The sequence below is a fragment of the Salmo salar genome, chromosome 20 (genome assembly GCF_965601325.2).
Source record: "Salmo salar chromosome 20, fSalSal1, whole genome shotgun sequence".
Taxonomy (NCBI): domain Eukaryota; kingdom Metazoa; phylum Chordata; class Actinopteri; order Salmoniformes; family Salmonidae; genus Salmo; species Salmo salar.
Window position 1 is genome coordinate 55,927,299 of NC_138310.1, and position 72,089 is coordinate 55,999,387.

The following is a 72,089-nucleotide window of genomic DNA, read 5'->3' on the forward strand; positions in this document are numbered from 1 at the left end:
TTGAATGTTCATGAGTGGCCTATTTCCAGTTTTGACTCAAATCAGCTTGAAAATCTATGGCAAGACTTGAAAATGGTTGACTAACAATGATCAACATCCAACTTGACAAAGCTTGAAGAATTAAAATAATAGTAATGTGCAAATATTGTACAATCCAGGTGTGCAAAGCTCTTAGAGACTTACCCAAAAAGACAGCAACTCTAATCACTGGCAGGAGATTCTAACATGTATTGACTCAGGGGTGTGAATTCTTATGGAAATGAGCTATTTCTGTATTTCATTTTCAATATATTTTCCCAAAAAATGTAAAACATGTTTTCACTTTGTCATTATGGGGTATTGTGTGTAACACAACAACATGTGGAATAAGTTAAGGGGTATGCATACATTCTGAGGGCACTGTAGTTTAATTAATGAAGACACATTGTGTTTGTAGCCGGCATGTGCGTGCAGCTCCCATGCGATTATGCTAACTGTTTTGCTCTACCTGTTTTAACAGGGAAAAAAACATAACAGCAGTTCATGAATAGGTCAATAAACACTATAATTTTTGTGACTATCTTATAATTTTAATTTTAAATCTAGAATAGAAATGGAGAAATATCACTTTATCTTGGCATTAATGTATGAATTAATAGATATTAATAGATTACTTAATAGATAGTAGATTAATAGAATAAAGTTAGAAATGTGAACTACTATTTTGAAAGGACATTTGACCAATGACAAGCATTCCACATTTAACTCTACCCACTTGTGAAAATTTAAATATCAAGTATTTATTTTTTTGTTTATGTGCAAAAAAACAAGATAACAAAAACAAGCAGTTTTTCAGTTCTTCGAAAAACGCTGCTGATTGCTCCGTTGTAACGCATCAAATGCATTATTCGCATGTACACAGACCCATAAGGTTTTGGAATGGAAATACGGTAGTAATTTATCATGAGATGTCTGGGACATAGTGTAGGCCAGCACCTGCATACAACTCCGCGGCTCCTCAAATGGCGCGATAGCGACGCAGAGAAGGAAGAAGTAGCATAGCCTAACCTATGCCACTCTAGTGGCAACGTTAACCCTTCCAGTTACAGGCTACAACTCAACAAGGTAGGCCTAGGCTAGGTCCAACATCTATCATGAACGGGGAGTAGCCCAGGCATCCTAGTCATATAATCCAGCTAATACTCGATCAGCATGTGCAAAACAGATGGTCTGAAATAGGCCCGAAATAGCCATAAATCATGATGTATTTATTACGTGTTACCCTGTCGTGTGGAACATGAGTAGACAAATTAGGCTACAAGCCCGTTTTTAGCCATCCTTTAAACATGCTTTTTATGTTATTATCAAATGCACCATCAGCAGCAGAACCTTTTAGAACAATTTGGAGGGCACATTGGGGGGATGGGGGACAATGCAGCTAAAGTAATTCAGAACAAAATAGGCCTATTCCTCATGTTGTTGTCTGCTAAATTGAAAACACAGACCAAAGCAATGACTAAAGTACAATGACTAAAGTGAATTATACATTTATAAATAATTGCAGACACTGGGAACATATCACAAAACCACAGCAAAGCCATAGAAGCAAAGCAGAGGTTTTTCGCATATTATCATGGCAACTCATCATGGTATGGTGGCCAGCTGCGTAGGCAGAAATTGATATGTGGCTGGGTGTATGTAAAAGTGGATGGCAAACATTTTTCCAGCAAAAATACTCCAAAATATTTAAATGAAAATGAGTGCAATTACATTGCATAATTTAACACACAACACAGAATAAATGTGACCAATAAACACTACAAATCTCCCTTATCAAACAAACCCGTTGTCATTGCCAAATAGGCAGTGCAACTGTGCAACTACACAACAGGTTACAACAACCCCACTGACTAAACAGGCCTACTGTGTCCGAGTCTGACAGTAAACAAACGTTATGAAATACACAACATGTCTATCACCTGCATATTCAGAGAGAGAGAGAAAGAGCAGACATGTGCAGTAATAAAATGGGAAAAATTATACTCACAAAATACAGATAATGGATGAAGTATTCAGTTCGACAGTCCAAACGTCATGAAATAATCAACATATTATCTGATCAGATAACCACTCCCAACTCAAATGAGCGTTCTACAGTACAGGCACAACAGGTGGATTTAGGACCATGATCAGCGCATCGTCCAGACATCAGTGTGGCATTGGATTGGAATATGCGCAAGCAGCTTATTGCAGAAAGAAGCAAGGAAGAATGGAAAGTACACACTTTTTGCCATATGAAAACAGACACACAGAATACAATACAAACACAGTAGGCCTATATCTTGAACTGTATGGCGGGTATGAAATGAATAGCTCACTTTGAATAAGCAAACACTACTGTATAGACATTCAAGCATGAAACATGAAATCATTATACATAGCCTAATAACATGGTAGGTGTGAATACAGTAGCTGACTTGAAACAGCAAACATAAACGTGGCCTGTCCTACCAAGGCAGACATGAAAACATTAGGCTAAATCATAAATAAAGGGTATTCAGACTTACCTTTCTTGTGTGTTTCATGTTTTATATCACAAGACGTAGACGCCAAGGCTTGGTGTTGAAGATGGAGATTGTTTCATCATAGTCCAAAGAGTCACCCTTTCAAATGACAACAGGGCTAATGACAACAGGGCTAGATTGTTGAGATATGCAGTCAGCATGCAAGATCTGATGAATGTTTTCATATGGCCTGTAGTGCAGAAGAGTTTCTCAACACTACATCAAGTCATAGGAAGGGTGATGTCACGTCCTGACCATAGTAAGATGTTATTTTCTATGGTAGAGTAGGTCAGGGTGTGACAGGGGGTGTTTTTTCTATGTTTTGTATTTCTATGTTCATGTTCTAGTTTTGTATTTCTATGTTGGTTTTGTTTGGGATGATCTCCAATTAGAGGCAGCTGGTCCTCGTTGTCTCTAATTGGAGATCATACTTAAGTAGGGTTTTTTTCCACCTGGGTTTGTGGAAGATTAATTTTGAGTCAGTGTATGTTTCACTGCTGCGTCACAGTTTGTTGTTTTGTCATTTCAGTTTATTTGTGTATTGTATCCTCAGTTTTCTCCTGTCACAGCCAATGTAACTGTTTGAAAGTCACCATTGGCCTCATGGTGAAATCCATGAGCGGTTTCCTTCCTCTCCGGCAACTGAGTTAGAAAGGTCTGGGTGTCCATCCAAAGTGTAATTATTAACTTCACCATGCTCAAAGGGATATTCAATGTCTGATTTTTTTATACCCATCTACCAATAGGTGGCCTTCTTTGCGAGGCATTGGAAAACCTTCCTGGTCTTTGTGGTTGAATCTGTGTTTGAAATTCACTGCTCGACTGCGGGACCTTACAGATAATTAATTATATGTGTGTGGTACAGAGAGGAGGTAGTCATTAAAAAATCATGTTAAACACTATTATTGCACAAAGAGTGAGTTTTTACTCCTGAACTTATTTAGGCTTGTCATAACAAAGGGGTTGAATACTTATTGACTCAAGACATTTCAGCTTTTAATTTTTAATTAATTTGTAAACATTTCTAAAAACATTATTCCACTTTGACATTATGGGATATTGTGTGTAGGCCAGTGACACACAATCTCAATTAATACATTTTAAAATCAGGCTGTAACACAACAAAATGTGGAAAAAGTCAAGGGGTGTGAAAACTTTCTGAAGGTTTTATGGATTGCTTATTTCTGAGTGTTTGGCTTTAGCTGAGATTATTCTTTACAGAGTCTAGTATATTTGTCCAGGCCTCAATTGTTCCTTGACTAGTACTATTCATTCCCACTATCAATAATTCAATGTTATAACTTCTAATATTAACTGTATCAGCTGTTGCATTAGGAGAGAGTCTCTTAGGGAGTGAGGGGATTGCCATCTAAGAGCTAACATCTATTTTGCATCAGTAATCGTCTCTGATTCAGAGATTCAAGGAGCTATCATTGCTAAGTACAGTTGAAGTTGGAAGTTTACATACACCTTAGCCAAATACATTTAAACTCACAATTCCTGACATTTAATCCTAGTAAAAATTCCCTGTCTTAGGTCAGTTAGGATCACCACTTTATTTTAAGAATGTGAAATGTCAGAATAATAGTAGAGAAAATTATTTATTTCAGCTTTTATTTCTTTCATCACATTCCCAGTGGGTCAGAAGTTTACATACACTCAATTAGTATTTGGTAGCATTGCCTTTAAATTGTTTAACTTGGGTCAAACGTTTCGGGTAGCCTTCCACAAGCTTCCCACAATAAGTTGGGTGAATTTTGGCCCATTCCTCCTGACAGAGCTGGTATAACTGAGTCAGGTTTCTTGGTCTTTAAAAAAAACAAACATGTAACCTTTATTTAACCAGGTAAGCTAGTTGAGAACAAGTTCTCATTTACAACTGCGACCTGGCCAAGATAAAGCAAAGCAGTGCGACACAAACAACAACACAGAGTTACACATGGAATAAACAAGTGTACACTCAATAACACAATAGGAAAAAAATAAAGTCTATATACAGTGTGTGCAAATGGTGTGAGGAGGTAAGGCATTAAATAGGCCATTGTAGCGAAGTAATTACAATTTAGCAGATTAAAACTGGAGTGATAGATGAGCAGATGATGATGAGCAGATGATGATGTGTAAGTAGTGATATTGGTGTGCAAAAGAGCAGAAAAGTCAATAAAAACAATATGGGGATGAGGTAGTTAGATTGTGTGGGCTATTTACAGATGGACTATGTACAGCTGCAGCGATCGGTTAGTCTCCTTGCTTTGCTCGCACACGCCTTTTCAGTTCTGCTCACAAATTTTCTACAGGATGAGGTCAGGGCTTTGTGGTCAGGGCTTTGTGATGGCCACTCCAATACCTTGACTTTGTTGTCTTTAAGCCATTTTGACACAACTTTGGAACTATGCTTGGGGTCATTGTCCATTTGGAAGACCCATTTGCGACCGAGCTTTAACTTCCTGACTGATGTCTTGAGATGTTACTTCAATATATCCACATCATTTTCAATTCCTCATGATGCCATCTATTTTGTGAAGTGCACCAGTCCCTCCTGCACCAAAGCACCCCCACAACATGATGCTGCCACCCCCGTGCTTCACGGTTGGGATGGTGTTCTTCGGCTTGCAGGTCTCCCCCTTTTTCCTCTAAACATAACGATGGTCATTATGGCCAAAACAGTTCTATTTTTGTTTCATCAGGCCAGAGGACTTTTCTCCAAAAAGTATGATCTTTGTCCCCATGTGCATTTGCAAACCATAGTCTGGCTTTTTTTATGGCGTTTTTGGAGCAGTGACTTCTTCCTTGCTGAGCGGCCTTTCAGGTTATGTCGATATAGGACTCGTTTTACTGTGGATATAGATACTTTTGTACCTGTTTCCTCCAGCATCTTCACAAGGTCCTTTGCTGTTGTTCTGGGATTGATTTGCACTTTTCGCACCAAAGTACGTTCATCTCTAGGAGACAGAACGCGTCTCCTTCCTGAGCGGTATGACGGCTTTCGTGGTCCCATGGTGTTTATACTTGTGTACTATTGTTTGTACAGATGAACGTGGTACCTTCAGGCATTTGGAAATTGCTCCCAAGTATGGATCAGACTTGTGGAGGTCTACAATAATTTTTTCTGAGTTCTTGGCTGATTTCTTTAGATTTTCCCATGATGTCAAGCAAAGAGGTACTGAGTTTGAAGGTAGGCCTTGAAATACATCCACAGGCACACCTCCAATTGACTCAAATTATGTCAATTAGCCTATCAGAAACTTCTAAAATCATGACATCATTTTCTGGAATTTTCCAAGCTGTTAAAAGGCACAGTCAATTTAGTGTATGTAAACTTCTGACCCACTGGAGTTGTGATACAGTGAATTATAAGTGAAATAATCTGTCTGTAAACAATTGTTGGAAAAATTACTTGTGTCATGCACAAAGTAGATGTCCTAACCGACTTGTCAAAACTATAGTTTGTTAACAAGAAATTTGTGGAGTAGTTGAAAATGTCATATTTATTCATATTCTGTTCCAATTAAAGTGTTGGTCAGATTTAATTAGATCTGTGGACCATACTTTTTTAATGGCTAGCTCAAATATGAGCTTTCCAAAAGTTGTTTGTATATTCTAGAGATAAAGTCCTTTCGGGAGACCAGATCATTTATTTATAAATGTGATCAATGGATGGTTCGCTAGTTAGGTTTCACAAGGGACTCCAATAAGAGACAGCATATTTCTCTATATACTCTGCCAGGGGGCAGAAAATGTTTGTGTTTGTAAATATAATTTAAAGTTTATATGGATAGTCCTCCTATGTCTATAGAAATTCAGCCGTGGAAATATATTCATTCTGACAATACTTTTGAGCTTATATTCTGAGAGGAACAGGAACTCAAGCAGTAGAACATTTGAGGTGCCAGTACACTGCTCCTGAATATGGGTAAATTACATAAAATCATTGAAAGTTATCAGATGACATCTAGTGGACTTTTTGGGTACTTTAGATTATCAAGTGTCCATAATTATCTTCTCCCCCTGTTTGGCCTTATCACATGTACAATATATATATAGCCTATAAAAAAAATGTAATACAAAAAATATATAATAGAATGACAAAACTGTAAAACATTATGCTAAATATAACTTGTCTACTTAGTGAATACCATTGGTGTTTAATAGGAAGGTTTCAGCATTAAATGTCCTTTATATTTTTAACCACTTATTTATTTGACTAGGTATACTAATGTCTTTGTTGTAAATATTTTGGTGACAAACTGGTGGCAGTTGTGAAATATGTCTATAGTTGGAAGAGTTGGAGTGAATAGAAAATAATGCCATTGTTGATTAGATGCTTTGTTCATTAATTAGGCTATTTTCTCTTGAACTTTATGTTCTATCCACTAGAAATTCACGGACAATATGGATTCACAAAATTAATACTTTATATGAAAACATTAGTTATTCAAGTATAAATGACCAAAGTTACCATAGATTGCCACAGATTACCTGTTAATTACCAAAGTGTCTGAAAATGCTGGTAACTTTGGTAAATTACTGGTAGTTTTGCAACCCTAATCACCCATTAAGTGAAAATGACATGCTGTAGATATACTGAGAATTGTAACATTGTGCACATCTAGGTATTGCATAACATATTACATACATTACATATAAGGCCCAGAATTCTTCCTGACCATGACCCAGCATGGCCAGGAACAACTCTGAGACTGAGACCTACTAGGTAGGCTGTACCAATTGGGCCTAGAGTTTTTCCCATTAAAAATTACAATACATGGAGTAAAAATGTATGCATGTTGACATGAACTGCAGCAGCTGAAAATATTGAATAATGATGTTTAGCTGAAAATATTTAATAATGATGTTTAATGGTCCAAATTATTGCGTTGTATTACTCTGAAAATGATGAGTGTTTCTCCCAAACAAGGGAAATCAGCAGTACTCATGTCTAAATCTAGTTTCTGTCCATGCCATCTCATCCATCTAGATTTATGACAACTTTCACCTTTCCCGTGTGCTTAAATTGTACATTATCATATCATCTCTTAAGACAGTGATTTTTCAGAAAGATTAATACACAGTAATGTAACACACGAGTACATATACATTATATACAATAATAATGATCTAGGCTTTAAGCAGAACCACAGAGGAAAGTGGGAGAGGGAGTGGGTCACATACATAATTAAAAAAACAAAAAACAAAGAAACATCCACGATTAATAGATACATGATGTTGAATCTAAAACACATGTAGGTTCATCTTCATTTTAGTTTAAACAGCAAGGTATAGTAATGCAGGATTGTAAAAATAGCCACGGCAATTTCTCATTAGATTAGCGTTTGTTTTTTTAACCGGCCAACTGAATAAACCATAAAAGCATTCACAGTAAGATTCAATGACATAAGAAGAAAACGCCCATTATTAGCCTGGTCCTTTTGTAACAAGTGAGCAGCGCAACATTGCAGCTGTAGGTTACTAGGAGCGGGATCTTACACGTGCATATTTGGGAACACGTTGGCCAACCGTGCACGTAGTGCGCTTATAAAACATTTGAAGAGCTCCATGCGCAACAGACCGTGCGGAGGTATTCTGATATCAGCACAGTAGACGTAGCGCATTGGCTCACTCAGGGATATTGTGGATATTATACTACTCCGTGGAGCATCCGTTTGGGGAGCATGACAACCGGAGCCATTCGGGACGCACCGGATCGGGAGAAGCCCGCTCTCAGTCAAGCAGGTAGGCTATAGAGTTAAATTGTGACTGCCATTCAATGCGTATTTTTCCGGTTGCTTAGCCTATACTGCAAATTAGTGTAAGCTACTGCATTTGAATTAGGCCTACCTATATATATATATATAAATAAAGTAGGCCTAATTCAAATGCAGTAGCTTACACTAATTTGCAGTATAGGCTAAGCAACCGGAAAAATACGGATTTATTTTTTTACCATATTATGCTTTGTAAATTATGACAGAAACAATTAAATAGCTTAGTTGAAAGGATTTCGTTTTGGTGAAGGAAAATGCAAGTGATTTTTGTCTGTGTACATGAAAACTATGTAAGTTATATGCTTATTTAAAAACGTTATGTGTGCAGCATTTTGACATAGCCTATAATCCCCAAAGCAGCTCTGCCTAATCATTAATCAGGGAAAGAAAAATATGACATCTGTTTGCAGGTTTTACCTTTCATTTTTAAGATTTACTTTGTTGTAATTTGAGACCTGCCACGAGAAAGAAGACTTACTGACGTGTAACTCAAGTTTTGATCTCGTTAGGAGATTTTTACATGCACTGATCGCAAATTAGAATTCAGCCCATTGTGGTTATTATACTGGCTAATTACCCATGTGCAGACTTGGTAGAGCTGTTTTGCAGATGTGGAGTTATTCTCTGTCTGAGAGTTTTTAATATGTATTATCTACACAGCCCTTTCAGAATGACAGTCCGTACAATAAATTAGGCCTAATATATTTTAAATGTTATTATTACCATCATATTAATAATCCATATTATTTTGAAAATAGTAAATCATGGACTGGAGCATATCTGCTCCCTCTGTGCTAGATTCTTAGTAAAACATGTCACATTTTATTTTGTTTTGATCATAAATGGTCCCATCCAACATTTCCATTTGGGGCCCAAATGGGTTAATGAACGGCTTTTCCTCAGGCCCCATGAGGAAAACCCAACAGGGACCCAAAACCTTTTTTCCTCAGTATCCAGGTTGGCCCCACACGTGGGTATGAAGCCCAACATGAGCCCACATAAAGCCCAACATGGCAACCACAAGTGGGGCAAACGTGGACACTGAGGATAAATCTTACTGGGCCCCTTCTGGTTATCCTCCTAGGACCCCAAGTGTTAACCCTTCTTTAACCCACCTGGGCTAGGTATACATTGTACAGTGAAATTGTATTGTGACTGATTATGCATCTGTGGGTACAGAACTGATGAAGAGGAGGAACAGGATGGCGATATGGCTGGTACTGGGCATGCTCTGTCTGTCCCTGGTCCTGGTCATTCTGGGGATCTACACCACCACTCGCACAGAGAGCCTCAGCATCACCGGATACACCTCTGGAGTCATTGTAAGTACATCTTCATCATTATCATCATCATCATCAGAATTATGTTCATCTGCCATTTTGTTGAAAATTACTCACTATACATATAAATGAACTTTTAATAACAACAAACACATTTTCTCAAATGTTCTCTCTTTTTGTCATAAAAAAAACAACACAGACCTTAAGAAAATAAAGAAGTTGCAATGCCAAGAAGGCAGGTCTCCAGAAATTATTGACGGATGGGGAAACTATGGTTTGTGAGTCGTTGTCCGCAAAACAAGATGTCTTCCAAATTATGGCAATTAAAGTCTCATAAATGTCGTGACAGTTGTCATCATTCATGTTGTTGAACAAACCCTCATTTTATAGCACATGACAGACAAACAACATATATTTCAGCTGTTATTTATCACAGCCAGTAAGTATTTCCAGTGCCATTTTATATACATTTAAAGACAGATAATTTCTAAGTGTATAATCTCGTTTAACCCAGAACTAAAGTCTTGTGTAATTGGTCAGCTGCTCGATTAAGTTGTGGGTCCATATGTGTTAAGAGATTGGATCAAGAGATGCTAGAACGAGGTGCTCCACCTTCTCTCTTTGCAAGTTATGGGCCGAATGACAACTTCCCTTCGGAAATTCAAAATATGCTAACAACTACGAAATTGCCATTTGTCCAAATAACCAGTGACGAAAAACCCAAACACCAGAACTACTGCTACTCGTTATCCCACACATCCCATTCCTTTCCGAGAGATCTACGGTACCACAGCCATGTTGTTAACAGGTGCATTTTCTATTATGTCCACATTTAAACCTTGGCATTTCTTCTGCTGGATCACCGCAACTCAATTCTGATTTGTGGGTAACTTCAGTGATTCAACTGCACAGTTCATTGGCGCTTCCAATTCTGTTGTAGTAGTAGTCGACCAGGGAATAATCTTTGCATTACTATAACATCAGTGAACGGAGTTGTTATTTATCTCTTGACTTTACATTACTTTTAATAGTGCGTAAAGTTCTCTACAATAAGAGCCAACTGCTGGCATCTCTCTAACAGTGGCTGTTCTACTTAATATCTGCAGTTGGCGTTTGGATCCTTCCTGGGTGTTCTTGGACTCTGCCTGGAGGAAAACCGAAAACAGCTGGTACCTTTCTACTACTTCTCATTAATTTGTCACATTTGTACTATCCTTCCTCCTGAATGGTCTCTCTCTCTTCCTCTGCTTATCGCATAATGTTCTTGCCTGATCTATCTCTCTCATCCTCTTGGTTATAATTGCATCCGTGCACAGCAGAGATTGATAACTGCAGACTGTGTTCAGGCTTTTTTCCCAGCCCAACACTATAACACCTGATTTAGCGGATAGTGGACCATTTGTTATGAAATAATGCACAGTGTTTACAGGGCTAATGACCAAATTAGTCGTTTTAAAAGAGGTTACTTGGGGTTGAGTTTTGGTTTCAAAGTATTTCCATATTGCATCTTTCAGTTAATTGTCTTTTTTATCTGTCAAAGAGAGTGGGAGTGATTAAGAATAGAGAGTGGTGTGGTATCCAAGCCACAGCCACAACCTCAGTTTTGTGTAAAAGCCAGAAATATGGTCTGGCCTGTAAAATATAGAAGGAAAACCCCTAAAACTCATTGGATAATAGTCTTGATAGATCTATGTCTAGAAATATTTAAATCATTGTAACCAGATGCTATTTGAAGTGAAACAGGGTTGAGCATTCCAATCTTTTACGCACCAATCAATATAATACAAAATTAAAGAACCTGATCTTCAACCAGCTCAAGTCAACAGTCTCAGCATGGCCAACTCTGTCTTTCCAGTCCAAACCACATCCAATGGTACTCTGTTCTGTTGGGTTGACTCTCCACCTCACACAGCAGGAAGTAGTCTTTAACAAGTTAGAGAAGATGGACAGAGTAGTGTGTGTGTGTGCATGCATGTATAGTGGATAAGGATATTGATTGATGTGTACGTGTGGGGCTTCTCCATACCATCCCATCTCATTTTATCCAGCAGAAGAAATCATTGTGAAAAAGGAGAGAGATACTGAGTGTATAAACAGAAAGCAACTTGTTAGGTCGAGGTAAGACAGGGAGATGGAGAGAGTGAGGGGACCCCAGCATAGAGGAGTAAATGTGCCTGGCTTGGAAAGGATGTCAATGCCTGCAGTGCAGATGCACACACACATAAGCCACACACACACACACACACACACACACACATAAGCACGCCACACACACACACACACACACACACACACACACACACACACACACACACACACACACACACACACACACACACACACACACACACACACACACACAATAGTTCATGAATGATTCTTAAAAATGATTCCAGATGGGTATTTGTTAGTTGTTGTTCTGTTATCAATACATTTTACCACAGTTTTCTTGGAATTTAGAAAAACTGTAAACTTTAGTGCGCTTGTAATATGAAGTAAAGGAGTCTGCTGCTAATTATTCTCACCTGCTCATGTCTGTGTCTTGTTACGGTTCTTGTAATCGTATAAGAAAACGAGCATTTCCAATTAAAATCATAATACATTTTAAAGAAGCCTTTTTAAAGATACTTCAATGTAGGTAAACAGAGATGGGGTGGGGGGGAATAGGAGGAGATAGAGATTGTGGTCTGTTATTATTACACTGAACAAAAATATAATCGCAACATGTGAAGTGTTGGTCCTATGTTTCATGAGCTGTAATAAAAGATCCCAGAAAGGTTTTATACGCACAATAAGCTTATTTCTCTCAAATTTTGTGCACAAATTTGTTTACATCCCTGTTAGTGAGCATTTCTCCTTTGCCAAGATAATCCATCCCCCTGACGGGAATGGCATATCAAGAATTTGATTAAACAGTATGATCATTACACAGGTGCACCTTGTGCTGGGGACAATAAATGGCCACTCTAAAATGGTCAGTTTTGTCACACAACACAATGCCACAGATGTTTCAAGTTTTGAAGGAGCATGCAATTGGCATGATGACTCCAGGAATGTCCATCAGAGCTGTTGCCAGAGAATTTAATGTTCATTTCTCTACCAGAAGCTGCCTCCAACGTCGTTTTATAGAATTTGACAGTACATCCAACTGGCCTCACAACCGCAGACCACGTGTATGGTGTTGTGTGGACGAGCAGTTAGCCGATGTCAACGTTGTGAACAGAGTGCCCCATGGTGGCGGTGGGGTTATGGTATGGGCAGGCATAAACTATGGACAACGAACACAATTGCATTTTATAGATGGCAATTTGAATGCACAAAAATACCGTGACAAGATCCTGAGGCCCATTGTGAGGCCCCTTTTTTTTTTAAAGCTATCTATGGCCAACAGATGAATATCTGTATTCCCAGTCAAGTGAAATCCATAGATTAAGACCTAATGAATTTATTTTAATAACTCAGTAAAATCAATGACATTTTTCCATGTTGCGTTTATATTTTTGTTCAGTATAACAGGCCACTCTTATTTTGTCTAATTCTAATCATGTCTGTAATCGTGTCCAAGATAGACACGTCCAGCTATCTGTTAAACTGATATTTTCATATACTCGACATTACCTCAGTGGCTGTCACGGACTAGCTTATTGGCCAGAATGGCTACCAGGGTTCCAGACCTGCAGACCACCCTGGTTTAGTTTAGGCTACTTACTTACTGACTTAGGCTCATCTCCCATCAGAGATCACAGACCATTGACGATGTGCAGAGGTTTGCCCATGGCTAAATAGTTCTGCTACGAGCGGTCTCTGAGGCTAGGGTAGCGTTTATTAGGGCAGGGGTTCACAAACTTTTGTGGACCCCCTCATAATCAGAACACAACTCAAGTGAGATAAAGAAAATAGGAGTTTTACAATGAATTCAGCAGTGCATGGCCAGACTAACCAAGTTTCGGGCCCTGGGGAGGAACATTTTAAAGGTTCGCCTCTTGGAATTGCAGTTTTCAAGCTAATTTCCTGCAATTCTACAAATGAGGCAGAGAGAAAACTTAGCAGGTGTATTAAAAAAATTATTTTTCACAAATATCCCAGTGAGTCTCCCAGGTCCATGTTGCCCAGTGTTAATACCATAAATGATAGGTTCATAATATTACATTGTATTTTATTACACCCTCTAAACTTATTCCACTGTTCCCTTGGCCAAAATCGTTTAATCGGTTGCTGTTAGTAATATTCATTAACAAAAGAGGGGGAAAAAACAACGTTTTATACATATACACACTGAATGTACAAAACATTAGAAACACCTGCTTTTTCAATTACATAGACTGAACATGTAAATCCTGGTGAAAGTTATGAGCTCTTATAGATGTCACCTGTCAAATCCACTTCAGTCAGTGTAGATGAAGGGGAGGAGGCAAGTTAAAGAAAGATTTGTATGCCTTGAGACATGGATTGTGTGCCATTCAGAGAGGCAATGGTTAAGACAAAAGATTGAAGTGCCTTTGAATGGGGCATGGTAGTAGGTGCCAGGCGCACCAGTTTGAGTTTGTCAAGAACTGCAACGTAACTGGGTTTTTCATGTTCAACCGTTTCCTGTGTGTATCAAGAATGTTCCACCACCCAAAGGACATCCTGCCAACTTGACACAACTGTGGGAAGCATTGGAGTCAACTAGGGCCAGCATCCCTGTGGAATGCTTTCAACACCTTGTAGACCATGCCCAGACGAATTGAGGCTGTTCTGAGGGCAATATTAGGAAGATGTTCTTAATAATTTGTACACTCAGTGTATATTCAGTGCCTTCAGAAAGTATTTACACCCCTTGACCATTTCCACATTTTGTTGTGTTACATCCTGAATTTAAAATGGATTAAATTGAGACACAATACCCCATAATGTCAAAGTGGAATTATGTTTTTAGCCATTTTTACACATTAATTAAAAATTAAAAGCTGGAATGTCTTTCGGCAATAAGTATTCAACCTTTTTGTTATGACAAGCCTAAATAAGTTCAGGAGTAAGAATTTGCTTAACATGTCACATAATACGTTGCATGGACTCAAACTGTGTGCTATAATAGTGTTTGACATGATTTTTGATTGACTACCTCATCTCTATCCAGACGTACAATTATCTGTAAGGCCCCTCAGTCTAGTAGTGAATTTCAAACACAGATTCAACCACAAAGACAAGGGAGGTTTTCCAATGCCTCGCAAAGAAGGGCACCTATTGGTAGATGGATAAAAAAAAAAATAAGCAGACATTGTGTAACGGCCGTCGAAGGGAGTAGACCAAGGCGCAGTGTGGTTAGTGCTCATCATGAATTTATTATACTGAGAACACAATAAACAGAGAAACAAAAGACGCCAGCCAAACAGTTCTGTCAGGTAAGATACACTAAACAGAAATAAACCACCCACAAAACCCAAAGGAAAACAGGCTACCTAAGTATGGCTCCCAATCAGAAACAACGATGTACAGCTGTCCCTGATTGAGAGCCATACCAGGCCAAAACAAAGAAATACAAAACATAGAAAAAAGGACATAGAATGCCCACCCTAGTCACACCCTGGCCTAACCAAAATAGAGAATAAAAACCCTCTCTATGGCCAGGGCGTGACACATTGTATATCCCTTTGTGCATGGTGAAGTTATTAATTTCACTTTGGATGGTGTATCAATATACCCAGTCACTGAAAAGATATAGGCGTCCTTCTTAACTCAATTGCCAGGCCAATGGTGACTTTAAAATAGTTACAGAGTTTAATGGATGTGATAGGAGAAAACTGAGGATGAATCAACAGCATTGTAGTTACTCCACAATACTAACCTAATTGACAGAGTGAAAAGAAGGAAGCATGTACAGAATAAAAAAATATTTCCAAACTGAATAAGTCACTAAAGTAATACTGCAAAAAATGTGGCAAAACAATTCACTTTTTGTCTTGAATACAAAGTGTTATGTTTGGCAAATCCAATACAACACAATACTGAGTACCAATTTCCATATTTTCAAACATAGTGGGGGCTGCATCATGTTATGGGTAATGTTCCCTCTAAGATGCACATGTGTGCAGGGGCGCAGCTCCCCCGGGACTGCCGTGCAAAATAAATATCAGCCTGCACAGAGAAGCATGAGATTGAACTTCACTCAACTTTCTAGTTTTCCCCTTTAGTTAACATTATCAACGTTCCCCTCAACTGTGCGAATGGTGAACGAAATGAACGCAATATTAGCCGCTTTCAATGCAACATACTGAAACAAAGCAAACTATGCAAGAGATTTTTTTGTAGGCAGAACGCATTGGAGTAGGATTCAATTGCATTGACAGGCACGCCTCAGGCCCATACTCTACACAGACCGGTGCACCATAATCAATCAGAGCTGCAGAATCCCTATATGCAAATACACCATTGCCATATACGGATCTGTGTCATTCACTTTGAACTGCTCTGTGTTTACAGCATGAGTGGTCGCAAGTAGATGCGCTTCTTAGAGCTGCATGTAGCCAGCCAGGTGTGTACATTTGTTCATATTCTTTGCTATTAAGTGAGTTATTAGCCCAGTTATAGCAAATTTCTAGTCAGTAATGGGGGAGTGGTTGCTTCCTACAGGAATACAATATGTGTGCATTTCTAGCCATCTTTGAACAGCAAGTCAGGTCAAGAGCTTTTTATTATTTCTAAAAATCAAATCAAATCTAATTGTATTTGTCACTTGCGCCAAATACAACAGGTGTAGACCTTACAGTGAAATGCTTACTTACAAGCCCTTAACCAACAATGCAGTTTTAAGAAAATACAAAAAAAAAGTAAGAGATAAGAATAACAAATAATTAAAGCGGCGCTATATACAGGGGGTACCGGTACAGAGTCAATGTGTGGGGGCACCGGTGTCGAGGTATTTGAGGTAATATGTACATGTAGGTAGAGTTACAATGCATAGATAATAACAGAAAGTAGCAGCAGCGTGGGGGGGGGGGGGGGGGGGGGGGGGGGCAATGCAAATAGTCTAGATAGCCATTTGATGAGCTGTTCAGGAGTCTTATGGCTTGTGGGTAGAAGCTGTTTAGAAGCCTCTTGGACCTAGACTTGGCGCTCCGGTGCCGCTTGCCGTGCGGTAGCAGAGAGAACAGTCTATGACTAGGGTGGCTGGAGTATTTGACCATTTTTAGGGCCTTCCTTTGACACTGCCTGGTATAGAGGTCCTGGATGGCAGGAAGCTTGGCCCCGGTGATGTACTAGGCCGTACGCACTACCCGCTGTAGTGCCTTCCATTCGGAGGCCGAGCAGTTGCCATACCAGGCAGTGATGCAACCCGTCAGGATGCTCTCGATGGTGCAGCTGTAAAACCTTTTGAGAATCTGAGGACCCATGCCAAATCTTTTCAGTCTCCTGAGGGGGAATAGGTTTTGTCATGCCCTCTTCACGACCGTCTTGGTGTGCTTGGACAATGTTAGTTTGTTGGTGATGTGGACACCAAGGAACTTGAAGCTCTCAATTTGCTCCACTGCAGTCCCGTCGATGAGAATGGGGGTGTGCTCGGTCCTCCTTTTCCTGTAGTCCACAATCATCTCCTTTGTCTTGATTACGTTGACGTAGAGGTTGTTGTACTTGCACAACACAGTCAGGTCTCTGACCTCCCTATAGGCTGTCTCATCGTTGTCGGTGATCAGGCCTACCACTGTTGTGTCATCAGCAAACTTAATGATGATGTTGGAGTTGTGCCTGGCCATGCAGTCATGAGTGAACAGGGAGTACAGGAGTGGACTGAGCACGCACCCCTGAGGGGCCCTCGTGTTGAGGATAAGTGTGGAGGATGTGTTATTACCTACCCTTACCACCTCGGGTGGCCTGTCAGGAAGCCCAGGATCCATTTGCAGAGGGAGGTGTTTAGTCCCAGGGTCCTTAGCTTAGTGATGACCTTTGAGGGTACTATGGTGTTGAATGCTGAGCTGTAGTCAATGAACAGCATTCTCACATAGGTGTTCCTTTTGTCCAGGTGTGAAAGGGCAGTGTGGAGTGCCATAGAGATTTCATCATCTGTGGATCTGTTGGTGCGATATGTAAATTGGAGTGGGTCTAGGGTTTCTGGGATAATGGTGTTGATGTGAGCCATGACCAGCCTTTCAAAGCATTTCATTGCTACAGAAGTGAGTGTTACGGGTCGGTAGTCATTTAGGCAGGTTACCTTAGTGTTCTCGGGCACAGGGACTATGATGGTCTGCTTGAAACATGTCGGTATTGCAGACTCAGACAGGGAGAGATTGAAAATGTCAGTGAAGACACTTGCCAGTTAGTCAGCGCATGCTCGGAGTACCCGTCCTGGTAATCCGTCTGGACCTGAGGCCTTGTGAATGTTGACCTGTTTAAAGGTCTTACTCACATCGGCTGTTGTCCGTAACAGCTGATGCTCCCATGCATGTTTCAGTGTTACTTGCCTCGAAGCGAGCATAGAAGTTATTTAGCTCATCTGGTAGGCTCGTGTCACTGGGCAGCTCTCGGCTGTGCTTCCCTTTGTAGTCTGTAATAGGCACTTTTGTATTTTGAGACAGGCTTGAATAAGCTAAGTAGCCAATAGGCAAAGGGTAGCATCATTTGTCTGATTCTCTGTAAAAATGGTATGGGAATAATAATGCATTTAATTTTGTAAAGTGTTTTCTTGCCTCAAACAATAACATTTTCAGTCACCATCTTGTCTGAAGAACAAGTGGATAAACAGGTTAATATATATTTTTCAAAAGTCTCATGGAATGTAGGCCTAGATTGAACACCACACATTGTCTGCTACTGTAGGCTGAATGATAGAGCAGCTATTTCCATGTTAAAATGTTATGGGATGCATTTTCTCCATTTGATAGGCCTTCATTATGATCAAATAGCCACAGTTGCCTACTTGGCCACTGTTATAACTGTAACTTAAAGCGGGTACAGCCTCAGTGTTCACAGTAAATGCACGGCAGAAGTTGTACAACATTTTCAAAACGTTCAAGTTTGCGCTCAGCAGACCTGAAGTTTGCTCAGTGCCTACATTGTTTTTGAGGGAACATTGGTTATGGGTATGCTTGTAATCGTTAAGGATGGGAGTTTTTCCAGGATAAAAAATGAATTGGAATGGAGATAAGCACAGGCAAAATACTAGCGGAAACCTGGTTTAGTCTGCTTTGAACCAGACACTGGGAGATGATTTTACCTTTCAGCAGGACAATAACCTAAAACACAAGGCCAAATCTAGACTGGAGTTGCTTACCAAGAAGACAGTGAATGGCCGAGTTACAGTTTTGACTTAAATTTACTTGAAAATCTATGCCAAGAGCTGAAAATGTTTGTCTAGCAATGATCAACAACCAACTTGACAGAGCTTGAATAATTTTGAAAAGAATAATGGGCAAATAGTGCACAATCCACCGGTGGAAAGCTCTTAGAGACTTACCCAGAAAGACTCACATCAGTAATTGCTGCCAAAGGTGCTTCTACAAAGTTTTAGATATTTCTGTATTTTATTTTCAATACATTTGCAAAAATGTATAAAAACATGTTTTGACTTTGTCATTATGGGGTATTATGTGTAGATCGGTGAGAATTTGTTTTATTTAATCCATTTTGAATTCAGTCTGTAACACAACAAAATATGTATTAAGTCAAGGTGTATCAATGCTTTCTGAAGGCAGTGTATTGAGATCTGGCCGTGGACCCCTGCAGTACATCCGTGGATGAGAACCCCTGTATTAGGGCATGCAACTGAAAACTTTTTGAAACGTTTTACAAAAGTGGAAAAATGTAAATCTTATTGGGCAGGTCAATGTACTGTAGTTCCTTCCTATTTCAGGCAGTTTTCTTCAATTTGCTGCCTACCCACAGGGCACAAATATCATTTCAACTTCTAGTTTTCATTTATATTTGGTTGAGATGTCAATTAACATGATTGCAAAGTCATTTTATCCCACCATGTCATTCGATTTAAGTAAAAAAAATATGAAATTCCCTTACGTTGATTACTTTTTGCAATCAAATCAGTTTTCCACGTTGATCCAACTTCATCAGATAGATTTTTTTGTTGGAATGACATGGAAACAACATTGATGCAACCAGTTTTTGCCGAGTGAGTAATGAACACATCCCTCTGTCTCTCTGTCTCTCTCTGTCTCTCTCTGTCTCTCTGTCTCTCTCTGTCTGTCTCTCTCTCTCAGTGTGGATATCGTGTTAACACTGGGTGACATTTTGTTGAATGTACTCAGCTATTTTGGACATCATTTCACCGCGAGACAACTTTTAGGGCCGATGTGAGATGTCGGCTCAGAGATGATCAAGAAAAACGAGTGAATCTCCTGAGTGGATTTGTTGTTTAAGTGGACTCTCGTACCAGCAACTTGGATTAAGATGAAACATTTTCCTCGATCATGAAATATGATTGATTATATTTCTCATAACTGATCTCAAGTTAGATGTCAGGATAGGGTAGCTGAACTGTCAGACATAAAGACAGAAACCAGGTTGCAAGTAAATAATATTACGTTAAAAAGGAAGTCTGTTTTTACTCAACAGAGCTTGGGTTAAATGGCACTGAGCACATAACATGCTTTTGACCATAAACAGTTGTTGTGGTTTTTACATGTGTTTCTCCGTGTTCCTTCATACTGTGTTTCTCTTTTAATCATTATACCGTTCAACCTGTGTCTCTCTCTTTTCACTTGAGTTGAGTAAAAATTTTGCTTTGACACAGCTGTTTGCATTTTGTCTGACATAATGTCTTAAATCAATATAGGCTCCCAAGCATGTTTATTGTAACAATAATTTGGTCTTCTGTCTTCATCAGACAGATGATGAAATTGAAAACTTTAAAAATCCCACTGGGCACACACTGGTTGAATCAACGTTGTTTCCACGTCATTTCATGTAAATGACCTTGAACCAACGTGGAATAGACGATGACTTGATGTTGGTGCCCAGTGGGATTGCTACAACACACTTGGGAGGATATATACAGTGTACTGTCAACCTAGTTTTGTTGTTGAACATTAGTCCTGCTAGCATGTGCTCAGTCATTTATGTATGTTTCTATCTTTTCTAATAATGTCTTATTCCCTTTCTCTCCAGCTTGTGGCGGCCATTATTTTCCTCAGCTTCGGGATCATTGCCTCCTTCCTGTGTCTGGTGGTGGATGGCGTCTTCATCGTTTTCAACATGGTGAGTCACGTTGCTGCTCCACGTGTGTCTTTCAACTCAACAGATCACAGGGGGTTTGAGACAATTGTGACCGTAAATGAAAATCTTACCTAAAGCTAATTTATTTCTCATTCAGAGTGAAAATAGCAATCTTAGGGGGGAAAAACTCATTTATTTCTAATTCTTTTAGTCAGTAGTAGGCTTGATCTCAATTTCTCTTCCCCCAGTCTCTGATCTTGATGTCGTGCATGAGAGTGTTTGTGAGAATAGCTGTAATATTAGTGTTCATGCATGAGTGTTCCATCGTATGTGGATGGAGATTGACCCACCCTGTCTGTAATGTTGAAAGCAGTTTGGATTGAGTCTCACTCCCTGTGGATGAGTGTGGTTTCCGGTTCCGGAACTCCAATTTGAGCAGCAGCAGCTGAAAAATGAGCTCCTACAAATATTGAAATTTACATGGTTTTTAGAGTGAAGTACATCGGAAAAAAGCAAAAGAAAACTGCAAGACTGAAGAGGAGAAAAAACAAGCAACAAACAAAGAAGATAGGCTTTTGAAAAATAACTATTTTTCATAAAATTGTAGTTATCTTAGCTAGCTGAATTGTTTACCAGTTGCTAAGCAGTTGCTAGGGACTCTTTTGGAAGAAGCTAGCTAGCTAACGAAGAACAACAAAGAATATCTAGTTAACAGAAGAAAAGAAAGAGAAAATCAGGACAGAAGAAAAAGGATATCAAAGTGAAACAGTTCTCTAAAGACACAAGAGACAATAATACAAGAAACAACACTTCTGTAGCTTGTCAACTATGTGTCTGTCTATCCCTGTTCTCTCCCCTCTGCACAGGCCATACAAACGCTTCACACCGCGTGGCCGCTGCCACTCTAACCTGGTGGTCCCAGCGCGCACGACCCACGTGGAGTTCCAGGTCTCCGGCAGCCTCTGGAACTGCCGGTCTGCAGCCAACAAGGCTGAGTTCATCTCAGCCTATGCTACCCTCCAGTCCCTAGACTTCCTGGCGCTGACGGAAACATGGATTACCACAGATAACACTGCTATTCCTACTGCTCTCTCTTCGTCTGCCCACGTGTTCTCGCATACCCCTAGAGCATCGAGCCAGTGGGGTGGTGGCACTGGAATCCTCATCTCTCCCAAGTGGACATTCTCTCTTTCTCCCCTGACCCATCTGTCTATCTCCTCATTTGAATTCCATGCTGTCACAGTTACCAGCCCTTTCAAGCTTAACATCCTTATCATTTATCGCCCTCCAGGTTCCCTTGGAGAGTTCATCAATGAGCTTGACGCCTTGATAAGTTCCTTTCCTGAAGATGGCTCACCTCTCACAGTTCTGGGTGACTTTAACCTCCCCACGTCTACCTTTGACTCATTCCTCTCTGCCTCCTTCTTTCCACTCCTCTCCTCTTTTGACCTCACCCTCTCACCTTCCCCCCCTACTCACAAGGCAGGCAATACGCTTGACCTCATCTTTACTAGATGCTGTTCTTCCACTAATCTCATTGCAACTCCCCTCCAAATCTCCGACCACTACCTTGTATCCTTTTCCCTCTTGCTCTCATCCAACACTTCTCACTCTGCCCCTACTCGGATGGTATTGCGCCGTCCCAACCTTCGCTCTCTCTCTCCCGCTACTCTCTCCTCTTCCATCCTATCATCTCTTCCCTCTGCTCAAACCTTCTCCAACCTATCTCCTGATTCTGCCTCCTCAACCCTCCTCTCCTCCCTTTCTGCATCCTTTGATTTTCTCTGTCCCCTATCCTCCAGGCCTCCTCGGTCCTCCCCTCCTGCTCCGTGGCTCGACGACTCACTACGAGCTCACAGAACAGGGCTCCGGGCAGCCGAGCGGAAATGGAGGAAAACTCGCCTCCCTGCGGACCTGGCATCCTTTCACTCCCTCCTCTCTACATTCTCCTCTTCTGTCTCTGCTGCTAAAGCCACTTTCTACCACTCTAAATTACAAGCATCTGCCTCTAACCCTAGGAAGCTCTTTGCTACCTTCTCCTCCCTCCTGAATCCTCCTCCCCCCCCCCCCCCCCTCCTCCCTCTCTGCGGATGACTTCGTCAACCATTTTGAAAAGAAGGTTGACGATATCCGATCCTCGTTTGCTAAGTCAAACGACACCGCTGGTCCTGCTCACACTGCCCTACCCTGTGCTTTGACCTCTTTCTCCCCTCTCTCTCCAGATGAAATCTCGCGTCTTGTGACGGCCGGCCGCCCAACAACCTGCCCACTTGACCCTATCCCCTCCTCTCTTCTCCAGACCATTTCCGGAGACCTTCTCCCCTACCTCACCTCGCTCATCAACTCATCCTTGACCGCTGGCTACGTCCCTTCCGTCTTCAAGAGAGCGAGAGTTGCACCCCTTCTGAAAAAACCTACACTCGATCCCTCCGATGTCAACAACTACAGACCAGTATCCCTTCTTTCTTTTCTCTCCAAAACTCTTGAACGTGCCGTCCTTGGCCAGCTCTCCTGCTATCTCTCTCAGAATGACCTTCTTGATCCTAATCAGTCAGGTTTCAAGACTGGGCATTCAACTGAGACTGCTCTTCTCTGTGTCACGGAGGCTCTCCGCACTGCTAAAGCTAACTCTCTCTCCTCTGCTCTCATCCTTCTAGACCTATCTGCTGCCTTTGATACTGTGAACCATCAGATCCTCCTCTCCACCCTCTCCGAGTTGGGCATCTCCGGCGCGGCCCACGCTTGGATTGCGTCCTACCTGACAGGTCGCTCCTACCAGGTGGTGTGGCGAGAATCTGTCTCCGCACCATGCGGTCTCACCACTGGTGTCCCCCAGGGCTCTGTTCTAGGCCCTCTCCTATTCTCGCTATACACCAAGTCACTTGGCTCTGTCATATCCTCACATGGTCTCTCCTATCATTGCTATGCAGACGACACACAATTAATCTTCTCCTTTCCCCCTTCTGATAACCAGGCGGCGAATCGCATCTCTGCATGTCTGTCAGACATATCAGTGTGGATGACGGATCACCACCTCAAGCTGAACCTCGGCAAGACGGAGCTGCTCTTCCTCCCGGGGAAGGACTGCCCGTTCCATGATCTCGCCATCACGGTTGACAACTCCCTTGTGTCCTCCTCCCAGAGTGCTAAGAACCTTGGCGTGATCCTGGACAACACCCTGTCGTTCTCCACTAACATCAAGGCGGTGACCCGATCCTGTAGGTTCATGCTCTACAACATTCGCAGAGTACGACCCTGCCTCACACAGGAAGCGGCGCAGGTCCTAATCCAGGCACTTGTCATCTCCCGTCTGGATTACTGCAACTCGCTGTTGGCTGGGCTCCCTGCCAGTGCCATTAAACCCCTACAACTCATCCAGAACGCCGCAGCCCGTCTGGTGTTCAACCTTCCCAAGTTCTCTCACGTCACCCCGCTCCTCCGCTCTCTCCACTGGCTTCCAGTTGATGCTCGCATCCGCTACAAGACCATGGTGATTGCCTACGGAGCTGTGAAGGGAACGGCACCTCCATACCTTCAGGCTCTGATCAGGCCCTACACCCAAACAAGGGCACTGCGTTCATCCACCTCTGGCCTGCTGGCCCCCCTACCTCTGAGGAAGCACAGTTCCCGCTCAGCCCAGTCAAAACTGTTCGCTGCTCTGGCACCCCAATGGTGGAACAAGCTCCCTCACGACGCCAGGACAGCGGAGTCAATCACCACCTTCCGGAGACACCTGAAACCCCACCTCTTTAAGGAATACCTAGGATAGGATAAAGTAATCCTTCTAACCCCCCCCCCTTAAAAGATTTAGATGCACTATTGTAAAGTGGTTGTTCCACTGGATATCATAAGGTGAATGCACCAATTTGTAAGTCGCTCTGGATAAGAGCGTCTGCTAAATGACTTAAATGTAAATGTAAATGTAAATGTCATGAGAGAGAGTCCTCTCCCATTTCAATGTGTTAACCCAACCGAAAATTTCACACAAGATCGAATGTTCCGTTTGCCATCCATAGCACAATATAACTTCAATACTTGCAATAAACTTTAAACACATTTACATTTCAAAGTGGATCAATACATGGCTACACAATGACATTGCAATATAATATTAATGTGTACATTTCGAGGGAAATGCCAAGATGCAAATGACCCATGGTCCAGAATTGTGCCTACGTCTGTCTGTCTGTCTGTCTGTCTGTCTGTCTGTCTGTCTGTCTGTCTGTCTGTCTGTCTGTCTGTCTGTCTGTCTGTCTGTCTGTCTGTCTGTCTGTCTGTCTGTCTGTCTGTCTGTCTGTCTGTCTGTCTGTCTGTCTGTCTGATTGTACAGGGCATCTGTGTCTGTGTTAGTATGTAGTGGAAGGAGGGCTTGGAAACCCAGCAAGCAATTTATTTGATTAGACCATTGATCACAAAGCTTCAGCTAGGAATGTTTGCCTCTATCAAAACCCTATTAAAAACATTTACAGAAACAGAGAAAGAATTGTAAAATTCAAAGCACCAATAACACCTCCAAATGAACAAAGTTTGTCGATATGCCATGTATTATGTGTCTAAGTGAGGGTTTTCTAATGCTTTTTTCTATGCAATGTTTAATTATGTAAATTCTGCATTTCTTCTGTTTTTCTCTAAACTGTGAGCAAGAATGAATATAGTCAAAGCAGGCAGAAGTAAGTCTTTGGGTATAGCAGCCTGGTCTCATAGACTAGACGTAACATAATATGCTAGCTTTTGTCACAGAAACATTACAATGCAGTGTACAGGTGCAGGATCTTAATTTGAGCATATTTGCTACAGCAGAAAGGTAATCCTGCAGCAAAAGGAAATGTAAATTATTATGTGGATTAGACAACATTGTTGTGGGGGTTAATACATTTTTCATAAGAGAAAATTAAGTCTGAAATTTAAAAGTGGAAATTGCACTACAAGTTTTACATTTACTGCTTTCAGGAAAGTTCTCCTGCAACTGGGTGATCAAATGAACATCCTTCATCTGTATGCATTCGGTACTTACAAATGTCAATAACAGAGTTGACTTGACTAGTTCCAACGTAGTGTCCAACGTAGTGTCCAACTAGTTGATATACTTATCTACAGTATGTGTTAAACAGCGTAGTACACAACTACTATCTGTTTACAATGCCTTAGCAAAACCTGCAAAATTTATAACATATACTGTATATATATTTTACATCCATCTTCTGGTTCCAGTATATACTCAGTGGTGGAAAAAGTACCCAATTGTCATATTTGAGTAAAATTATGGATACCTTAATAGAAAGTTACTCAAGTAAAAGTGAAAGTCACCTGGTAAAATACTACTTGAATAAAAGTCTAAAAGTATTTGGTTCTAAATATTCTTTAGTAACAAAAGTAAATGTAATTGCTAAAATATACTTAAGCATCAAAAGTAAAAGTATAAATTATTTGAAATTTTTTATATTAATCCAAGCAGACGGTACCATTTTCTTGTTTTTAAAATGTACGGATAGCCAGGGGCACACTCCAACACTGAGACATAATTTACAAATGATGTATTTGTGTTTAGTGAGTCCAGATCAGAGGCAATAGGGATGACCATGTGTTGTCTTGATAAGTGTGTGAATTAGACCGTTTTCCTGTCCTGCTAAGCATTCAAAATGTAACGACTACTTTTGGGTGTCAGGGAAAATGTATGGAGTAAAAATTACATTATTTTCTTTAGGAATGTAGTGAAGTAAAAGTCAAAGTTGTCAAAAATATAAATAGTAAAGTACAGATACCCCCCAAAAACGACTTAAGTAGTACTTTAAAGTATTTTTACTTAAGTACTTTACACCACTGTATACACTGAGTGTTCAAAACATTAAGAACACCTTCCTAATATTGAGTTACACTCCCGTTTGCCCTCAGAGCAGCCTCAATTCGTCAGGGCATGGACTCTACAGGGTGTCAAAAGCTTTCCACAGGGATGCTGGCCCATGTTGACTCCAATGCTTCCCATAGTTGTATCACTGGATGTCCTTTGGGTCGTGATACACACGGGAAACTGTTAAGAGTGGAAAAACCCAGCAGCGTTGCAGTTTTTGACACACTCAAACCGGTGCACCTGGAACCTACTACCATACCCCATTCAAACGCACTTAAATCTTTTGTCTTGCCCATTCCCTCTCTGAATAGCACACAATCCATGTCTCAATTGTCTCAAGGCTTACAAATTCTTCTTTAACCTGCCTCCTCCCCTTCATCTACACTGATCGAAGTGGATTTAACAGGAGACATCAATAAGGGATCATAGCTTTCATCTGGATTCACCTGGTCAGTCTATGTCATGGAAAGAGCAGGTGTTCCTAATGTTTAGTACACTTAGTGTATATATATTTTACACCTGTCATCTGTTTTATAGGAGAACTTTACAATGCCAGAACGATATGGAGTCTAATTCGCAAATGCTATTCAAAAGGGATGTGCTGGAATTGGATGGAGTCATTGCAGCTGTGTTTAAACCATACAACTGCAGTCTATTCAATTCACTCATGCATTACGATATCATGACTCTCTGTCTGTCCCACACCAGGATGTCCGTCCTCTGAAAGCAGGGAGATGCCAGTTTTACACAAGTGGAAACAGCTACATCTATGAGAATTACTATGCCTCTGTAAGTACAACTGCACGCATAGCAATATGACTTACTGTGTTAGCTATCCTGTCCAATTCTGAAAATATGTGTAGTACCTACTGTCTGGCAGGGGGAAAATACATTTTAAGGGAGGGGTCTATCACCTTTGACTAATCTCTGCTTGTACTGTACCTGTCACTCAATACTGTTGATTAGAGTGTATGCCTCCTCTTGTAGGTGCCATGCCAGGGTCTCACGGAGTCATGTACTATGAAGGTACGCAGTGGGACCTGCTACTGCTGCGACCTTTATGACTGTGCCAAGTGAGTCAAAGATACACATACATTAAAGGTCCATCATGTAGCTTTGTGTACGACCCAACAGATTTCTCATTGAAAGCAAGTCTGATAAGCCGCAGATCCAACCGGTAATAATCTAACTAACTTTAATAATCTAACTAAAATAACTTTATATACAGTATATGTGGTAACTCACCCCTCACATCAGCAATGTGTAGAACCCACCCACCTGTCTGATGCTTGGAAGGCATTTTGTGCCAGAATGCTCTTCACACATTAGCTATCACGATGATAAGGTATGGAGTGATTGTGCCATATTTAAGCTGAAGTAGGCTCAGACTAGCGCTGAGTGTTTCCTAGCCAGGTCAAATGGTGTACAGACCAACTCGTCTCACTTCCCTCATGAGCCATCATTCGCTGCTCCTTGGTAAGCGAATGCTCCTACTACCTGTCTTTCTTTCACTTGTTGACCGGTGTTTTGGCTCACTGCTCTGCAATTTACTGCTTGCTTCTACAGCACCAAGTTGGTAATCTCCGGGTCCTATAGTGTATGTGCAGGCAGGATCCATACAGTGAGAAAGTCCTCTGCTTTCTCTCTGTTTTCCGTACTGGTGTGTGACTCAGGTTTGTGTTGCTTGTGTGTTTGACATTTCACAGGCCGTGCTTGTTTCGGGAAGCAGGGTGCGGGCTGTATTTGCAAACCCAATGTAGTTTATAGCAAACCTTTAGTAAATTCCTGTCAAGAAGAGAGACACGGAAGTCCAGTTAGCCTATCTATCTTACCTAGCCTGTAGTTTCAAGTGAAGGTTTCTAACGAACGGTTTAAATGCTGCAGAAGCTGTGTTTATTTTGCTCTATTCTGGGACATTGTGGACTGTCCGGACTTTCAATGCAGCAACTGTTTGCTCGCGGAGGACTACAGAGGCGAAGTGGCTACTCTTAGCAAACAAGTAGCGATCTTACACAAGCTACTGGGGAATCCACGTCCGCCTACTTTCTCTTTCTCTTCTACTCCAGTAGCTGGACGCCGCTCTGACCTGATGGGAGTGTCGCCGCCGTGTCGTCTTTCCATAACCGACTGGCCGGTGCTATGCAGGGATCCCCCCTCTGACTTAGTAGGATGCTTATGGATGACTTAGTAGATGTTCCTATTGTTGACCCTGCCAACCAGCCATGAACCAGCCATGGAGACATGACACTTGCCGTGGAAGTCGAAAGCAGCGGCCTTTGGTAATTGAGGCCTCCTTGGCGCTGGGAAGCCCTGACCGGTTATAGACTTCAAACAGCTTCACCGCCCTGGATCCATAGGTTCCGCTGCCTACTGCAGTTCCTTGGGTGTAAACTTTGTAGCCAACTTTTAAACCTTTTGGAAGCAGAGGATGCTCTATAAGGAGGATGGGATCCACCCTAATCATTTGGGTGCCTGGATCCTGTCCAAACACTAAAAAGCAGTGCTGAGGCAATGACTGATCAAATCAAGCTCCTCAAAGGTATTTACTCCCATTAAATCAAAGCGATATCATTCTGCCACAATTTCCCATGTTGATAGGGTATTGTAAATAGTCATTCTATGCCTGTTAATTTCATTTCCATTGATAGCTCTGTTAGCTCCCATAAGGAACCCACTGTTGTTAGCCCAACCTATGCTATTAATATTTTTATATCAAGCTATCGTTTTGCTACATGTGCTAATAACCATAGGGGTATTGTCAATAGGAGTCCTGTGCACATTTACCAGATTTCTGCTATTAGCTCTGCTACTTTGAATCCAATCAATAAGCCTTTTGTGGCTAGCTCATCCAGTTCTATTGACTCTTGTGTCCCCATGGATACTGCTGCTGTTTTCAAATCTCGCAGAGGACTGTTATATATAAATGTGCGAAGGCTGATGTCTAAACTGGACTTTCTGGATGTCTGGGTGCATGACACTAGCCCTGACATTCTGGTTATCTCAGAGACCTGGCTGAATAATTTCATTATGGATAAGGACGTTGCCATTGCGGACTACAACATTTTCAGATGTGATAGACCAGAAAAGGAGGGAGGGGCGGCTATTTATGTAAGATCTTCTCTTATGGCATCATGCTCTCTTAGAAATTAACAATGTCTACACTGTATTTCTGATGAATTTTATGTTATTTTAATGGACAAAAAATGTGCTTTTCTAAAAGAAAAATTAAGGAAATTTCTAAGTGACCCCAAACTTTTGAACGGTAGTGTATATTGGGAGTAGTGCCTTTCCTCAGCCACAGTGTGTTATATGTGCAAAAGTACTATCTCACAGCTCGATGAAACCTTCACTCTTGCACAGACATTTAGAAACAAAACATGCCAATTTGAAAAATACGCCACGGGAGTTTTTTGAGCGAGAATTAAGACGACTTTCGAGTAGTAAGACATGTATAAAAGCAACCGATACCATTAATAAGAAGGGGCTAGAAGAGTCTTATATGGTGAGCTACCGAGTGGCTAGGACAGGCAAGCCCCGTACTATTGTGGAGGACTTAATTCTTCCTGCTGCCACGGATATGGCTGGGACAATGCTGGGGGAAAAGGACCAAAAAACTATACAGACAATTCCTTCATCAAACAACACTGTTTCACGACACATCATTGACATGGCAGGAGATCTACTATCCCAATAGTGCAAAAGTTGACCTATTCTGTACGAGAAATAAATATTCCAAACATAGTCTGGGACAGTTGTGGGATGCGATAGATCCCAAATGAATACAACCACTAGCATAAAAAATGTGGCTGACGCAACAGATCAGAACATTTAGCTTAAAATGTTGATGAACTATTAGTCTATTCCTTCACATTATAAGCACAGCATTGTGCATATGGCAGTAGGCTATAAGCGCCAATGTTCCAAAATGCAATCAATTAGTGGGAAAACACCATTCTCAAAAGTGACTGCAAATGCGACTAAGCATGTAATGCGTTTATTATAAAGGTGCATTTTTATGGTGAAAATGTACTTCCCCAAACTTGAAACTCACGCGCTGCTTATGTATGCCGGTTAGGCTCTACACCCGTTGTAAACCAGATTAATGTGCTTAATGTTAAGAAGTTATTTGGCCACTTTAGCTGTGATACAAACCTTATCAAAACATATAGGCCTATGGGCTAGGCTACATGAGGTGTGCGAATATGAATTGAAAAAATTGCAAAAGAAAGGCATGCGTTGTTTCTTGCCTTACTGCACACTAGCTGGGCATCATTCACAAGTGATAGCTTAATATTGTCACCCATCAAACTGTTCTTGATTTAACCTTGTCTTTACATATACTAAATCATATATGTGTGAAATTTGTTTTGATTTAGAATGGGCCATTACTATGCACCTGTCTCGAAACAGGGGCAGAGGCAAAAATACATGTCATCTATGCACTTAAATAGCGAATGGAGGACGCTTTTCCAGTGGTTCATTTTCATTCCAGCCAGGTAGGCTATATACCTGTTGTAAAGAGAAGCAATTTGTTTAATATTAGGAAGTTGAGAAATAAATATAGTAAGCCTATAGAAAGCTGATGGGATCCACCTCTTTTTAATAGAGGCCATCACTCTGTTTTCTCACGCAACTGCATAGCCTATAGAAATGTTGTGTAACATGAGCTCATAGGCTCTGATGAAGTGTTTGATTCGATTTTCAATTACATTTGTATTGATGTCAGAGTGATTAGAGGGACAATAGAGTCCAGTTAGTATGTTTGGTAGGCTACTAATGACCATCAGCAGCATCAGAGCTTGGAGAAGCCTAATTACCGTGACTAAACGGTCACATGGAATTTGACTGCCGTCATGACTCGTGAACGCCAGTGGGGCGGTAATATGTCACAGTAACAGCACTAGTTGGGCCTCTTTGTATGTAAGGAGAGAGCAATATTTTCATGTGTTTATCTACAAAGCACTCATGCAGAAACTTGTTATGTATCTATCATCATTAATTCAATTTAAACTTACAAATTACCAAACCCAGTCTCAGGCTTGGATAACACTGGAGGCCCCTTCGGTCTCCACAGAGTTGGGGAAAGCTGATTTTAGTTTTTGTTGTGCCCTTTATGTGGAACAACTTACAGAGCTCTCTGAAATGAAATGCTCTGGGGCCTCATTTATATAACGGACTAACAATCAATGTTGATCTGAACTATGACTTATGCAGAAAAGCATGTATAAGTAGTTATTTATAAAACCTTACTTTGACGTGGAAATTATCTTATCTCTACTCAAAGTCTAGACTTGACGTAAGTGATTCTCCTGCTGGTTATGTATGGATATTCTTTTCTTCCCTTGCAGTTTAAGGTCAGACCATTTCTTTTTCACATCAGCCACAGTTCTGTCTTGCTGCCCCACCTCGTTCACTGCAGCGGTGTCACACTCCTAAGCTACCTGTTTGGCTTTGTTTGTCAACCCACTATTTAGTCCACCGAATAATACATGTTGCCTGTCTTCAATCTCCTCTACCATCGCCGTGATCTCGTCTTCCAAAAAGTTAGATTTTCTCTTTTGGTCCATGGCTATTCCTGACTAAACCCTCATTTGTGCTAACATTCTATAAGGGGAAAGCGCTGATTGTAAGGCACGTTCAGGTGCCGTCAATTCTAAGTTAAATAGAGATTTATAGATCACAGGTGCGTAAATGAACAAATGGGCTTCTTAGAAGCTGCGTAAGCAAGGTTTTTCATGCTCAGTATGTTTTAGGAATCCAACGTAAGCACACTGTCGGAAATTATCTTACAAACTTCAAGTATAAACTTACAAACTTACAAACTTCAAGTATAAATCTAAGAACATTTTTATAAACGAGGCCCCTGGTCTCACTTGGTCCGTTCAGACTAATGACCAGAGACCTCCATGTTGATAAATGTGTGTTTTTCTTAATATGTTTTGTAATTTTGTATATTGTATCTGAAAAAGAGACCCTAGTCTCAGTATGACTTACCTGTCAAAATATAGGTTAAATAAAAATAAATGGTCTGTGAGTACTCTTGGTCCTGCCCAACTCATTTCATACTAGCTTAATAGTATAGCTTTATAAAGTAGTATAACGTTATTCTATGAATGCCATATTAATAGCATAAATATAATAATATTGTTATAGGATTTGTTGTTAGTGACGTTCTGTTGTCCTGTCTTGTAGTGGGGGCTACATGAACAACTACTATGAGTTTGTGGCTGTGCGGAGCTGCGGGGAAGTGCTGTCCCTGTACGTGTTGATATGGGTGCTGACCAGCCTCAACCTGGTGGCCTTCTTCCTGGGTATCGTGACCACCGCCGTGCTGGGAAGCATCAAGGACCAGGTGAGAGAGACAGGCTGTGGCTAAAAGTACACGCTAATGAACTTGTGCAATGCTTAAAGGTTTGTGGTGTATAATCAGGAGTCTTAATCAGTACTTGCAGTTAAATCATATCCATGTTTTATTCCATATTGTATTAAACCTGGGGAAAAGGGATTGGGAAAATGAATCAAAATCAAGTGGCATTCTCTTGCCCTGCAGGCCTGCTCCTGCCCATTCCAAACATTCTTCTCAGTAGCCCACAGGTGTGTGGCAACAGCTCATAATGAGCGGTGTTGGGTGCGGGACACGGCCCGCCTGTAGTGGAGCTCTCCACTGCCGTGGTGCTGAACCATCAGCGCCTTTCTCCTGCACTGGCTAACTGTAGCTGTCCATGGTTCTGAAATACTTTGGCGTGTTATTTATATAGGTACATCCCTCGGGCTCACAGGTTAATATTGGACTTGATTCAATTCGTAGCGCTGAAGGTCTGAGCTGTAGCGCAATTGAAATTTAAAGGTAATTTTCGATTGAGCCGACATACTGTATTAAGCGTTTACCATAAATGCAGTCTCTGCGAACGCGGGAACATTGCCTTTAAATTTCTATCGCGCTGTAGCGCAGGTCTTCAGCTCTACAGATTGAATCAAGGGTATACTGTTATTCATTATAGGGACATTTTAGGGAAATTACACTCCAAATTCAAAGTTTCTCAGATGTTCTCAGGTTGTGTAGATCCAGCTATGTGCCTCCTCAACCTGAAATGAATGGAAAACATAAGCACAACAAATCTGGAAGTTACATTTATTTATTTTTATTTAACCTTAATTTAACTAGGCAAGTCAGTTAAGAACAAATTCTTATTTCCAATGACGGCTTAACCCAGACGATGCTGGGCCAATTGTGTGCTGTCCTATGGGACTCCCAATCCCTGCTGGTTGTGATACAGCCTGGAATTGAACCAGGGCCTGTAGTGATGCCTCTAGCACTGAGATGCAGTGCCTTAGACCGCTGCGCCACTCGGGAGCCCAGAGTGCTTATCTTTTCCATTTGATCAAGCTGAATCTACAAAACAGATGACCTGGGACATGGACTTATCCCAATAGAAGACCTCTGAGATCTGAAAACACAACTCACTTTAAGTGCACTATGTGTTTGAAGCCGTGAGTTGTGTTTTCAGCCCTATTCCCTATTATAGTGCACAACTTATGACCCGAGCAATGAAGGATCTAGAGTATGGGTTCCTTTAACCTCTTGGGGCTAGGTGGGACGCTAGCGTGCCACCCGTGGTGCACTCCATCAACAGCAGGTGCATTTCAAGAGCGGCAAATTTGAATCCAAATAAATGTCAAAATTCAAATTTTTCAAAAATACAACTATTTTACACCATTTGAAAGATAAACATCTCCTTAATCTAACCACGTTTTACGATTTCAAAAAGGTTTTACGGCGAAAGCATAAATTTAGAGTATGTTAGGACAGTACATTTACAAGAGTTGTGTGTAATGTTTTGTCAAGTCAAAGACAGGGTCACCAAAACCATAAAACCAGCTAAAATGATGCACTAACCTTTTACAATCTCCATCAGATGACACTCCTAGGACATTATGTTAGACAATGCATGCATTTTTAGTTCTATCAAGTTCATATTTATATCCAAAAACAGCGTTTTACTATGGCATTGATGTTGAGGAAATCGTTTCCCTCCAATAACCGGCAGTCAAGTCAGCGTAACAAATTAAATAATTAAAATTAGAAAACATTGGTAAAATATTATATTGTCATTTAAAGAATTATAGATTTACATCTCTTGAACGCAATCAACTTGCCAGATTTAAAAATAACCTTACTGGGAAATCACACTTTGCAATAATCTGAGCACTGCGCCCAGAAAAATACGCGTTGCGATACAGACTAGACGTCATGTTGGGGAGATCTAAAATCGAAAATACTATGTAAATAATCCATTACCTTTGATTCTCTTCATCAGATGTCACTTCCAGGTATCACAGGTCCATAACGAATGTAGTTTTGTTCAAAAAAGCTCATCATTTATGTCCAAAAATCTCCGTCTCGTTAGCACATGATGTAAGCCAGCCGTACTTCTCGTCATGAACGAGGGGAAAAAATATATTTCCGTTCGTTCAAACATGTCAAACGTTGTATAGCATAAATCATTAGGGCCTTTTTTAACCAGAACATGAATAATATTCAAGGTGGACGAATGCATACTCTTTTATAACGTATTGGAACGAGGGTACCCAACATGAACTCGCGCGCCAGGTGTCTAATGGGACATCATCGTTCCATGGCTCTTGTTCGGTCAGATCTCCCTCCAGAAGACTCAAAACACTTTGTAAAGGCTGGTGACATCTAGTGGAAGCAATAGGAAGTGCCAAAATATTCCTAAACCCCTGTGTTTTTCAATGGGATAGGTTTAAAGTCAATACAACACATCAGGTATCCACTTCCTGTCAGAAAATGTCTCAGGGTTTTGCCTGCCAAATGAGTTCTGTTATACTCACAGACACCATTCAAACAGTTTTGGAAACTTTAGAGTGTTTTCTATCCATATATAATAAGTATATGCATATTCTAGTTACTGGGTAGGATTAGTAACCAGATTAAATCGGGTACATTTTTTTTATCCAGACGTGCAAATGCTGCCCCCTAGACCCAACAGGTTAAGTGAGTGGAGGCGAATTGCATAACTGTTGCTTGATTGCACCTATAGTGCTATTGATGAGACTGGTATTGATACAGTAGAGTACAGTGAGTCCATACAAGGTGTTCTGTATCTAGCTGTGTTCCAGAGGAGTGGAGGTGAAGCCTCTGTCGAGGACGAACACAGCAAGAGATAGGAGTTGTGGAGAGTAGCAGAGGTATCAAATTACAGACAATCTCCCAGATGATGTATCAGGATGACTCCTATGGACATATGGTGTCAAGATGGAACCGTGTGAGCCAGTAGGGGTGTGGGCCGGGAAGCCGTTAAACTTTACAAGACCTTCTTCTGCTATCATTGTTCTTCTGCTATGAAATCGTCCAAATACTGTCAGTGTTGGTTTTAGCCTGCCTGGAGTGCCAGATGTGCAGGGTTTACAGTTTTGGAACTATTTTATCAGTCCATTAAGCCAGGCAAGCTCAATCAAGCACAGGTCAAGTATTTACAATTATTTAAAATAGTTTTTGAACCCAGGTCTATCTGCTATCATATCTGAGCAAAGCTTTGAAGGAGTGGATGGGGGTTGGGAAAGGCTTAAACCTTTCTGATGATAAAATCGAATACAAAAGTGCGTCTTTTAGTTTCCCGGCAATCCAGATTAGAAATGTCACGACTCACTTAAGAGGAAAGAAAGATATCTCTCTGGCGATCATCCTATGTTAAATGTCCCCAGCAGAACCAGAACAGCTAACCGGCCCTGATTATATTAGAAGAAGGAGCTTATGTTCTGTGTTGCGGCACGATAGAGCTGGGAGACACAGCAGGGCATAGCCCAGGAAGACACACATCAACGTCAGAGATAATTGTTTCTTGGAAATCTGAGCTCTTCCCTTCCACCCCAGGATCCCCCCAACCCTTCATGTCTTATCCAAACAACACGGCATCGCTATAATTCTCTCTCCCCACCACTTCTGTTTGATGAGCAGCGTGTCAGGGTGTGTGTGTATGTGTGTGTGTGAACAAGCGGTTGTTTGTGCGTTTGTTTTGGAGGGGTCATCCATTTGGCAGACTGCTGATGCCAGGCCAGGTGACAATATCATTTCAGATATCCAGCACAACCCTTAATGTGTGTTTGTGTTTGAGAATATTTCAGAATACACACAAGAGGATCACAACACATTTCACAACATTCCAAAATGTGTTTGTGTGTGTCTCTCTTTGTGTATGTGTTTGACAGAGGAGCAACTCAGTGACCCGGTTGTCATCTCATCTCTCAGAGGGGGGATGTCTTTCCTCCCCCACTGCCCCCCTGCTGATGGACAACACCAACAAAGGACACCAACACCTCTACCCGGTCAGTCACATACACACACACACTCGTAATTCTGTTTGCTCACACCCTCCACTCCTGTTAGTATTGGAACAGATAAGAGCAAAACCCACTGGGTAAGTGTCAAAGCAAACATCTCTTACAGATATTGAATACATAAAAAACTACATCCACATGAAATGCATGATAAACACACCATGAAACCTATTTATTGCAAAACACAACGATAAAATTGCTGCTTCCACTGAATCTTCAGTGTTGAAGTGACTGTTACTGTAATAAGGGTGTCCCTATCCCTAACCCTGCTTGCCTACCCACACAGGTAAGGCTCATGACCCACATTTGCTGTTTCCATATAATGAATCTGACCCATTTCTCTGCTATGATTTTACTAGATCAATTAAGCCCAAGACTGAAGCGGAGGTTGTAGAAATAAATCATTGCCGTCCCGGATAAACCTTGTATCTCCATGTAACCTTTCAGATTTTTTTTTCAAGCGAATGACTACTTTCAATGTGTGTCAAAAAAAAAACAGAAACAAAAACGTGCAGTGAAAGTTTAATGACTTTAAGACCAATCAAAGTCACTCCAAACACCTTGTGAATATCCGTGACTATATGGTAATAGATCTGAAAATATATTTAACAAATCAGTTTATGAAAAGTTTCATTTTTGGAGATAGAGGGTTCTATTTTAATAAATCTAATGCAATGGTAAATCTGGCAGTAGCATTATAAGTTTGGGGGTGTGTCTGAATGTATTTTATTATTTTCACAATCAGAATTATGGGCGCAGTAGATAACGGTGGCGCGAGTTTTGGTAAATAAACAAGTTGTGGGTGTGTCGAGGCTTGGCCACTCACTGGCCATTCAGGAAAAAAATTGAATGTCCAATATAAAGAAAAAACGGGAATGTCTGTTGACTTAACCAATTGCATTATTGCTAAGACCAGCTTTTGGTGAGTCTTAAATATCACCAGGAGCGCTGCTTGAAATTGGCACATTGGTGCACGTTTTAAGGACACACCTCAAATATCTCCACGCCTCCCACCTCAGAGCAAGCAAGCTAATATAAGACAGGTAAAATACCAACACTGGTGCAAGGGTTGGAAAATAGAGCATGTGTTTGACACTAGCTCCGCCTTAACACCAGCCGAAAATAAAGCCTGCCAAGGTTTTTCCAGGATGCCAAAGATGTACAGTGCATTTGGAAAGTGTTCAGACCCCTTGACATTTTCCACATTTTGTTACGATACATCCTTATTCTAAAATGGATGAAAACATTTTTTTCCCCTCATCAATCTACACACAAAGCAAAAACAGATTTTTTGAAATGTTTGCAAATGTATAAAAAAAAAAACAGATATCACATTTACATAAGTATTCAGACCGTTTAATCAGTACTTTGTTGAAGCACCTTTGGCAGTGATTACAGCCTCGAGTCATCTTTGGTATGACGCTACAAGCTTGGCACATGTGTATTTGGGGAGTTTCTCCCATTCTTCTCTGCATATCAAATTGTATTTGTCACATGCGCCGAATACAACAGGCGTAGACCTTATAGTGAAATGCTTACTTACAAGCCCTTTTTATTTTATTTTATCCATTTTAGATTAAGGCTGTAACGTAACAAAATGTGGAAAAAGTGAAGGGGTCTGAATACTTTCCGAATGCACTATATTTCAACAGCAACCTCTGTTTCGGTCTTGAGCTCAAGTAGTCCTGTTACTGGTAATTGGTCTTGTAAAACCCCAGGGGAGAGAAAGGGGTGAGATACTGTACATTGGATGGAAACTCACAGATGTTCTGGGAGGACTCAGCTCCCTCTACCATCCCATATTGCCCTGCTGCCCTCCCCTCCTCTGCCCACCGTCTGCCTTACCCTCTGTATTAAAACCCAGCTTTACAACTACTGGCTGCTAGAAAGAAAGAAAGCACCAAGTAGCCCTTGTAGACCATGCCAGGTTCATGCATCCAACAAGAACACTGTCCAACCAATAAACCCCCAGAAAACAAGAACTTGTCTGAGAAACATTAGGCCTACCTCCATTTGGAATCTATTTTATTTGGAATCTTTTAAACTTTTTTTTTTCATATCCATTTTCCACTCAAACAGGTGATGTTCAAAGCCTGCTGTTTGTAATTATTCCCAAGTTTAGTGTAGTTACAAATATAACAATATTGTTTTCCCTCAAATTAAGATTTGTTTGTATTGGCATCTATTTATTTGGCATCTATTAAGTTTATTTGCTTATCCACTCAAACTGGTCATGGTTTTCAATTCAAAATATTTTTGTAACTATTCTTTACCTAGAAGTAGAGTGTAGTTATAAATGGAACAAATTAGCAAATGGAACAATACTGATTAGCTGAATCCAACTAAGCTTTGTGTTTTCTGTTCTGTCTTTCAGAGAGCCTCCTTATACTTTGCCCCAGCGGCGGGGAAGGAGTTCCCCCAGAGTGATCCATCAGAACCCCTCCGTCCGGACCCCAACCCCCCTCCCTTCGCCCCGCTCTATAACCTGCTGCCCTACAAACCACAGAGCTTTTCTGTCTGAATGAACCTCCCTATTCCAGCGTTCCGCTGCCAAATTGTCATACAACTAGGGCCAGGAGTTTCCGCCAGGCACTCCTGGCCCTAGACATGACAGTCACAAGACATCCAGGGGGATCCGTATTTTGGAGTTTATTTTAGAATAGTTGTTGGGTATGGTGTAAAATGTCTGTATATGAAATGTAAATATGTTGACCTATTTCAAATTATTTGTCAATTTGTTTTTGTCTTGTGATGTGCATTCTACAAACGAGTGAAAAGGCTAGTTATTTAAGACCTTTTGTGAAATGTATGGTTTGACAAAATAAATGTACTTTTTATACTACATCTTAAACTCAACTGTATCTGCTAATAAAGTAATAACAAGTAATGTTAGTTAAGTATTTTTTTTCTGATTAACTAATGGACCGACTGCCATACTGTTCTAGGTTCTGCCGTGCTACCCACTGACACTCATATTCATTAGAGATGCTGCTTGATGTTGCCTGCCTGGCCTCTTCATTGCCGCAACATTGTTTACCTTTATTTCATTAGGGCCCAAAACTAATTTAGTAATAAGAACTTTGTTCTTTCTTCGAGCCCAATAGGCATAGAGGGGGATGTGTACGGAACTATCAAGCTCGTAGCCAGACAATGCATACCTCATAAACTGAAACTTCTGTTTTTTCTTCCTTCTTTAGACATGTTGTTTGCAATGTGCTTCCCCTGGTTGCAGAAACACAAGAAGGTACAGAGCTGAGACAATTCTCCAAAATTCCCCAAGATGTCCCCTCCAATTGACAGACAGACACGCACACACACACCTTTTATTTTAAGGAGAGAAGACAGATTCATACAACTTTCCACTCGTAAGGGCTAAAAACCAATGAACCCAAAATCCAAATGTAATTTGCTTGCACAATTCCACTTGAAACAATTGTGGAAATGTATAAGGCCGATGGAGTAATTATCTGGGGTTCTTTCCAAATAAAACAGCAGAGTTAACAAGAAAAACTCTTTCCTCACCAGGGCTCAAAGAATTTCACAGGACAAAAATAAACCACAAGAACATTGGTTTAGACTCCTCTCTTTCCCAAGCAACTGTGAAAACCTTGGTTCGAATACGATTTGAAATCTTTCAAATACTTTACACGTTTGCTTTAGCCTGCCAGGTGGGCAGGTTTTGCACCGTCGCGACTATTCTATTGGTTCCATTGCACCAGGCACGCTCAATCAAGCTCAGCTAAAGCATTTGAAATGATTTAAATTTGAATCCAAGTCTGCAACTGGATGTGAGAGCTCCTGTCTGGTAAGAAGATGAGCGCCTTGTGTTTTGGTGTTTGTCACTCTCATGTCAATGAAGAATATAGAGTAACTGTTCTGTCCCAGGCGCTTCTGTCTTGCTTTAGTTAGTTTCATAGGCAGTATAAGGTAATACACAGAAAACTCGCATCTCATCCGTACAGTACATTAAGAAATGGTTCAGGAACTTAGTGTGAGAAAGAATACAATGTTTTTTGACCATCTGGACAGCTTTGGGGGAAATTACAACATACAGACATGCTCAAATTTATTGGTACCCCTCCACAAAAAAACAAGAATGCACAATTCTCTGAAATGACTTAACTGACAAAAGAAATTGGCATCCAAATCAAATTGATTATAACAGAACTTGGCCAAGATGTTCAAATGTTCATAGATGACCAGCAGGGTCAAATAATAATACAGTGGTCCACCATTGTTAATTCCATATTTAATAGAAGTCAGACTTTGCTTTTTATTTTTTACTCAACATAATATTGTAAATAATAAAACATATGAAAATGGCATGGACAAAAATGGGACCCTTACCCTAATATTTTGTTGCACAACCTTTAGAGGCAATCACTGCAATCAAACGTTTTCTGTAGCTCTCAATGAGACTTCTGCACCTGTTAACAGCAAACTGCTCCAGCTGTCTCAGGGTACCTTCTGCACCTGTTAACAGGTAGTTTGGCCCACTCTTCCTGAGCAAACTGCTCCAGCTGTCTCAGGTTTGATGGGTTACTTCTCCAGACTGCAAGTTTCATCTCTTTCCATAGATGTTTGATAGGATTCAGATCAGGACTCATAGAAGGCCCCTTCAGGATAGTCAAATGTTTTGTTCTTATCCATTCTTGGGTGCTTTTAGCTGTGCGTTTTGGGACATTATCCTGTTGGAGGACCATTGATCTGCGACTGAGACAGAGCTTTCTGACACTGGGCAGTACGTTTCTCTCAAGACTATCAAGGCATTCTGGAGATTTTATTGTGCCCTGCACGGGTTCAAGGCACCCTGTGCCAGGCGCAACAAAGCAGCCCCAAAACATAACCGAGCCTCCTCCATGTTTCACTGTAGGTATGGTGTTCTTTTCTTTTGAAAGCTTCATTTTTTCATCTGTGAACATAGAGCTGATGTGACAAAACTCCAGTTTTGACTCATCTGTCCAAAGGACATTCTCCCAGAAGGATTGTGGCTTGTCAATATGCATTTTAGCAAATCCCAGTCTGGCTTTGTTTTTCTTTCAAAAGTGGAGTCCTCCTGGGTCTTCTTCCATGGAGCCCATTTTCACTCAAAAAGCGACGAATGGTGCGCTCAGAAACTGATGTACCTTCACCTTGGATCTCTTTGGGAGTTATCCTTGGTTATTTTTCTACCATTCGCACTATCCTTCTGTTCAATCTGGGGTTGATTTTCCTCTTGCGGCCACGCCCAGGGAGGTTGGCTACAGTTCCATGGACCTTAAACTTCTTAATAATATTTGCAACTGTTGTCACAGGAACATCAAGCTGCTTGGAGATGGTCTTGTAGCCTTTACCTTTACCATGCTTGTCTATTATTTTCTTTCTGATCTCCTCAGACAAATCTCTCCTTTGCTTTCTCTGGTCCATGTTCAGTGTGGTGCACACAATGATACCAAACAGCACATTGACTACTTTTCTCCATTTAAATAGGCTGAATGACTGATTACATGATTGGAGACATGTGTGATACTAATTAAAGAAACTAATTAGTTTGAAATATCACTATAATCCAATGATTTATTATATTTTCTAAGTAACAACAAATGTGTCCAGGCCATTTTAGAATGTATTTGTAGAATAAGCAATAATTAATCTATTTTCACAGCTTCTTTGCTTTATTCTATGACATACCAAAGGCATGCAAGTATACATCATAATATAGCTTTTAATTTCATCACTTTTCAGAAGGAATTAAGCATCATTTCAATGAGCTGTAAGGGTACCAATCAATTTGAGCACGTCTGTAAAAAATGCAATGCTACTCAAATAGCTATAAAAAGCAGCAAATGCTTTATTGCCATTCGCACAGACTTAACAAGAGTGGACATGGTAATTCAGCTGTACCGTTTAGCTTTACCTCAGAGGGGAATTCTGCTGGAAATTACAGAAACTTATGCAGCAAATAAAGTGAAAGAGGCCATGTTGTGGTTTTGTGGTAACGTACCAGTTTGCCAAAAAAGTTAGACAAAACGATCTACACAAAGAAAATGCAATCCTTCTCTTGTACTTCAAATGAACATCCCTCACGTCAGAGATGCTTCAATACAAATACAACTATTAGAAAATACAATATTACTGCACTCTGCAGTAACATGTGTTACAGTTGTTACATAAATAGCCATATGAGACAGAGTAAAACGTTGAGAGACAGACAACGGCCAAACAGTAAACAGTGGTTTAAGTGGTCTCATGTAGTCTTATAAGCAGTGCTGTGTAACAGCGGCTCCACTTCCCATCTCAGATGTCAAGGGCGACAGGGCAGCTGTGAGAGCGGACATCCCTGTGTTTGACCTCTGCCAGGTCAAGGTCGACGTTGACACCCTGGATCTTGGCCTGGAGACAGCCGTGGAAGCTGGACTCCCCCTCTGGACACAGTCAAAGGTCAAAGAGAGGCCCTGTTCAAGTAACTGAGTTGTGCATCTTTCCTTCCTTCCTTCCTAGAAGTAATCACTGATGAGACATGACTGGACAGGTACTGTAGGGCAGAACTTGCAATCATCATTTAAAGGAGGAAGGAATGCACTTTATTTATATTTATTTTAACATCTGAACGTACTGTAGTCACCCTTTTTTTATTGGTTATATGTCACCACATGACCAGGAAGCATATGGTCATTCTGGGGTGAAATGTAGAAAATCAGCTTATCTGATTTGTGAGGTGATCCAGGAAACATGAACATAGCTAGATGAAAATAACGGAGAGGAGATGTTGGTTGAAATTATGCAAAGTGGGAGGGCAGTAGTAGTGGACAATAAATGGAGAGGAGATAGAGAGAATGATTCTGGGACATGGTATGTGAGAAAGAATGAAAAAAAGAAGAATGAGGTGAAACGAATGAGAGAGCTGAAAATAAGAGGAAAGGTTGAGGGTGAGAGAGTGTGGGAAGAGTAGAATAGTAAAAAGGTGTGATGGGTCCACACTTAAAAAATATGCTGCATAAAGATGACATTTTTTATTTTATTAATTTCACTGCATCAGGGATAGCGTACACAGACGTTTCGGCTTTGCGGCCTTCTTAAGTGTGTAAGAGTAGAATGGTGAAAGAGTAAGAGGAATAGGATCAGTTGTTGTGGGAAGACGGTGTGAATAGGATTGGAAGAGAAAAGTATCTGGCCTAGAGTAGTGCACTATGTAGGGAATAGGGTGTCATTTGAGACTCATTTCTCACATGGCCCGCCCCCCAGGTACACCATGCTCCCTGGTTGGCTCAACACCCTCTTCAGGAGCTCATAGTCCGCTTCTGTCAACTTCATGGTTGCCTTGGTTACACCCATGCCAATCACCAGCTGGCCTGGCCTCACTTGCAGCTGCAGGAACTGACTCTCACCAGAGCAGAGGGCCTGGGGGTAGCTGCGCAACTAGAATAGAGTCCCCCTCAAACGCAGCATCAGTTCCTAGGTCACAGGAAACACTAACAATGGATGAATACAAACTTACCAAGGAGAGATTGTTTTTGCTTTATATCACCCCATAAGGCTGTGTTTGGATAGGGATTGGAGGTAATGCTTCGTTTGGGTTTAAAAAGGATCTCCGTTGGTCCAGAAAAATTGTTAACACATTGTCATATGGAAACAAATTTCATAAAGAGAGATAGCGAATGCCAGATCAACAATCGGTATCAACAAAACAATCTGCAAAAGGAAACAGCAACACATCTGTTTGTGCCTTAGAAAGACGCAAAAGGTAAAAGTCAGGGTTTGTTCCACACAGCACAAAGAATGTGTGTTGAAGTCCAACAGAGATCTGTTCATGTATATATGTTGGGGGATTTCCAGGAGTTAAATCATCTTAAAGTGTGGCATGCTGACAGTGACATAATTTGAACAAAGCCTCTTTCGGAAAGTTTGACCTCTTCCTGCTTGGCATTTTGCATGACATCACAACATGTGAGCATTGGGCTAATCAAGTCAGTTCCCAGACTCTATGGAGGCAGGAGTATGTGTGTGTGACTTCTTTGTGACCTGCTGCTGTGTGTATGTGTGTGTGTGTGTGGGTGTGTGTGTGTGGGTGTGGGAGTGCGTGCATGTGTGTTTGAGTGACCCGCGTGAGTATGTGTATCCAGGCTGTGTCACAACCGGTTGTGATTGGGAGTCCCATAGGGCGGCGCACAATTGGCCCGGCGTCATCCGGGTTAGGGTTTGGCCGGGGTAGGCCGTCATTGTAAAATAAGAATTAGTTAAATAAAGGTTACATTTATGTGTGTGTGTGTGTGTGTGTGTGTGTGTGTGTGTGTGTGTGTGTGTGTGTGTGTGTGTGTGTGTGTGTGTGTGTGTGTGTGTGTGTGTGTGTGCTTGTGTTGGCCATCTCTTTGCCATTTGTTAGGATTTGCCATTGTGCCATTCTTCAAGATCGTAAACATTTCCAAAGCAGTAATAGTGAAGGATTGAGAGAAGATAGAGACTATAACGTAAGAAAAACGCTGGTCCAGATCAGTTGGGCCGTGAGGCTGTATAGTTCCGGAGTGTTACCTGTGAAGGGTGGTTGAGTTCCAAGGAGAGAATGTAGTCGTTCTGAGTGTCTACGAGGATGAAGAGAGAGCCTCTGGCTGAAACCGTTCTGAGAGCTAGCTCCACAGAGAGAGTCCAGTCTGCACCATCTGGCTCATCTGAAGAGTTTCCCAGCAGCACCGCAGACACAAAGACAAACATAACATGCATATCACTCTGCACCCTAACCGGTGCACTTTCTTGTTCATACAACAATGCAGTGTTCCTTTTACAGACAATTGAATGTCGTCACGCTTTTTACATTACTGACAAAATAAGGAAAGCACCTGATCCAAATACTTAAACTTCAGCTTCAGATGTTATTGAAGTAATGGCAAGAATGAAATGCCGTGGGACAGTAGCTACAGTATGGGAGCATGTGAGACTCTCTGTGGAGATGGCAGGCAGCCTGGTGGTTAAGAGCGTTGGGCTAGTAATCGAAAGGTCACTGATTCAAATCCCTGAGCAGCCAAGGTGGAAAATCTGTCAATGTGCCCTTGATCAAGGCACTTAACCTTAATTGCTCCTGCAAGTCGCTCTGGATAAGACCATCTGCTAAATGAGGTAAATGTAAATGAGATGGGAGTTAACCAGCGGTCCATTCTTAAAGGGGTAGGTTTACACATTTTTACCCATATCTGAATTGTTTTCTTCCCGCGAGAGAAGTTCTGTGTTCCGCTTAGAATTCAAATACAAGAGTCCAGTGACTGTGGGACACATGTTTTGGTCATGCCAATCTTCAAGTGGCTTCTGGGACCCCATTTTTGAGGCATTCTCACATATGTGTAATACAACTGTTAGCCACAACCCGTTCACTGCCATTTTTAGGGTACTTCCCCGCTGCTAGCTTGCCGCCTTGTCCTCTTTCACTGGAAGTCTGCAAAGCCGCCCTCCTTTATGCAGTGGGTTAAGGAGGTGATGTCATCTCTGCCTCTGGCAAAGGTTAGGTACACTGTGCATGGGTCCCAACATAAGTTTGACTTAACTTGGTCCCCATTAATACAATACGTGGAGAGCCTGTCTTTTACTTAGAGTAACTTGCATATTTTGGTAAGCAGTCATGTCTGTTCTAGTGGCCATTTGTGCTGATAATAATTTTTATTGAACTTTTTCCATAGTTTTTGTTTCTATTACTGTTTTTCTGTTTGTTTCTGTCCTATTTCATTTACACCTTTATTTTACTAGTCAAGTTAGTTAAGAACAAATTCTTATTTTCAATGACGGCCTAGGAACAGTTGGTTAACTGCCTTGACAGATTTTTACCTTGTCAGCTCGGGGATTCGATCTTGCAACCTTCCAGTTAGGCTACCTGCCGCCCCATACTTTAATAGTATATCCTTTGTATGATGCCTTGGTTGGTGGGTGGATTGGAGGGAGGGAGGGTAGATTGGAGGGCGGAAGGGAGGATGGATTGGAGAGAGGGATGGATGGGAGGGCAGGAAGTAGGGATGGATGGATGAGAGAATGAGGGGTTGGGTTTGTACCGTTTTTTATCTCATATTTGAAAATCTATCAAATAAAATAAATAAAAGAAGATTTCAGATACAGGCTCTTCATAAAGCCCTGTGAAAAGAAAACGTAACGCCCTGTGATAGAAAACGTAAAGCCCTGTGAAAAGAAAACGTAAAGCCCTGTGAAAAGAAAACGTAAAGCCCTGTGATAGAAAACGTAAAGCCCTGTGATAGAAAAGTAAAGCCCTGTGAAAAGAAAACAAAGCCCTGTGAAAAGAAAACATAAAGCCCTGTGAAAAGAAAACGTAAAGCCCTGTGATAGAAAACGTAAAGCCCTGTGAAAAGAAAACGTAAAGCCCTGTGATAGAAAAAGATGCATGGAATGGGAGTATGAAAACTATGGACTAAAATCGTTGGAAACTTCTTTACCAAAATCTTTAATTCTAAGTCAAACATGTATTTTGGAGTGATATTGTTGACAAACAGAACTGTTTCAGTCCCCCAAAAATTACTTATATTAATAAGTACACTGGGGTTGCATCACAAATTACACCCTATTCCCTGTGTAGTGTCCTACTTTTTACCCATAACTGGAATAGGGTGCCATTTGGGATATAGGCTGGGTAGCAGAAGAAGAAGGGCACGGGATGTGAGACTCTGTGGAGATGGGAGTTAACCAGGGATCTGGCTGGTTCTCATCACGTGAGATTTGCTTCTCTAATCTGTGTGTAATGATAACCACTGTGCTCTTGTCAACTCTAATAATGATTTTCACAGCTGGACTGCACATCCTGGGACAGTTCTCTGACACCAACTTTCTCACCATGATAAGAACAACAGGATCAAAGCAGAGCTCAGAGTTCAATCACTCCTGAGACAGCATGAACTGCAGTTCATATAATTTTAACATTGTATTTTATACTCTACACAAACAGCATGTGTCTGTTCTTTGAATGAACCCACTGTCCCTCTTAATCTGAATTAGACTATTTTAAAATGGAAAAATAAAAATAAGAAAGAACAGCGCTATGTAGTGAAGGGCAATCACATGGGGCTTGTTTTTCTATACCATTTCCTGTCTGTCTGTCTGTCTGTCTGTCTGTCTGTCTGTCTGTCTGTCTGTCTGTCTGTCTGTCTGTCTGTCTGTCTGTCTGTCTGTCTGTCTGTCTGTCTGTCTGTCTGTCTGTCTGTCTGTCTGTCTGTCTGTCTGAACACTCTTCTGGATGGGTGCATGCGGAGCTGGGACTGGGTCAGCTAGGACTCCAGCATCCTGGAGCGGACCCTGCAGGATTTCAAGGTGCAGAGGTGCTGGGTACATATTGCCCCTGGGTCCTACTTTCCTGGAGTCGGCTCTATTGGCTTTAACCCTCTAGGTAGGCCACCTCAGTTCCCCGTCACATGACGAGGGACAGGATTTTATTCTGACCACGCACCCTGACAGGGAAAAAGTCTGGGACCTATATTTTAGGTCCTTGGAAACATTTCGGGGTAGTTGACCTTAACATTGTTCCCAAGCCCTCTGCAGTCACACATTTTCCTCCAAAAACCTCACTTCACGTTTTACCACTACCCCTTCACGCTCTCTCTTAATGTCCCACCACCCTCCCACCCCATCTGCAACCCTGTGTTTTATTTCTATTGCTCCTAACCATGGATTTCTGTTTGTGTGGGGTATAAAATAGTGTTCAAGTGATATGATCTACAGTTCATGTTCTCTTAGGAGTGGTTAAACACTGAGCCATATGCTATGCTTTGATCTTGTTGTTCTTATCATGGTGAGAAAGTTGGTGTGTCAGAGAACTGGCTCAGGCTGTGCGGTCCAACTCTGAAAATCATTATTAGAGTTTCAAAGAGCACAGTGGTTATCATTGCACACGGATTAGATGAGCAAACCTAATGTTATGAGAACCAGCCAGATCCCTGGTTTACTCCCTTCTCCACAGACAGTCAGTGGTGTAAAGTACTTAAGTAAATATACTTTGAAGTACTAAAGTTGTTTTTTTGGGGTATCTGTACTTTCCTATTTATATTTTCCCTGACACCCAAAAGTACATTTTGAATGCTTAGCAGGACAGGAAAATGGTCCAATTCACTCAATTTAGACTTTTGTATAGAGCCCAAAAATATGAAAAATGCTTGACTGTTGCAATAATTAAGGAGGGCATAGTAGCTGGTGTCCCACTAGCGAGCCTTCAATGTTTCACCCCATGCCCTTCTTCTTCCGCAACCCAGGCTGTGTCCCAAATGGCACGCTATTCAATTGTCAAAGACTCCAGTCACCCAAGTCAGACTGCTCTCTCTGCTACCGCAAGGCAAGCGGTACCGGAGCGCCAAGTCTAGAACCAAAAGGCTCCTTAACAGCTTCTACCCCCAAAGCCATAAGACTGCTGAACAACTAAACTAATCAAACGCTGGGCCGATTGTGCGCCACCCTGTGGGACTCCCAATCACAGCTGGATGTGATGCAGCTGGATTCGAACCAGGGACTGCAGTGACGCCTCTTGCACTGAGATGCAGTAAGATTGTATTCAGCCCATGTGACATTTAATTTGATTTATAGGTCAAATGTAGTACACTAGACAGGGAATAGGGTGTATCTTGATGCAACCCCAGTGTACTTACTAACATTGTTCCCAAGCCCTTTGCAGTCACACATTTTCCTCCAAAAACCTCACTTCACGTTTTACCACTACCCCTTCACGCTCTCTCTTAATGTCCCACCACCCTCCCACCCCATCTGCAACCCTGTGTTTTATTACTATTGCGCCTAACCACGGAATGTAAAGGTCCTAACCTTTACTGTGCAGACACAAATTCCCTTCAAAAACCTCTCACAACATGCTAGCACTACGCCTTCTACACCTTAATTATCTCTCACCCCCACCTCCAGCCTGTCTGCAACCCTGCTGTGTCCCTGTTAGGTCCTAACCCCTCTCTAGGCACATTCCTTCCCATGGGTCCTCTCACATCCTCCCATTCTGCTCCCTGTCAGTCAGGTGGGTGGTAACAAGACTCACCCCCAGGGTAACTACTTCGCCACTATGGCCTATTTATTGCCTTACCTCCTTACTTCCTTAGCACACACTGTATACAGATGTTTCTATTGTGTTATTGACTGTACGTTTGTTTATCCCACGTGTAACTCTGTGTTGTTGTTTTTGTCACACTGCTTTGCTTTATCTTGGCCAGGTCGCAGATGTAAATGAGAACTTGTTCTCAACTGGCCTATCTGGTTAAATAAAGGCGACATAAAATAAAATAATAAACTTGTCTATCTGGGACCAGGTTTCCGATGGAGATTCTCAGGACGCCGTTGCCTCTCGGCCATGTGGCTCTCAGCAGACTGCTGAACTGTGACGACTGCCTCCGAGCCTACGCATACAGCCACAGCTCCCTCCTGTTTCATCACTGTAATCTGCATCCATAATGTACAGGTAAGATTTAGATTAGTTAAGGGGTCATATGTGGGCATGGCTTTTATGCTGGCCCTTAGGTTATTACAAGACCAACACTATTATTGCATGGTCATTACATTGGATAATACATTGGTATTGGATCACTAATACATAGCCCATGTGGGTATTACATTGTATTGACACGGTTATTACATGGCCCACATTGCTATTGCATGGCTATCACAGGTAACTGACAAAATAATGGAAACATTTGACTAAATGAGGGATACAAAGTATATTGAAAGCAGTTGCTTCCACACAGGTGTGGTTCCTGAGTTAATTAAGCAATTAATGTCCCATCATGCTTAGGGTTGCGTATATAAAAATTCTGGGCAGGGCATTATTTTGGCTACCATGGCTGTGCCCCCATAGGATGACAATGCCCCCATCCACAGGGCACCAGTGGTCACCAAAGGGTTTGAGCATGAGAACAATGTCAACCATATGCCATGGCCGTCTCAGTCACCAGATCTCAACCCAATTGCAGAGGTGCATAAAGATGGCAGCCCCCATGCACTTACCAGAAATATCTCATACTGTACAGTCGTGGCCAAAAGATTTGAGAATGACACAAATATACATTTTCACAAAGTCTGCTGCCTCAGTTTGTATGATGGCAATTTGCATATACTCCAGAATGTTATGAAGAGTGATCAGATGAATTGCAATTAATTGCAAAGTCCCTCTTTGCCATGTAAATGAACTGAATCCCCAAAAAACATTTCCACTGCATTTCAGCACTGCCACAAAAGGACCAGCTGACATCATGTCAGTGATTCTCACGTTAACACAGGTGTGAGTGTTGACGAGGACAAAGCTGGAGATCACGCTGTCATGCTGATTGAGTTCCAATAACATACTGGAAGCTTCAAAAGGAGGGTGGTGCTTGGAATCATTGTTCTTCCTCTGTCAATCATGGTTACCTGCAAGGAAACACGTACCGTCATCATTGCTTTGCACAAAAAGGGCTTCACAGGCAAGGATATTGCTGCCAGTAAGATTGCACCTAAATCAACCATTTATTGGATCATTAAGAACTTCAAGGAGAGTGGTTCAATTGTTGTGAAGAAGGCTTCAGGGCACCCAAGAAAGTCCAGCAAGCGCCAGGACCGTCTCCTAAAGTTGATTCAGCTGCGGGATCGGGGCACCACCAGTACAGAGCTTGCTCAGGAATGGCAGCAGGCAGGTGTGAGTGCATCTGCACGCACAGTGAGGTGAAGACTTTTGGAGGATGGCCTGGTGCGAAGAAGGGCAGCAAAGAAGCCACTTCTCACCAGGAAAAACATCAGGGACAGACTGATATTCTGCAGAAGGTACAGGGATTGGACTGCTGAGGACTGGGATAAAGTCATTTTCTCTGATGAATCCCCTTTCCGATTGCTTGGGGCATCCGGAAAAAAGCTTGTCCGGAGAAGACAAGGTGAGCGCTACCATCAGTCCTGTGTCATGCCAACAGTAAAGCATCCTGAGACCATTCATGTGTGGGGTTGCTTCTCAGCCAAGGGAGTGGGCTCACTCACAATTTTGCCTAAGAACACAGCCATGAATAAAGAATGGTACCAACACATCCTCCAAGAGCAACTTCTCCCAACCATTCAGGAACAGTTTGGTGACGAACAATGCCTTTTCCAGCATGATGGAGCACCTTGCCATAAGGCAAAAGTGATAACTAAATGGCTCGGGGAACAAAACATCGATTTTTTGGGTCCATGGCCAGGAAACTCCCCAGACCTTAATCCCATTGAGAACTTGTGGTCAATCCTCAAGAGGCTGGTGGACAAAAAAAAAATAAAAAAATTCTGACAAACTCCAAGGATTGATTATGCAAGAATGGGCTGCCATCAGTCAGGATGTGGCCCAGAAGTTAATTGACAGCATGCCAGGGCAGATTGCAGAGGTCTTGAAAAAGAAGGGTCAACACTGCAAATATTGACTCTATGCATCAACTTCATGTAATTGTCAATAAAAGCCTTTGACACTTATGAAATGCTTGTAATTATACTTCAGCATTCCATAGTAAAATCTGACAAAAATATCTAAAGACACTGAGGCAGCAGACTTTATGAAAATTAATATTTGTGTCATTCTCAAAACTTGGTCATAACTGTACATTATCCATTACTCTTTTTCCTTGTGTGTTCATTAGTAAACATGATCCCCATTTTAGCTTCAAGATGTCGGCAATTCGAAAAAACGAAAAAGTAGATTGTGCTGATGTATTGGCACATTGAACAATATTGTGCGCCGTAGTTCGAAATCTCATTGCATATTGGTAAAACAATGAAGTCATATTTGAATTCTGACATCTTTATGCACGTTCGCCATTGAACACTTATGGGAGATTCTGGAGTGTGCCAAAGACAGTGTTTCCACCAGGATCAACAAAACACCAAATTATGGAATTTCTCATGGAAGAATGGTGTCACATCCCTCCAATATAGTTCCAAACACTTGTAGAATCTATGCCAAGGCGCATTGAAGCTGTCGTGGTGGCCCTACGCCCTATTAAAACACTTTATGTTGGTGTTTCCTTTATTTTGTCAGTTACCTGTACATTTTCCACATGGTAATTATGTTATGGTTATAACATAGCCTACTGTCACAAAGTAATTTAGAGGGTACGGTTCAGGACCTCACCTTTTCCCACTCCCCATCACCGATCTTGGGCCCTGAGGTGACGAGGACCTTTCCGTCCCTGCGGCTCATCTGGACGCTCAGGTTCCCATGGACCACCGCCAGCAGGAAGTAGTTCTGCTGCCCGTTGATGTCCCCGAAGAATATCACCCCCTCCGGGTCCAGAGTACGCAGCTCAAACTCCGAGTCAAAGCTACAGATGGACAGACATAGACAGACATGTCAAAACACAGACGTTATCATAACAGTGTTACCTCTTATTGAGCATACACAAAACATTAAGAACACCTGCTCTTTCCAAGACATAGATTGATCAGGTGAATCCATGTGAAAGCTATGTTCCCTTATTGATGTAACTTGTTATATCCTCCTCAATCAGTGTAGATGAAAGGGAGGAGACAGGTTAAAGAAGGATTTTTAAGCCTTGAGACATGGATTGTGTTAAGGTGTTCTTAATGTTTTGGACACTCAGTGTATATAAATGAGAGACTAGGTGGGACCTGGTTCAGTCAGTGTGGTTCAGCCGGATGTGCCCCGGCTGGTTAAATGTTCTGAAAAGGGGAGTGCTCAGTGGTGTCATGATCCCTATAGTCTACCTGGTCAACTCTGTGACCTTGAAGTCCAGAATGGGGACATTCCCCACAAAGCTCTTCCTAGTGTAGAGGAGATATGAGGACCTAGACTCGACAAAAGAGTAGCATTCCGGTGATGCCTATGGGGTTGAAACAACACAAGAATATTGTTCATGTAGGCAACATTTGTGATAATAGGAAAGCTAGCTAAACAAACAAGAGTGACATTTACGTAACCAAACAATTTATAACAATTGCTGCACTAATTAAATGGAAAAAACCTGTCTGTGTGTGTGTACTCACAGTAACTGTGTTAGCAGGGTTGGGTAGGTCACTTTCTAAATGTAATCTGTTATGGTTACTAGTTACCTGTCCAAAAATCAGTAACCTCATTTCTGGATTACCCAAACTCAGTAACGTAATCTGATTACTTTGTTACTTTTGTATTACTTTCCCCTTGAGAGGCATTAGAAGACAAAAAAAGATCCATCAAATGAATTTGGTGTGTCATCCTATTGGTCTCTGATTTGTGGTCAGACTCGCTCAGCTGGAACAAACAAACTTGCACCCTTTTTCAATGTTGAATTGAATGTCATTGAGAAAACAGTGTCACGTATTTTTTTCACAAACATCTTTTCTGAATTGACAAGTAATCCAAGAAGTAATACATTTTTTCAAAAGTATCTGTAATCTGATTCAAATATTTTTGTTGGTACCTTAACTGATACCGTTTTGTAATCAGATTACATGCAATCAGTTACTTCCCAACCCTGTGTGAGTAGAACCATATAGTAAAATAATGTCATCGTTTCGTCTCTTACCTCCAGTATCCGTTCAAGCGCTGGATGAACCCACATCCCTAGGGTCAGCAGTGCTAGCACTAACCTCTTCCATGCAAACAATCTACTTCCGTCTACTTCTTTTCACTGTCCTTTGGGGTGCTTGATTCTCTTAACCAGACGTTCCTTGAGGGGTTTATGTTGTATGCTCATCTCAAGTCTGATTCTTTGGTCCTGGTCCTTTGTCTGGCCCTGTAGGCTATGTACTGGGCTGGAGCATCACCCGATAAGACAAGAGATACAGGGAAACTGAGAAGTCTTGAGAAATTGGTCTCTTTCCCAGAGTTTGGCAAACCTGGCCCTGGCAGATAAGGATGGAGATGAGCCAACAAAATAAACCATGATGGGGAGGTCAATGTCTGGGTCAAGGAGGTGTGTGTGTTTGTGTGTGTCAGATAGTGTCCAAACCACAGATGCTATTATGTCATTCTTCGGTCCAAACACAGAGGGAACACTGACCCCTTTTAAAGTCATTGTTCTTGGCAAGTGTAATTTTTTTTTAAAAGCACTTGAATCTTAATGGTCTATTTAAGGAATTGGTTTGGCATCAGAAAACGGATGGCTCGGTAGAAACATGAAGTCTTTTTCTAAATCCGTCGTAAGCCATGCTGTGGCATCATAAAGAGATTTGTTCCGACATGTTTTTGATATTACATGCTTACTTTCATTTGAAAAGCAAGACTAGTGTCAATCTGCAGGGGAAGGGTAGACTGCAGGTGGAAATTGTGAAGTCTCACACTATGCGGTCGACATCGAAGCATCAAAGCAATGTGCGATGACAGGGACAAAACAAATGAAGAAAACAGACAGCATATGTTCTGACTTAAATGTTCTGACTTAAAGTCAATCAGTTCCGACTTTGTTGTTGTTGTGTAAAGAGAACGGTCTTTGTCTTCACACAGATGAATATATTAAGACGTACTTTTTGGTCACGGAAGATATCAAAAGTGACAGTCCAATATGTGCCTTCAGGAGAATGCAGCTGGTGCTTGAAAAGGGTACCGGGGCTAAAGAGTAACTTATGCTGTTGTGCACATGGGCAGTCCTTGGTTAGGACAGGGGAGGCGGGCTATCACACTATTCCTGGTCTCTCCCTCTTTATCTATAGCAGGGCCATCCAGAGTGGGGCCTGCGGGCCAAACATGGCCCCCAACAAAATTAGATTGGGTTTGCCAGTCTTCCAGAATGATCTTATATATAGATAAACCATGTTTAAGGGGTTTCCAAGTCCAAAAGTTTGGGCACCCCTGATCTACACAGACTGATTTATGAATCTACATTACAGCATATCTACAGTACATCCAAAAGCTAGAGAAAATCTGGGGGAAGAGACTTAAATCCAACATGCCACAGACGTTCTTCAAGTCATTCTTATTGTGACGAGTCCACTGAAGTGACAGAGGCAATTACTGGGAAGGAAATAAAATGTGCTTTAATGGTTTGCGGATGATTAGTTGTTCCATGTGAAGTGCTGCCAATAGTAAACCCATTTCCCAAACTGAAAACAACTTCTACATCGCAGAGTTCAGTATACACTGTTGGCTGGTTGACTGTACAGCTCTCTAATGGTCTCATGAAAAGGATAGAAGGTTAGCATTGTGTCATGAATCTAGTTCTGCAGGTAGCTCTGCAGTGGTCACCAGCGGTCAGCCACAAAGTCATAAAATCGGATTTTAATCCTGACCTAAAACTCTGACCGATAAGCTCATTATTTTACAATATAGCCAATTTTGACTATGCAGCTGGCCCATCTAGCGGAAATCGCTCAGTTCTGCCTCCAGAACAAAACTCATCCCAATAAAACAGCAACCTGCTAAATAATATAGCCCCTTCTTGTGTTCTCCACCCAATGTCTTTATAGCTTGGTTCCATATCTGTTTGTGCCATATTACCAACTCCAATGACCATAGGAGATGGCAAGGTGTTACAAACAGATCTGGGTCCAGGCTAATGTTTCTACTCTACTCCGCCTCCCCTAGAGCTGACATTTAGTAAAGACCACACACCTGAAGTGAAAGGGTTGGCAACATGTTTATTGTAAATCATTTCAAATGAACGAATAAAAAAAAAACAGGAGATATGATTTGACTTTCTGGTTGTGGAAAATTAAAAAAATGTTTAAATAACAAAGATATGTACTCCAGTCCTGTATGCAATGGTAGGTTTACAGGGGTGAAATATGAAAATAACCGATTCTCTTTGCAATGATTGAATTTAACATTCAAAAGACTGCTGATTATGTCATGGCGATGAATTCACAGATACTGTTCACATGAAGGCCTGTCGAGGGATCGACTGTTAACCATCACTCGACTTCCCATGTTTTGTTAAATTGTTAAATGGGCCCACACACACACACACACACACACACACACACACAATGTAAGACATGTTTCTAATAATCCTTGTACCCTTTGGGGGGGTGAGGGGGGTTAGTAAAGGCCTGTTTCTCACGGCTCTAAAAAAAGTTTCCGACAACGTTAAAGATACAACATGATAAAACATCTGACTGTCAAAGGTGAGGAGATGATGCGGTGATCGATTGAAAACCGTTTGAGATTGGTGAAAGAAAACCAATGAAGCAACAAGCTCACTCATGATGACATCTTTACCTACACATCAGAATAGGCTGACAAAGGACAAGAACCATGAGGCCAAGAGCTTTCAGCAACACCGCTGACAAACAAAATCAGGTGGGACCTAACCTGGGTTGTGTTCATTAGGCACCAAACGCAAGAAAACAGACAAACAGGTAGATGCTCATTTTCTTTATCCATTGCAAAAAGTGTTCCGCTGTGTGCTGTAATGAACACGACCCTGGTGTTCCAGACAACGTTAAATTCTGTAACGTTGCATAAGCTATAGATGTAGACTCCGCAGCAAGCTACCATACATTAGACTCTCTGTGACATGAAAAGCAGCCAGCTTCCTAGTACCACTGAAGACAAAGAACAAGGTGCGGTAACACACCAACACAGATTTTTTTGCCGTGTTAAAAAAAAGATACATACAAAATGTAAAAAAAAAAAAAGATACAGTTAAATATACAGGACATGCATGTTGGGAATATATGACGGACCAAAGACAAAACTTCTGACAGCAAATAGTTCCACAAGCCAAACCAAAATACATCTGAAACATGGTTAACCCTGTACTAACGCTGATACACGTTACCTTCTTGTTGTTGATCCAAGTTCAAGTTTCTAGGCATCTGTTTACACACTGTTGTTCCTACGGGTTGACTGATAAAATGATAAAAGAACGGTGTGACTAATGCTGTGTTCATAACCAAGTGGGAAGGTGGTAGAATTAGGTAGTATTATTTCCTACAACCAAAAATAACTTTGGGACATTAGATCGGCGGCCACTCACCAGAAATTAGACTTCCCTGACCTGCATCCTTTATAAGCATTTCACTGGACCTGCTTTAACAGCTGCGAATCTGTGTGTGCGACAAATAAAAACTTTTTCCCCCCCACGTACGACTGGGGGGAAAAAAATCCACTTGAACGCCCCTCCAACTCGTAATTACACTGAACAAAAATATAAACGCAACATGTAAAGTATTGGTCCCATGTTTCATGAGCTGAAATAAAAGATCCCAGATATTTCCCATACGCACAAAAAGCTTGTCTCTAAAATGTTGTTTATACTTTTCTTTACATCCCTGTTAGTGAGTGTTTCTCCTTTGCCAAGATAATCCATTCACCTGACAGGTGTGGCATTTCAAGAAGCGGATTAAACAGCATGATCATTACACAGGTGCACTTTGTGCTGGGGACAATAAAAATCCACTCTAAAATGTGCAGTTTTATCACAACACAATGCCACAGAGCGTGTAATCTGCATGCTGACTACAGGAATGACCCCTAAGGCTGTTGCCAGAGAATCTTATGTTAATTTCTCTACCAAAATGTTGTTTTCGAGAATTTGGCAGTACATCCAATCAGCCTCACAACCGCAGACCACGTGTAACCACGCAAGCTCAGGACCCCCACATCCGGCTTTTTCACCTGCGGGATGTTCTGAGACAAGAAAAGCAGACAGTTGATGAAACAGTGGGTTTGCACAACCAAGACTTTCTGCACAAACTGTCAGAAATCATCTCATGGAAGCTCATCTGCGTGCTCTTCATTCTCACCAGGGTCTTGACTTGACTGTTGTTTGACATCAAATTGTGGGCCAATGCTCACCTTTGATGGCCACTGGCACGCTGGAGAAGTGTGCTTTTAATGGATTGAATCCCGGTTTTCAACTGTACCGGGAAGATGGTAGACTGCGTGTATGGTGTTGTGTGGGTGAGTGGTTTGGTGATATAAATGTGTGCCACAGGTGGCGGTGGGGTTTTGGTATGGGCAGGCATAAGCTACGGACAACGAACACAATTGCATTTTATCGATGGGAATTTTAATGCAGAGGTACTGTGACGAGATCCTGAGGCCCATTGTCGTGCCATTCATCCGCTGCCATCACCTCATGTTTCAGCATCATAATGCACGGCCCCATGGCGCAAGGATCTGTACACACTTCCTGGAAGCTGAAAATGTCCCAGTTCTTCCATGGCCTGCATACTCACCAGACATGTCACCCATTGGACACGTTTGCGATGCTCTGGATCGACGTGTACGACATCGGGTTCCAGTTCCCAACCAATATCCAGCAACCTCGCACAACCATTGAAGAGGAGTGGGACAACATTCCACAATCAGACTGAAATTCTATGTGAAGGAGATGTCGCACTGCATGAGGCAAATGGTGGTCCCACCAGATACTGACTGGTTTTCTGATCCACGCAACTACCTTCTTTTTTTTAAGGTATCTGTGATCAACACAGATGCATATCTGTATTCCCAGTCATGTGAAATCCATAGATTAGGGCCTAATGAATTCATTTCAATTGACTGATTTCCTTATATGAACTGTAACTCAGTAAAATCTTTGAAATTGTTGCATCTTGCATTTATGTTTTTGTTCAGTGTACTAGTGGGAAACTCATCTATCATCCCTGAGCTTGACACTAGTTAATGTGGGCCAGTGATGCAGTGATAAGTATCTAAGGTGCTAGATTGGCAAGTGAAGGGGATTGTCTATCTTGTTGTGATTTATGGAGATTGTTATGCAGTGACATCACTACATGGTGAAGCGGTTGTCACAGACATTTCTAGACTACCGACCACGGTACCTCTGCATTTCCAAAGAACATTAGAATGTTACTCAATCAAATCGTCTACATCGTTATAAAGAGGAACAATGCATTTACCAAAATGTACATGAACTAAATATATCCTGCACTTCTCTCCATTTTCAAAAAGTCTGTATTCAAAATACATTTATACCCTTTTATTCAAGTCAATCCTACGAAATTTTCATCTTTGGTGTAAGAAAAATAGCTATTAAAATCTACAGGCTATAAACGTTATCGTACAGGAATGGAAACGAGAACGTAAACGAGATCATTTAACTGATCAATGTGGGGGGTATACTGATACCACGTATCTAAAATGATGCCATCTGGAATATTCCAAATATGTAAAGTGCTTGGGCATAATTCCCTAACCCGAGGATGCGAGAGAGACTTTTACACATACATCCATGAAGAAAAATAAGGCAGATCGGTTTCATTCACTTAACTGTACTCTGAAACACCTGCATTTGTTCAAAGCATAAAATATAGGAGGTGGGTAGAGGAGGAGGAAGGAGAGAAAAATTCCCTTTTATAGAAAATGAGATAAACAAAATCAGCTTGCTGTTTAGTCGTAAACGGACGTCAAACAGTGAAGCCCCAAGAGATTGAGAGCTTCATCTTGATGGTTGACGATCGAAAACATTGAGTGTATAAAAGGGATTATTTTAGCAGCCTATTCACACACACACACCAACTAATGATGTTGTCTGGTCTTCACCGAACTGTAGAAAAAGGGGAGGTTTCAATGAAATTATTGAGTTTTGTGCAAATCAAGTAGAAGACGAGAGCAAGCACATACTCCTCTGATTAGGGCAGTGGTGTGTGAGAACGAGAGAGGGATGGAGACAGACGGGGAAAGAGAATTAAAAAAACAAGGGTCTCCTCTTCTGAACCAATGAGAGCTTCTGGTCAGGTGACAATTCTAACTTCCTCTATTGGACTGTCCGTCCAGTCACACGGTGGTGGACGGGGAAGGGGGGGGGCAGAGCACGACCTTGGGGGTAATGCGTTCTTGGTATTCGCGGAGGCAGGCAGCGTTCTCAGTGCCAATCCCGACGGTGCCACCCTGGGGCTCCAGTGTTGAACTCAGGCCAGACAGACCCACCTAGACTGGTTAGGAAGTCTTCCCAACTATCGGATTCTCTCTAGAAAGACACAGAAAAGCAAAGAGGATAAATATTTACGTGGCTGTCTACGCATATGTGTGTATCCATGTGTGCGTGTGTGAGTACATGTGAATAAGTGTCTGTGTATACACATATGTATGTGTGTATTTGAGAGTGCGTGCGTGTACTTACTGGCTGCCGTACTGCGCGGTGCCGCTGCGAGTGTCGTGCTCTCTCTGCAGCTCCTCCAGGATGTGTGTGATCTGCCGCACTGTGTGGAATGTCTCCTTGGGGTCCTGGATGGTGAACAGGGAGTAGTCGTCCTGCTCCTTCGGAGGTCCCTGGTACACAGCGATGCTGGCACACGCATCTGATCACAGGAGACAGATACATGAGGTCATCATCACAGGCTATCACACCAAGCTACTGTTTCCAGATTCCCACTAAAGGGCCAAACTGAGCCAAGCCAATCCGAGCTGTACTAGCCTGGTTAGTCACACACAATAGTTGCAGGAACCGAGCTGGAAAGGACAATGTGAAAATCAAATATCTGAGCCAGCAGGGTACGAACGGTTCAAGAGAAAATGCCTCATGCAATAAGCCACTATAGAAATAATCTATTGTGATAAGAATACTTTTTATATTAATTTTTGAGAGTTGGGCGATTGACTGGTAGAATCCCACTTGCCTTCCATCTTCTGCAGCTTGGAGTAGCTGGAGGTGAGGAGGGAGAAGATTCTCTCCGTCTCGCGGTCACAGTCGATGTCCAGCTGCAGGTTAGCCAGCAAGGTACTGGGAGAGAAGAAAGGGTCATGTTCATTAGGCACCAAATGGAAGAAAACAGAAAACCTGGAATTATCCAATAACGTGTGCTGGAATTGTCCAATTTCGCTACGGTGCTCCCTATTGAATAAGACTCAGGTGTTTGATACAAGTAGGCAGTGATTCTGATAAGATCAATTTCCTTGAGGAAGCAGCCTCTATCTTCTAGGAGCTTGTGTTGATCTGAGAGGGAAGGATAGCATCAGTACACAAAATATGGCAAATTCCACCTGGCGCGATCAGAGTACAAGATAGAACTATGAACCATATAAAAACGTTCTATGCTCAACTCTTTTCAAGTTCTATAAACGAATATTTGGGTGCTGTAACCCAGGAGTAATCAGACTTACTTTCCGCAGTTACAAGATGTATTTTTAGCCATCACAATGAATTGACTGAAAATAAATCAAAGTGATACTTAATTTGTGAGTGCTGACTATCTTTTCATACTATGAACCATACATCTATACAAATCTCCCCGATCTACACAAGCTCCTAGGTCAAAGGTCCCCAATTACATTCACTCCTTGAGCGGACGGTCGGGGACCGGAACATAGTTATAAATCATTTGTACAAGTGTCCCAAGAATCATTTCAAACATTGATTAAATTCAGATACATTCACATACAGTGACCTCCAAAAGTATTTGGACAGTGACAATTTTGTTATTGTTTTTGCTCTGTTCTCCAGCACTTTGGATTTATTTACAGACTGTCAGCTTTCATTTGAGGGTATTTTCATCCATATTGGGTGAACCGTTTAGAAATTACAACACTTTCTGTACATAGTCCCCCCCATTTCAGGGGACCAAAAGTACTGGGACAAATTCACTTATACATGTATTAAAGAAGCCAAAAGTTTAGTATTTGGTCCCATATTCCTAGCACACAATGGCCACATCAAGCTTGTGACTCTACAAACTTGTTGGATGCATTTGCTACTTGTTTTGGTTGTGTTTCAGATTATTTTGTGCCCAATAGAAATAAATAATTGCTGTCATTTTAGTCACTTTTATTGTAAATAAGAATGTAATATATTTCTAAACACATCTACATTAATGTGGATGCTACCATTACTACGGATACCCCTGAATGAATCGTGCATATTGAGGAGTGAGAAAGTTACACAAATATCATACCCCCAAAACATGCTAACCTCTCACCATTACAATAACAGGGTAGGTTAGCATTGTATATCATAGCAAAACATGCTAACCTCTCACCATTACAATAACAGGGGGGTATGATATTTATGCCTCTGTAACTTTCTCACTCATCATTATTCACGATTCATACAGGATTATCCATAATCATGTAGCATCCACATTAATGTATGATGTTCTTATTTACAATAAAACAAACAGCAAATGCATCCAACAAATGTGTACAGTCACAAGCTTGATGTAGTCATTGTGTGCTATGACTATGGGACCAAAGACTTAACTTTTACTACTTTAATACACATAAGTGAATTTGGCACAATACTTTTTGGTTCCCTAAAAATGGGGAGACTATGTACAAAAAGTGCTGTAATTTCTAAACTGTTCACCCACTATGGATGAAAATACCCTCAAATTAAAGCCGACAGTCTAACCTCGTATAGCCATTGTATCATTTCAAATCCAAAGCGCTGGAGTACAGAGACAAAACAACAAAATGTGTCACTGTCCCAATACTTTTGGAGCTCACTGCATGTCCCTCTATTTACGTGTGGTGATACATGGCGAACAGATTTATTAAATGAAAAATCACTGAGGTTATTTCCTGATTTTTATAAAATGTTATTGGGGAACTCTGACCTAGGGACTAGTAGAGGTTGGTTTGAGATTCAGGGGTGAGTACTCACGGTGTGCAGGGCTTGCAGCCCGGCTGGCTGTCGCTCAGGCTCCTGCAGCAGAGCCAGGCCCCCGCCACGTAGGCCGAGGGGTGGAAGGTGCCCAGGCGGTCCGGATTACAGCGGCTCACTTGGCTCAGCACCTCCACCCACTCACTGGCCTCCACGCAGTTCCCCGCCTGCACGTACAGTGGCTTCTCACTGTGGAGCACCTGGAACATCTAAAAAGGAGAGAGGGGTTGTCAATAACACACACACACACACACAACACAACACAACACACACACACACACACACACAAAATATCTGACAGGCTGTCAATATGGTGCAAATGAATTGCCCTTCGCGGACAATTACGTTTTTATTTTGAGTAGCAAACACTCATAGTCCACATACGTTTCTGTTCAAATTCAATGCGTAAACTCAAAGAACTTCCCTCACAACTTACACAGAACCAAAGGAGTTTTTCCTGATATTTTGACCTGACCAGGAAAACCTCTGGGCCTTTGCATTAGCCTATAGTATAACTGTGCTTGACCGTTTACTGGTCAGGTAGGTGGCCAGGGTAAACTCCTGGCTCTAAACAGACCACATCAGACAAAGACAGTCCTGCTTACATTTTTGCGGTTAAAGGCACTTTCGTACAGTTTCTCCACAGCCCGGATATCCTTCACTGGGATAATGCAGAGTGCTTCTTTCCCTTGGAAAACAGAAAGAAAAAGAAATGTTAAATATACTCACACACACAAAATGTCTACATTGGACTCTTACCCTTATGTGCACCCCTAGCACTCATGTCTTGGTCAAGCTGCATTACTAGGAGGAACATTGAGGTCTTACACCATCTGACCCTTGACTACTAGAAGACGCACAGCATTACATTTCACACCAACTCTTCCAACAAAAATAAAAAGAGAACAGTCTTTAAACTTGATAGACAACCATTTCCATCGCTGTGTCTGACAATAGCCGGGCCAAAACACACAAACCATATACAGTTATAAAAGCAGTCTCTGTATCAGCTCCAGCCATTGGTCTCTCTTCAGTCTCCACCTATCAGCTCACACTCCTTCCCTTTATCTAGCTGATAGAGTGAAATGTCTGATCCACTGATGATACTTCATTGCACACACACACACGCACACATTCCCTCCCCCTTCCTTCTCTCTCCCTTGCATACGTGAATCCAGGTGCATTGGGTATGTGATGAATGTTGCCATCTCAATCTCTCATTTAAGCGGGAGCTCCTTTCTCTGCCTGCCACCTTCCTCCTCCGCATTTCCAGGCCGAGGCACCCCCTGGCCCCACCCCTCATACCTCCAGCGCCATCTGATTCTCTGCATATCTTCTACCTTCCAGTTCAGTCTCTCACACGCACACACACATAGCTAAGTTAAATAAAAAATATATGTCTAGCCAACCAGATGCAGATCTTAACATTCTGATCGATGGTTCTTGTCACAATTTTACTGAAACCTCCTGCCAATACTATGAGAAAAACATGGGAGAATAATCAGACCCACTACTAGTCTGAAAGTGAACCCAGACACACTTTAGCCTAGGGGGACACACAGATAGGGTGCACCTCAAATTGCACCCTCATCCCTACATAGTGCACACTACTTTTGACCAGAGTCCTATGGAATTGGTTGCCATTTGAGACGTAGTCCTAGTGGTTAGTTCCATCTGCAGGGATCATAATGATAAATGTGCACACCAAACCATCATAATCCCTTGACACCGACCCCCGTCCTTCTCCATTCCATTAGAAATTGAAACCCATACTCAAGTTATGAGTCACATTAAACACTTACAGCAACAGGAGACTTAGTTCACAACATCCAAAAAGCCTTTCAAACCTTTTTGGCACCGACTATTACCAAGCCCTGAAAACACCACCACCAAAGCCCAAGTGCTTCCTGCTGTCATGGCGGTTCAGCTGCACCTCCTAAACCCTGTTTTTGTCACTGTCTAACGCTCTTGGTAGCCGACGTGAGCAAGACCTTTAAACAGGTCAACATTCACAAAGCCGCGGGGCCAGCTGGATTACCAGGACGTGTACTCAAAACATGCGCGGACCAACTGGCAAGTGCCTTCACTGACATTCAACCTCTCCCTGAGAGTCTGTAATATCCACATGTTTCAAGCAGACCACCATAGTCCTTGTGCCCAAGGAATCAAAGGTAACCTGCCTAAATGATTACCGCCCCGTAGCACTCACGTTGGTAGCCATGAAGTGCTTTGAAATGCTGGTCATGTCTCACGTCAACAGCCTCCTCCTGGATACCCTAGACCCACTCCAATTCGCATACCGCCCCAACAGATCCACAAAACGTCTGCCATGCTGATCCTCAACACTGAGGCCCCTCAGGGGTGTGTACTTAGTCCCCTCCCTGTTCACTCAAACACGACTCCAACGCCATCATTAAGTATGCTGACGACACAACAGTGGTAGGCCTGATTACCGACAACGATGAGACAGCCTATAGGGAGGAGGACAGAGAACTGGCAGTGTGGTGCCAGGACAACAACCTCTCCCTTAATGTGAGCAAGACAAAGGAGTTGATCGTGGACTACAGGAAAAGGCGGGCAGAACAGGCCCCCATTAACAGCTTCAAGGTCCTTGGCGTCCACATCACCAACAAACTAACATGGTCCAAGCACACCAAGATAGTCGTGAAGAGGGCACGACAAAACCTATTACCCCTCAGGAGATTGAAAAGATTTGGCATGGGTCCCAAGATCCTCAAAAATGTCTACAGCTGCACCATCGAGAGCATCCTGACCAGTTGCATCACCGCCAGGTATGGCAACTGCTGGGCATCTGACCGTAAGGCGCTACAGAGGGTAGTGCGTACAGCCCAGTACATTACTGGGGCCAAGCTTCCTGCAATCCAGGACCTATATAATAGGTGGTGTCAGAGGAAAGCCCATAAAATTGTCAGAGACTCCAGTCACCCAAGTCACAGACTGCTCTCTCTGCCTCCGCACGGCAAGCGGTACCGGAGCGCAAAGTCTAGGACCAAAAGGCTCCTCAGCAGCTTCTACCCCCAAGCCATAAGACTGCTGAACAATTAATCAAATGGCCACTGGACTATTTCCATTGACACCCACCCCTCCCCCTCCATGTGTTCTGTACACTGCTGCTACTCGATTGTTTATGATCTATGCATAGTCACTTCACCCCTACCTACATGAACAAATGACCTCTATCCTGTACCCTTGTATATAGCCCCGTTATTGTTATTTTCTTACTTCAATTTATTTTGTAAACTCTTAACTCTTCTTGAACTGCACTGTTGTATTTGCTGTATTCGGCGCATGTGTCAAATAAAGTTTGATTCAATTTAGAGTGAACAACAGATTTTTACCTTGTCAGCTTGGGGATTCGATCCAGCAAGCTGACAAGGTAAAAATCTGTCATTATGCCCCTGAACAAGGCAGTTAACCCACTGTTCCCCAGTAGGCCGTCATTGTAAATAAGAATTTGTTCTTAACTGACTTGTCTAGTTAAATAAAAAGGTTAAAAAAAAAGTGTGACACCAACCAAGAGGTGCCATCTGTCTGCCTGCACTGCTGTAGGAGCGCCAGCACCGTAGTGGCAGAGCACAGCTTCAGAGACCACTCAAAACACAAACACACAAAAAAAACACAGATACCCAATGTAATGTGCATGCATGTTCATGTTTAACATCTAAGTCATGTGATTGTGGAGGAATGAGTGAGAAGTGAAGTGAGAGTATGTTGTGGGAGTATAGAATACAAATCTTCAATCTCCCAATCGAACACACCCAAAGCTAAATATGATAAATTAACATCAGGAAGTTGGCTCCTTCCCCAAATATGTACTTTGATATGATTAAATACACATTTAAAATTGCAGTTGTTCGCATGACCCATGTTTCTTATCAAACCATGGGTTTCAAGTGCATCCTGGTTCAATGAAAATACGGAACAGCTACCTCCCTATGGAATTCAAGATGGATGCACACGCTGACAGCGGGTTTTCCCACTTTCCAATAAAAACAAAATAAATTGATAATTAAATGTGTCCAGACTGACTGTTGACATGGTGGTGAAGGAGTTGGTAGCTTGTAAGCAGTTGGGAGCACACTCAGGAGACCAGGACCCGACCAAAAAGATGGGATCTAGAGCGGTTTCTTTCTTCAAAGAATTCATGTGAATTTACATAGCTACAATACTTGACAAAGAGTGAGACAAGGAGTGGCTGGAGCTTTAGGGCCCATTGCCCTGAGTTGAGGCCGGGATTTACATAAACAAAGTTTCAAAGAAAACCGACAGACACAAACAAGCAAGCAAAGAGTACCTTTCACAAACATACAGTTGCAAGCACAGATACACACGTGTAGGCCCAATCCCCAACCTCACTTTTATGCAGTAGCGGTCGATAAACCCACTGGGAACGATTGATTTAGAACCACAGAGAGTTACCGCAAGTCACAATTAGTAAACAGGAGCTGACTCTATTCCAGCACCATTTCAACATCATCAAACCACCTCTGCTTAGTCTAATACAGTGACAACTAAAAGACGCCAAAAACTATTTAGCTGTCAATAGTTTTGATTTCTGTGTGCGCGTTCGTGCAAGTAGAAAAACATGAAACGGTCTATCACTCTATGATACAGTACACGCTTTTATTTTTTGTTGCCCTAGGTTACCTGGCTAAAATGCTTGCTCGCTAGCCTAAATTCCATTCACGGCCAACGTTAGTTAGTTAACATTAGCTAGGATCTAGCTACATATTGAACTTCCATCCTCTTAGGCCAGGGGCACAACAATGTATGAATTAATGGTTGGATCAGAATCACCGTTATACGGAGAATTAAGTAAAACCACAAGTCCAAATCCCCATCTCCATCCAAGGCTAATTTAGGAAAGGATACAATTTTAGCTAGCTAGCCACTTCTTTTTTTTTTAAATCAAGGGAGGCCAAATGCTTGCTGCCTCCCCTTGGATTCAATGATACGGATAGCAACAATGCCATACTCGTTTGGACCAGACAGCATCAGATAGATGGCCTACACGTAGAGAGGGGCATGGTTTCGCTCGCTCGGATGTGTTCTCTTGTGAGATACATTCAGCCTCTCGCGAATTGAAGGGAAATTATGAAACCGAGACCAAAGGTACATTATTATTTTTTTATTTTTTCTTGGTGCATTTTTCTTGCCTGGCTTTCCTTGGCAACCATTAATACATGCCACTGCTTTTAACAACATGAGACAGGCAGGGAGCAGGTCTCAAACCCTCGACCTTCTAGCCCGAAGTCCAGCGCGCTATCGACTGTGCCACACAGCATGCTCAAGTGACAGAGTCAATATCCGCGCTTATAAACCCAGGGTCGTTACACTACTCCCTCCTTTCAAAGAGCGCGTCCTCGCGCTAGCTTGCGACTCTACGTCTTATAGGAATGCGCTCATTGGCCAAGCACACGCAATGTCGTGGATGCAACGTCCGATCACTTCTGACACCAATGTAATGAAACAGCAGGGAGCAGGTCTCAAACCCTCGACCTTCTAGCCCGCTATCGACTGTGCCGCAAAAGCATGCTCAAGCGGCAGAGTCGATATCCGCGCTTATAAACCCAGGGTCGTTAACCTTTTACATAGTGTATCTTCTCACGAATCTCCAGCCTCCTCATACTTTTTGGAGAAATGTCCTCTGTTCTGATGAAACAAAAATAGAACTGTTTGGCCATAATGACCATCGTTATGTTTGGAGGAAAAGGAGGAGGCTTGCAAGCCGAAGAACACCATCCGAACCGTGAAGCACGGGGGTGACAGCATCATGTTGTGGGTGTGCTTTGCTGCAGGAGGGACTGGTGCACTTCACAAAATAGATGGCATCATGAAGTAGGAAAATTATGTGAATATGTTGAAGCAACATCTCAAGACATCAGTTAGGAAGTTAAAGCTTGGTCGCAAATGGGTCTTCCAAATGGACAATGACTCCAAGCATACTTCCAAAGTTGTGGCAAAACGGTTTAAGGCCAACAAAGTCAAGGTATTGGAGTGGCCATCACAAAGCCCTGACCTCAATCCTATAGAAAATTTGTGGGCAAAACTGAAAAAGCTTGCACGAGCAAGGAGGCCTACAAACCTGACTCAGTTACACCAGCTCTGTCTGGAGGAATGGGCCAGAATTCACCCAACTTATTGTGGGAAGCTTGTGGAAGGCTACCCAAAATGTTTGACACAAGTTAAACAATTTAAAGGCAATGCTACCAAATACTAATTGAGTGCATGTAAACTTCTGACCCACTGGGAATGTGATGAAAGAAATAAAAGCTGAAATAAATAATTCTCTACTATTATTCTGACATTTCACATTCTTAAAATAAAGTGGTGATCCTAACTGACCTAAGACAGGGAATTTTTATTAGGATTAAATGTCAGGAATTGTGAAAAACTGAGTTTAAATATATTTGGCTAAGGTGTATGTAAACTTCCGACTTCTACTGTAGTTGTTTATGGTGACGTGAGGTAGAAGGGGCGTTGTACAAAATAAAGTAATCAGGGATTGGATCGTATCTAACCAATTTGAGTATCAAAGCCAATGACGCATTTTGAAACCGTCGCTTTACCCACGTGTGTTCTGGCTCTGGCCCAACCCATCGGTTTCTGGACCAATCAGACAGCCCAAATGTGTTCGCAGCCGGTGAAGTACTCAGATCCAGACTCATTGCGGAGACGAAACTAACATCTGTGGGTGTGGTGTAGCGTTTGGCCAGAGCAAGGAGTCTGGGTAGCCAGGCAACCATTCTGTTACACTCCTGTGACGCAGTAGGTGCTGTTGTGGTGACGTCATGTAGTACGATGATGTGATTGGAAGTTAACGCATCAGTCATATATGGGAGTTTATAAAATGGTGGGTTTGAGAGCCAGGTATGCCATTGGTGGACTCTCAATAGCAAGGCTATGCTCACTGAGTCTATACATAGTCAAGCTTTCCTTAATTTTGGGTTTGTCACAGTGGTCAGGTAAGGCCAAATAGCATTCTAGTTCCTAGCATTCTAGTTAATTACTTGACACGTTGGAAATAATTATATATTTATTTTCTCATGATTTGGTTGGGTCTAATTGTGTTGCTGCCCTGAGGCTCTGTGGGGTCTGTTTGTGTTTGTGAAAAGAGCACCAGGACCATCTTGCTTAGGGGACTCTTCTCCAGGTTCATCTCTCTGTAGGTGATGGCTTTGTTAATACCGGTGATAACTTGTAACCTAAGCTTTAGCCTTGTATCTGAATCAATAATTTTCCAATATCATTAAAACTTGCATTTAGTACTCAACTTTGTTATTGAATCATTTCAACCACACCACTCGCGCGTGTAAACAATTGTCTGAGTAGCCTAGCACTAAGTCCCTTCCTTATGGGACATCAGGAAGATACAAACTCACATGGGTGCTTGAAAGACAAACAGGGAGAGATTAAATATAACTTACTGAAAAACTAACTAGATTTCCCTTTTAAATCTGTGGATTCATCGGAGTAACGAAACATACAATTTTGTATGACTCCGGGTCAGAAATTCTACAAAGAACCAGGTAAAAAGAGGACCATATGCATGTCAGGTAAAATAACAACCCAATGTTAATTTGCCAAGACAAACTATCTAGATGTTGCTAAATGTCCATTAGTGTTGTCACCTCTTCACTGTTGACGTTGAGATTGGTGTTTTGCTGGTACTATTTAATGAAGCTGCCAGTTGAGGATTTGTGAGGCGTTTGTTTCTCAAACTAGACACTAATGTACTTGTCCTCTTGCTCAGTTGTGCACTGGGGCCTCCCACTCCTCTTTCTATTCTGGCTAGAGCCAGTTTGCGCTGTTCTGTGAAGGGAGTAGTACACAGCGTTATTCGAGATCTTCAGTTTCTTGGCAATTTCTCGCATGGAATAGCCTTCATTTCTCAGAACAAGAATAGACTAACAAATTTCAGAAGAGTGCTTTGTTTCTGGCCATTTTGAGCCTTTAATCGAACCCACAAATGCTGATGCTCCAGATACTCAACTAGTCCAAAGAAGGCCAGTTTTATTGCTTCTTTAAATCAGCACAATAGTTTTTAGCTGTGCTAACATAAGTGCAAAAGGGTTTTCCAATGATCAATTAGCCTTTTAAAATTATAAACTTGGATTAGCTAACAACGTGCCATTGGAACACAGGAGTGATGGTTGCTGATAATGGGCCTCTGTACACCTATGTAGATATTCCATTTTAAAAAGTATTTTAAAATGTCCAGCTACAGTAGTGATTTACAACATTAGCAATGTCTACACTGTATTTCTGATCAATTTTATGTTATTTTAAATGAAAAAAAAAAAAAGATCTTTCAAAAACAAGGACATTTCTAAGTGACCCCAAAATATGTATGTATGTATGTATGTATGTATGTATGTATGTATGTATGTATGTATGTATGTACACACACGTAAAAATGTCTAAACCTGTTTTCGCTTTGTCGTTATGGGGTATGGTGTGTAGATTGATGAGGATTTTAAAAAAATATATACATTTTAGAATAAGGCTGTAACGTAACAAAATGTGGAAAAGGTCAAGGGGTCTGAATACTTCCCGAATGCACTGTATATAAAATCCATTATGAATATTACCTCACCACACACACACCTCCTCAGCCCTCTGACACACACGCCCAAATCGACACAGCAGAGTGAACGAAAAGGTTGGATTTGGCTGGGGCCCGTTCCAAGCAATTT

General features: G+C 41.7%; 2 protein-coding genes and 1 pseudogene across 2 annotated transcripts in view; 1 reads left to right on the forward strand and 2 right to left on the reverse strand.

Annotated features, from left to right (window-relative positions):
- Window positions 1-7,984: 7,984 nt before the first annotated feature.
- Window positions 7,985-39,824, forward strand: LOC106580879 (transmembrane protein 255B). The gene is made up of 9 exons (XM_014162403.3): window positions 7,985-8,276; window positions 9,488-9,630; window positions 10,695-10,757; window positions 20,683-20,772; window positions 27,287-27,367; window positions 27,566-27,651; window positions 32,771-32,930; window positions 36,809-36,925; window positions 39,312-39,824. The coding sequence occupies exons 1-9, from the start codon at window positions 8,216-8,218 to the stop codon at window positions 39,456-39,458; spliced, it is 948 nt and encodes a 315-aa protein (XP_014017878.2). The 5' UTR covers window positions 7,985-8,215; the 3' UTR covers window positions 39,459-39,824.
- Window positions 39,825-43,153: 3,329 nt separating this feature from the next.
- LOC106580894 (vitamin K-dependent protein S-like) lies at window positions 43,154-59,046 on the reverse strand (annotated as a pseudogene).
- Window positions 56,427-72,089, reverse strand: part of rasa2 (RAS p21 protein activator 2) — a 54,776-nt gene continuing 39,113 nt past the window's right edge. The window contains exons 20-24 of the mRNA XM_014162395.3: window positions 63,978-64,060; window positions 63,373-63,581; window positions 61,394-61,497; window positions 60,898-61,075; window positions 56,427-60,744 (exon numbers count right to left, since the gene is read on the reverse strand). Coding sequence (XP_014017870.1) covers window positions 60,714-60,744; window positions 60,898-61,075; window positions 61,394-61,497; window positions 63,373-63,581; window positions 63,978-64,060 — 605 coding nt within the window. The 3' untranslated portion in view covers window positions 56,427-60,713. The remainder of the gene's footprint in view (window positions 60,745-60,897; window positions 61,076-61,393; window positions 61,498-63,372; window positions 63,582-63,977; window positions 64,061-72,089) is intronic.

Excerpts from the sequence above, each read along its gene's own strand:
- LOC106580879 (XM_014162403.3), top strand. The coding sequence starts at position 8,216 with ATGACAACCGGAGCCATTCGGGACGCACCGGATCGGGAGAAGCCCGCT. Across the intron at positions 8,277-9,487 it reads GCCCGCTCTCAGTCAAGCAG|AACTGATGAAGAGGAGGAAC; the intron begins GTAGGCTATAGA and ends CTGTGGGTACAG. Across the intron at positions 20,773-27,286 it reads TCTTCATCGTTTTCAACATG|GATGTCCGTCCTCTGAAAGC; the intron begins GTGAGTCACGTT and ends GTCCCACACCAG.